The 72,089-nt window shown below is 42.8% G+C and overlaps 1 protein-coding gene across 4 annotated transcripts; it reads left to right on the forward strand.

The window, feature by feature from the left end:
- The first annotated feature begins 13,608 nt into the window (after positions 1-13,608).
- Positions 13,609-47,544, forward strand: LOC147444541 (ubiquitin C-terminal hydrolase 12-like). Of its 4 annotated transcripts, XR_015190044.1 has the most exons (33): positions 13,610-14,046; positions 14,123-14,180; positions 14,535-14,685; positions 15,479-15,636; positions 15,729-15,994; positions 16,097-16,315; positions 16,418-16,526; positions 16,630-16,745; positions 16,940-17,038; positions 17,125-17,234; positions 17,317-17,391; positions 34,088-34,166; positions 34,249-34,395; positions 34,479-34,559; positions 34,672-34,791; positions 34,871-34,993; positions 35,068-35,145; positions 35,304-35,395; positions 43,146-43,254; positions 43,346-43,414; positions 43,537-43,647; positions 43,927-43,982; positions 44,079-44,268; positions 44,351-44,452; positions 44,568-44,639; positions 45,111-45,176; positions 45,264-45,329; positions 45,997-46,083; positions 46,178-46,291; positions 46,391-46,465; positions 46,641-46,727; positions 46,823-46,969; positions 47,047-47,544. XR_015190044.1 is itself a non-coding variant. In XM_086527121.1 (32 exons), the coding sequence occupies exons 1-32, from the start codon at positions 14,020-14,022 to the stop codon at positions 46,862-46,864; spliced, it is 3,348 nt and encodes a 1,115-aa protein (XP_086383247.1). In that variant the 5' UTR covers positions 13,609-14,019; the 3' UTR covers positions 46,865-47,544. The 4 variants fall into 4 exon arrangements, 3 of the variants coding, with proteins under 3 accessions (XP_086383247.1, XP_086383246.1, XP_086383248.1); XM_086527121.1 differs by having other exon boundaries at positions 13,609-14,046; positions 14,541-14,685; positions 46,823-47,544; XM_086527120.1 differs by having other exon boundaries at positions 46,823-47,544.
- The last annotated feature ends 24,545 nt before the right edge of the window (positions 47,545-72,089 follow it).

Here is a 72,089-nt window from a genome sequence, read left to right on the forward strand (position 1 = left end):
GAGGTATAAATGGAGCAACCTCAAGGATATGAGGATGTGAAACATTTGGAGCTTACTGCATAATGTTGCATGTCAACTTCACAAATAAATCAAAAAACCCATGGGAAACTAAGGCACTTGAACAGATCATGCCTTGTAAATTAAGAAAAAATTGATGGCTCCACCGATCCCAAGGAGCATAGATCAAGCACTAGAGGCTCGAACTTAAGTTCGGGCCTCCACCCTATTCAAGAAAACAATTGTGTGGATCCATTAAGTTTGAATCTCCACCCTATTAGAAAACAATTATGTGGCTCCACCGATCCTAGGAGGTAGATCGACAAGTATTTGAGGCTCGAACTTAAGTTCGATCCTCCAACCCATTTTGACAAAAACATCGTGTGACTTTGGACCAAACTTAGAGGGTTGGTCGAGCATGGAGACTCAAACATCAGTGCAAGCCTCCACCCAATTAAAGGATCACACTCATGGGTAAGAGAGGCAATACTCAATCATTAAGACTCAAACCTCAGTTTGAGGCTCATGTGAATCGATATTGATGCGATTGAAATGCCCGAGTTTGCTATATCAATTGTCATCATGACATCAAAACTCATCTCTACAAATCCTCATATAAAAATCTTTTACAACTAAGGTCAAGTTCATATGAGCCCGATAGCAAGGAGTGGCCTTTACATCATCCTCCTCCCCCCTCGTTCACAAGAGGCGATAGCAACATATGTTTGTGTATTTTCAACCTTTGTTCTGAGTTGTAGCCCAGTGGTGGGTCCAAATCCTTTGCACACATTGGCACCAATTCAACGCGCACGCAACGCATTTTATGCTGGAAAATAGGCGGTAGTGAAGGTCTTCCGGGGGGGGGGGGCAATTTTAAAGTGGGTCCAAAAATGAGCCTTCTCCAAAAAGGACTCATGCCCCTTTGGTTTTTTGTATGTCGATGCCTCGTTTGAACCCGGAAGCAAAAAAAAACCTTGGTATCTGCCTACACATTACTAGAAGGGCAAATCGGACCTCTCAAGTAGCAAGAAGGACAACAGCATTAGCCTCTTTGATCTTCTTCTCCCTAAGGTTAGAGAAGAATTTGAAAAGTTGTAACGACGAGAGGAGTTTTTGGGGGGTGGGAGGGGAGGAATTGCCTTCAAATCTTTTAAAAAATATATTCTCTAGCACATTGAGTTACCCAAATTGTGGTATCTAGCAAGGGCCGTCGACGCGCAAAAGTGAGGAGAGCCGAATCTAGTAAGGATCGTCGACGGGCAGACCCTCACCATCATGCGTTACTGCGACCTCTGAGATCTAGCAAGGGCCGTCGGCGCACAAAAGCGGGCCATCGGGCAGAAGCTAGAAGAGCCGAATCCAGCAATGGACTCACCATCATGCGTTACTGCGACCTCTGAGATCTTCTGCTTCAACCTAGTTGTCATGGCGGCCTCGCTACGCTTGAATCGGGCTCTCTCTCTCTCTCTCTCTCTCTCTCTCTCTCTCTCTCTCTCTCTCTCTCTCTCTCTCTCTCTCTCTCTCTCTCTCTCTCTCTCTCTCTCTCTCTCTCTCTCTCTCTCTCTCTCTTGCACTTGCTGCAAAAAATCGAGTATGAGCCAAAGGGTGCCGACTTGAGCTACTGCACGCTTTCCTTCTCATGCCTGTGAGTGTTGTGTTGCGGTTGTGCAAGCATTTCTAGAGATGCAGCATAGCAAGATCATGTTGCCATGGTGTGCAGGTTTAAGATGGAGCAGATGAAGTCCTGGGGTATTTGACGATAGACGTCTGTTTGAATTCAAACTTAACGTTGACGATTTGCTCCGTCAAATTCAAGAGGCCTAATGAGACAACCGTGCACTCTTGATATTTTTTCCTGAAGCTATCCTCAACTCAAGTTCGAGCCTTTGAAGCCAATCCTCATTCCTCACATCCTTTGGTGTTTGACACATCTTGCATTTTTTTAAGATTTTCTCAAGATGTTCTTCATTCACTGCTCCTCCTCACATATTAGCTCGTGTTCAGTTTTATGAGCTCAAATCTCTAGAGATTCCCTCCTTCGACTCGCTTGCAACAACACATGGAGTTTAAAACTGCCAAAGTAGTGTGGGAGTCGAACTCGAGCGTGTGCTACTCACGCCAAGCTTCTTGGGCTATTCATCACATCCCATCTCCTCGTCGATGCATCTATACCATAAGAATTTTTTTCTCCAACCTGGCCAACCTCTTACGCTTCATCCTTACCACATATCTTGCTCAGGTCCCTGCCTTGCTTTTGCGACACTAAAGGGAAAGCATACCAGGGCCAAGAAGAATTTGATGCTAGTCAGGTTGGGGGTCAAGGGATGAGAAGAGTGCATATGGGAAGGCTACGAAACAGTGACGGTTCGCTAGCAACTTGGCATCAAAAGGAGCAGCGAAGCTTAGTCGGCTTCATGGGCTGGACAAGGTTATGGAAATTGCACCCGATTCAGAAGAGAAGAGGGGAAGGCTGACAAACAGTGAGGGTTTGTTAGCGGCTTGGCATCAAAAGGAGCAGTGGATCTTTGATGGCTTCATGGGTTGTACAAGATTATGGAAATTGCACCCAATTCTAAAGAGCATAATGACGAAGAGGAAGAGGAAGATGAAGAGGACGAGCATGATAACGATGATTTTGAGGGGATTTGGAGCTGAGTAGCCCGTGTCCTTGCCCAAAACCTACCATCTATAATGCCTTCCAATCTTTTACTCCCCAAGGCATCCCTAAAGATTCAAAAGAGCATATTGAGGAAGAGGAAGTTGTAGAGGACGGGCATGATATTGATATGGTAAGCTAGTGTCCTTGCCCAGCACCTGCCATCTATGTTTGCTTCTAATATTTTACTCCCCAAGGCATCCCTAAAAGTTTTCCTTAGTAAAGGAATTACTAGAATCGTTGGCACATACTGACTCATCTTCACAACTATTTTGTTAGGTATGAATATTCCACCTCATTTTTTACTCTCTTTGCACCTCTAAAAAGGTTGAGTGAAAAACAAAAGCACATAGTAATCAAGCTTTTCACTTTTTGATTCGAGCATAGGTCTTTCACATTCACCACCATAGTTTAAGAGCCAATCTACTGAGGGTGTGAATATGCCACTTAAAAAAAATCTCCCCCCTCGTTGCTTCTCCATTGCGCCATCTGCTTTGCTTGGCTTCATTGTTAGGGCAGCTGACACCCTTTCACTTTTCTTTGTTTGTAATGGGTATCCCTTGGGATCCGCACTAATGAACTATTTTCCAAAATTTGTACCACGTACTTGCTACAAGCTCATGAAGTTGTGGTAAGTAATGTGGGGATATTTTATGCTTGATCATAGTTCTTGGGTTGGTTGTTGGGAAGAGTTTAGGAATGATGAGCAACTTATAGCTAAGTTCAAACTAGTATAAGTTAGATGTGTTGAAGTCTCTACTTAACATAGTTACTTCATAATCTAATTTTGGTTGATAAAACTTCTTCATAATGATATTGTGTCTGAAATTGTGTCTCCATGAAATGTCCAAAATTCATTTTCAATTCTAAGTTTCAAGCAAGCTATGAGATTCCTTTAGCTTAAAATCTCTCCACTCCTAGTTTCAAGATGTGATGAAGTCTCTAACTTCTCAACTAACAAAAATTGTCCCAAAATTGTGCATTTTTCCCAAAATTCCCAAATATGTCTTTTTTAGGGACTCTTTGACAAAAATCATGTACGCAAAAATTGAGCTCTTCATTGATTTATCAAAAGCAAGAGGATTTACAAGTGGTATAGTACGACCACACTCACTAGCATCTATATACATGTTCTTTCCCCTGTAGGTGAAGTAGATTCTCTATTCAGGGAACTTCATGTTGGCAGCCATGCGATCAAACCATGGCATCCCTAGGATATCATCCTCATGTTGGAGAGGAGAGATGAGAAAGTCTTCTTTGTCGACATAGCTTTGGACATGAAACCTCAACTTCCCAATCAAGGGAGTAACGGAGGCTTGTTGACCCTTGAAAGTTGTGTCAGCTATTACAATATCTCCCATCTAGAAAGCTTGAATGCCCAACTGGGTGGCCAACTCCGTTGATATGAAGTTGTGAGTAGAGCCAGGGTCAAACAGGATGAAGGCATCATGCTCGCTTACCTTTCCTCCATCATAGGAGATAGATGATCCTTTGCAATGAGCATCCTCTTTTGGAGCTTCAATGGTGGAAGCCCTAGGAATCTCATTGCGATCATTTTTCTTGGGGCAAGAATGATAGCCATGTCCTTGCTCCCCACACAAAACACTTACGGTCCTTGCAAAAAGCTTCAAGCTCTTCAGGTTAGAGTTTGTTTTTGCCTTTGTAAACTTTCTTCTCCTTGGACCGATTGTTGTTGTTGTTGTTGTTATTGTTGGAAGTTCCTTGGGAAGAATTTTGGGCATTGGATTTCCCCTTTGCATCATTTTTGTCTTTGTTTTCCATGGGCTTGGCATTCAGTCTAGCCCCTTGTTGGAAATTGATTCATGAAGCAACCATAATGTGATGGATTACTTCGGTGATAGAACCGGGCCATTGAGAGTTGACGTATTTGGCCATCTCTTCAGGTAATCCAGTACAATATTGTTGCTTTTGCTTGGCAAAGTCTATCTTTTGAAAGACAGTAGCCTTGAGATGTAAATCCCAAAACTTGTCTACTTATTTGTGGATAGACTCATGGAGAGAAGCTTTAAACTGCACCATTCGGTAAGCACTTTTTCCTTTGCATTGCTTGCAAGGAATTGCTTCATGATGGAAACTCATAGAGTTTTCCATGTCTTTGGGGCTTCGCCATTTGCCATGAAGGCTAGCCCACCATTGACTAGCCGATTTCTGGAAGTGCATAGCTACATGGCATAGCTTGGAGGACTCTGTGAAGCCCTCGTCTCCAAAGGCCACGTCAAATTGTTGGATGAAAGCAAATACTTTGTCGGTGGCACCAAAGGTGCCATCATAGGTGAGAAGAGAGATAGTCTTTTCTCTCTCTTTGAACTTCTTGAGCTTTTGTGACCTTCGCCATGCAGGGTATGTCTTGCAATGTCCTACCCTCTTGTATTCTCTAAGAGAATAGCCATGGCTCGCGTCGGAAGAAGAAGAAGGTGAAGAAGAAGGAGAAGTGGGTGACCTCTTTCTTGCCCTTTTCTTCCTTTGTTTCCTCTCTTCCCTTTGGGAGTGACGAGGAGAAGGAGTGTGGGTTGAACGTTTCTTCTTGGGAGGAGTTGGCGATTGTCTAGACCGTCGTCTTCGTGGAGCCACATCTTTAGAGGAACTTAAAGTTTCATTGCTTTGTTGCTCTTTGGATTCCTCCTCTCGTATGGGAGTGAGTCTTCTTTTGGGGGTCTCTTCAAGAGGCCTCCTAAGCTCTCTCTCCTCTTGGAAAGGAAGGGAAATCCCATAAGTGTGAAGTTGTTGAGTAACTTCGGCTTGCAAAGCAGGGTTGCCCATGCAATCTAGTAACGAGATAATTGACAAACATGGGGGCATCATCATTAGCACCTTCATGTGCAAAATCAAAGCTATCAATGTTCATTCTACTCTCTTGGTTATTGTCAGTCATGTTAACAAAATTTTTGTACTTACTTAGTGTATGCTTTGGCAATTCAAAACCTTAGTTGCTACTCCTCTTAGCCTTTGAAAATCGGCACTTAAGTATCTACACCCACGGCTCGGGATGGTTAATTATAGAGAGTAGTGGAGTGGATCTAATATTGCAGAATTGCCGAGTGCTAGCTTCTTTCGGACTTCTTATGGCTCAATAATGGTAAAGCCATAGGCAAGTCTAAAAAGACCCCATTATTAAGTCAAAAGCTCCCGAGGTGTGCACCATATCCCACATAGTGGACTCAACAAAACCGATAATAGATCCCAGTCCCACTTACCCTAATATACTTAACAAAATCAACCATTATAGGCTACTTAAGGACCTCTCTTCTTAAGCGAGAAAAGAGAAACCAAATGCTCTAATACCAATGTAATGGAAATAACCTATTAACTTTGAGAGTAACGGAAATTAGAGAAAGTACTTTTGTGAAATTACTTTGTGAGCATATCAAGTGATCTTAATTGATGGTAGCAACATAAACATAGCATTTAGTTAACTTGGCATGAACAATACTTTTGTAAGAGAGAGAGAGAGAGTTTAGATAACATGACAACAGTTGAGGACCGGATTTATGTGGAGCCGGTCCCCCCTCCAATAGGCATTTGTATTATAGTTTCTCCCATCAAGTGAGACTTGCTACAATACAATCTTTGTGTTCCTTGTGACCTAGGTGATGCAATGAAGATGGAAAGCTTCATGCAGCACAAGCATAACATAAAATTTGTGGAAAGCATTAACTATCCCAAGCCTCAGTCCCAAAACCTCAAACACCTTTGAAGGTGGAGAGAGCTACCAGAGAATGAGGGTAGGGAAGAGGAAGACGAAACATTTCATAAGAGAAAGAAAGTTCCTCACTTATCATCACTCGTCTTGCTAGCATACATAATAGCATAATAATGAAGATGGAGAAGATGGCAAGCTTAAGCATTGAAGCATGGCTCTTGGTTGGATTTGCATTCGATAGCCAAGAGTGTTGGTGTAGGCTCTCAACCTCTCTACTTGCTTGGAGAAGGAGAGGATCTCTTGCACTTTTCACAATACACAATGAGAGTGTGTGTGGGAGAGCATACCCCTCAAGCAACCCCCTAGCTTGCTTTGGTCGACCTTCCCTTGTAGCTCATGCTTGAAGCTCATTGGACCCCTCGTGGCCTAGCCAATCACAAGCAAGGGCATATCAAGCAACAAGGGTAGCCTTGGGACAAGTGTCCCCCTTTCTCCTTTGAGAGAGAGAACTTGATAAATGCCAAAACAATTAATTAAATCCACTAAATTATCATTGGACCTCTTGGAAGGCCAACCAATAGGCTTTAGGCACACCATGAGGGTAACCTAGCTAGGGGCTTGACATGTGTCCTAGTTGCCTCTTGGGCAAGGGGTGCCTTTTGGGAGAGAGAGTGGTCAAGTAACCATCCCCCTTCTTGCATGGCTCGCCCCCTCCTTGTAAGGATTTGCATTGACTTTTGTGACACCTCAAACCCCTCAACCTTGGGCCCAGTTCTCACCACAAGCTTCGCCCTTAAGCCCCTCAAGCTTGGGCTCGGTTCCCACCTCAAGTACAGCCCTAGCATCTCAAGCATGACAAGCACCTCAAGCATATCAATCATCAAGCACTTCAAGCATCTCAAACATCAGGCATGACAAGCACCTCAAGCTTGGGCCGGGTTCCCACCTCAAGCACAACCTAGGTTACCTAAGGTCAAAGGACTTTTAACACTAACTATTGGAGCTCTTCAATTAGCCCTAAGGTCTTTAAGCTTTATTGGTTAGCCTTGCTCTTTGACATACTATCTCTCATTTGGGCCTCTTTACCATTGGCTCTGTGTTGAGATATATCTATAAGCACATGTCTATATCCTAACCCTTGTTCCCGTTTATTCTCCCACATTGAATGCTCAGTTTAATATGAGAAAATCATTTGGGTTGGTTAGATATTAGATTTTATGACAACATTACAGACGCCCTTTGAAACAAAAACATGTGTTGTCAAGTAAGCCCACATTGGGTAATCATCGCTATCCAATTTATCCTCAGCAATATCCATTTTGAAAACATCTATGTTGTTGTCAGCCATGGAAAGTGGCTACACTTGATGTAAAAATTACCCCAAAAGAGGAAAAACGGAGTAGGACTAGAGGAATGTAAGGAACCTGTTATTTAGAAAATTGCACTAATAAAAAATTTGCATAAAAGGACAAAATAGCATGCACTATACTGCTTGTAGCGGAAACGGAGGTTGAAATGAACTTGAATGAAAAATCTGAGCACACAAAGATCTGCGAGCTTGTCCAAATTATTAGTTGACCTGCTAATGCTCGCCAAAGATCACACAAATATGAGAAAGTGAGCGGAGGGGTGGTGGCAACAACACCAAGTGGACATGACCTACTCTAATACCAATTGTTGGAGGTAGGAGGGTTACATGGACACACACACAACTTAGATAAGATGAAGAAGCTCAAAGCACACAATAAAGAGTATATTGCTTAGTGTGCAAATAAAAAGATAGGATAGCCCTCCAATGATGGGTGTATATACAATGCACAAGGGAAAAAAACCTTCTAGTGAGGGAAAAAGTGCCCCAACTGTCCTAAGTGTACTCACACACATCACTACCACATATATGGTAACAATAAACAAGGCTGGCCATTAGGAGGCAACTGAGTTGTTACCCTCCACTAGAGGTCCCTAGAGGGAAGTGAATAAGTGTCTCTATGGATTGCGAAGTAGCATTATTAGTGATCGCTGTCCAAACCTCCATCGTATTTGGTGAGCCGTATTCAAAAGATTGGGTACGATGCTCAACTTAAGCTGATCATAGACTAATGTTTAAATAGAGTGGGTAAGGCATGTGCTTGAAGGTATGCTTGGAGCATATGTAAGCAAGAAACAAACTTATTGGAAAGTGTGTCTATTCTTATTAGAGGTTTGCTTTCCATATTTTGAGGATGCAACAACTGACTTTAATCCGTTTATGTTGATGTATGGCTTTCAACCTAGGTCACTTATCATGATGGGGTTAGCCACATAGAAGCTTCAACAAGTTAAGGATTTTTCTCTATGATCATATGGGTATGTTGTGTAAGCTCGTCGCAATGTGCTCAAGCACTAGATTGTTACAAATGGTATGCAAACTCGAGGTGACCTATTACCTTTGAGGAAGGTGATAAAAAAGTCTAATGACTAGAGTACCAAAAGCTATGTCCTTGGTATTATGGACCTTTCACAACACTCAAGAAGGTAATGTGGACCCAAGTTGCAATTACTTCCCACTTATGTTTTCGAGGATGAAAACTCTGCCACAAGTGGAGTTGGTAGGTAAGGGGCTACAATGGGAGATTTCTATATATAAGAGAATTGGGTGGCCTTGAGCTAGCTGCTCCTCTTTGAACACACTTCTTTCCTAGCACTAGCTATCAAGATTTTAATCAAAATTATCTAGCATGCGATATGGTTGGGTCGAATGACTATAAAGAAGAAACGAGGAGATGTCTTCCCTTCGATACAATCCTCTCATAACATCATCTATCAAGACTCACTAAACTCTTACAAGGTCTAATTTTTTGTTAGTAGTAATGTTATCACCTAAGAAGACAAAATGCATAAGATTCTTCTTTTTCGTATAATGCTTTGGGAGTCTAGCCTCTTAAGGCTCAATTTGCTTACTTTTAATTCATCTAACGAAGAAATGAGTGAAATGTCCTCTTTGACATTATCCTTAGTTTGAGTTCAGATGACACTAGAGGAATGATCTAGCTAGCTCCATTCGGTACCTTAGTGAGGATGTACAATCTAATACGTTGATCGTGGGCGGGAGAGCTCTCCCTCTCTCTCTCTCTCATGGTTGTATCTTTTTGGACTCATAGGTAATTTTGCCTTTCTCGAAGGTAGCATCAACATTTTCAAAGGGCGACTTACCTATGAGACCAAAATGATACAATTATGTGTGTGTGTGTGTGTTGAGAGAGAGAGAGAGAGAGAGAGAGAGAGAGAGAGAGAGAGAGAGAGAGAGAGAGAGAGAGAGAGAGATGAAATGTTATATTAACGTCTTCAAGAGGCCAAAATGACCTATGAGACCAAAGCGTTACAATGTGATGGATCTGATACAAAGTCAGGGTGACAAAATGGAATGACATGACAAAATGATGGATATAAATACTATGAAATCCTAAGCCGGTAGGTGTGAATAAAGCAGCTAGTCGGGATAACTAAACCACAAATCACAAGAGATCCAACATTGGTCGTTGGCGGATCTCATCAATCTCCTCCATGGTCAGCAGTTTGACTAGGCGTCGTGCATGTCGGGCCAAAGTGATCCAGATCCTTTGATGTAGCCTCCGTCGATGCTGTGTAGTCCTCCGCAGTCGTGGGCGTCTAGATCTCCCCAATTCAGTCGCTCGATCGATCAGTGTGCCTCTGGTGTGAGGCGACAAGATTTGCTGTGGTAGTAACTCCTCCGTGTCGAGTGTTTGTCTGCTCTAAAGAAGTCTGTGATGTGTCTCTGAGATTGGCCGGCCTCTCCTCTCAGTAGGCTCTCTTTGTGTCTGCGCAGCTCGAGCAGAAACAAACCCAGGCATCTCTGATCCTCGTACCCCATGACTTTGGAGAGCTGTCCAAAGCCCTCTCTAAACAAGTAGTGGAAGTGGCCTCGTATCTCGTAGTAGATGGGGCAGTGGCATGTGTAGTGTAACTCTGTCTCAGGATCCATGTTACACAGGGGGAATGTCCTGGCCTCTGTTGGTACTCCTCTGTATCTCCCAATCTCCATCCGCAGTTGGTGTGAAGATGTGTGTATCTGGCCAATAGCACACCGTATCCCATGGGACAAGTGGGTGTTTATGTATCTGGGCCTCGCCACGAAACCATCCGCCGTAAGTTGGAGAAGATGTTCTCTGTAGAAAGCCATCCTTTGTGCCCAGCTCTTGTGCTAGCTGCATCCATGTTCTTCTGGTGTCTAGTTGAGTCAATTCCTGGCGGATGAGCCTGGTGATCTCGAACTGTGTAAGAGTTATGGAGGGTGCGTCCAATGAGTACTGGAAGGGGGGCAATCTGTCTATACTGAACCCATGCGCTTGGAACCATGAAGTCATCTCCCCATACCAACATGTTGTATCTCCCTGCATGGCTAACTGTCGAGAGGACTCAAGTGCAAGGTGGGCGTATCTGTCTCTGGGAAGTTCCCACACACGGTGTATGAAGGAGACAGATTTGGTGAGCGCCTCAACCACTAGTGGGGGGGCAGCTAGCTCTGCTTGGATCATGGCACGTGGTACTGAAGCCTTGGCTCTAATGAGCCGCGAAATCATAAAGACCAGGGGCTTCTCTACGTTCCCCCATTAGTGCGACATGTTCTCCCACGATGATCCAATGAAACTCTCAGCTCCATAGAGCAATGTAGAAGCCACTAATGTGTCAAAGAGCCAGAGCTTCGTCCGAGGCTCCTGAAACTGAACCTGTGAACACATCCTCTCCAATCTACCCAATGCCGAATGGGTTCTGATCAATCTAGTCTCTGTTGCTCTCCTCAATGAGAATACTGGTCCACTAAAAACCACTCCAAGGTAAGTGTAAGCATATGTATACTCCACCATCTCCTGGCCATATGCGAATGCGGGCGCTGACCTCTTGATCCACTGTGGGGTGGTATTAAATACCATGACCTTGGTTTTACCAAGGTTAACAGACAAACCATTGTCATGGGCAAACCTATGCAAAGCATCCATGTGACTTTGCATCCCCTCTGAGGAGTCGGAGATCAACACTATATCATCAGCATATAATAATAGCAGGATCCATGTCCCCGCCGCGATGCACCTCTATCCCCATCTCTCTCAATGTAGTCAGAAACCTCATCCACATACATACCAAATAAAGTAGGAGAGAGCGGGCAGCCCTGCTTCACCCCAACAATAGTGGAGTAAACTGGTGTAGATAGACCCTCTGGGGTGCACACATGCCCTATTACTGATCTGTACAATGCCGTGATCCCCCAACTGAGTTCAGTGGGTACTCCCATCTCCTGTAATCTGCGCATCAGTCTAGCTCTGGGTACTGTGTCAAATGCTTTGTGGAAGTCCACAAAGCTACAATAGATCCGTTTTCCATAGGATCTTCCCTCCTCGATGATGGCCTTGAGTGTCAAGTTATGGTCAAGAGTAGAAAAACCTGTCCTGAACCTTGCCTACCCGGCTGCACACATTCCCTCCCTCTCTGCCCATCTACTCAGCTGTGCTGCTCAAGAATGGATGCGTAGAGCCGTGCCAAAGCACGCGAGTCCTGACTCAAGAATAGCTGGTAGAGATCCTGCTCTAGTTGAGCCAAAAATGCCCTCTTTTTTCGCCGCACTAGGCGTCGGAAGTCAATTTGTGACTGTCTGTGAGTGATGTCTCCCAAAAGCACCTCCCTCTAAAGTCTAGCTCTAGTTTGGCAGCATTCCTCATCATACAAGATGTTCTGAGGCATGCTCCTAGAACAGCGTCTATGCTCGGGCTAGGTGTGTGGGTATGCCTCTGCTGGCTGCATCATATAATGTTTGTGTCAGTATAGTTGTAAGCTCCTCCAGAGGTCGCCCTGGGTCCTCAATGCATAGGCGTCTGTAGATCTCGTCTATGTATACATAATTCGTCTCCCCTGTGAAGGTATAGCGAGTAGGGGCTGCCATCCGTGGACTGTGTGCTACACTGAACTAGAAAGAGATGGTCAGAGACACAATAGCATGATCCACTGCCACCCCAACAAGTCTGAGCCCAACTATGAGATCCTGGGAATGAGGCTTGGTTGTGCCATGACATAATCCACTATGTTGGCTCTGTGTCTGTGTAGAAAGCATGTGAAGCCTCCATCAGGCAGGAAATCTCTGTAGGCCATTCAAGATGGCCAATCCATGTGCGGTCCCCATGTCTATCAAGTTCCTCCCCATCATTTGATAGTTTGGTTAGGCCCATCTCTGCAACATCCAGCTCTCTCACCATCATAAAATACTGTCTGATGATGGGCAGTCCTAGCATTGAAGTCCCCTAGAATGATAATGTCACCATCTCTAGAGAATTTCCATATGTCATCATCCAAAATAGAGAAGGGGTACTGTCCTCTGGGTGGTGCATATACTCGGGGGAAAGTAACAAATAGCAATGCAGAGATATCTGTCAGTCTCTGCTCTCAATCTCACCCACATATACTTTGCTTGCTCATCCCTGCGAGCTATATGTGTCAATGGCTGTAAACCCTCCCTGAATAACACTACCACTCCTCCTGAGCCCCGCCCTCTGTGCTCTGATCGTGTTCCTTGTCTACATGATGTCTCCCATCTGTATCCACTAATGTGGGGCATAGATTGCCTAGGGGCCTGATGTGTCTCAGAGTAGAAGATGATGTCTCTCCCGTTAAAACTATCTTCAAAGGCACCCACATCAAGGCGCATAGATCCACTACAATTCCAGGCGGCAACTTTTAGTGTGGTCCCATAGGTCTCGCACCGTCATGTGGCGCGTGGCTCCAATATTACCACTCTTCCATCTCGGTAGAAGGCAATCTTGCCTTTTTCCCTTCCCGCTCTAATCTCCGGCATTACCTCCTGCATATGAGCGATCTGCAAGAGGGTAAGATCATCTCCGAGAAAGATCCCCGTCTTCTTAAGAGTTGGCCTTTCCTTCAAAAAGTCCTTCTTCGCTTCCATGGAGGGAAAACGAAGGATGAGTGCCCTTGAGAGAGAGAGAGAGAGAGAGAGAGAGAGAGAGAGAGAGAGAGAGAGAGAGAGAGAGAGCGCTCTACTTTGACATACCTCTACACCGATCGTCCATTTAGATAGCTCACTTTGCTCAGTCCATGGGAAGGGTGAGGCTAGATTATCACTAAGCAAAATATGTTACTATGCATTGGCTATTGGTCCATGATTGTCGGGTTAAAGACGAGTTAACTTGTAAACTAAAGATCGGGTAAAAAATAACTGGATACTAACCTGGTGTACTTTCATGGTACTCAACCATAGTTTTTACTAATCCCCATTAAAAGGAGGCCTAGTACTCTCTCATTCTCTCCTGCTTCGCGCAGCATAAAAACGGCCCGTCCCCCCTCGCCATCGACATAGCCACGCGCAATTCGAAGGACCCTGATGATGAATGGAAGAATTGGAAGAAGACAGTCAAACCCTAACGGACAAAGCTCATCGCCATCATAGCTGCGGGAAGTGGACTTCTGTCTCCCGTCTGCGTTTTGACACCCGTGGCTCCTCTGGAGAAATTTGAAACCATCCAGTCTGTCCTTTTCATCATTGTGATCGAGTTTTCAATCGCGCTGACACAGGAAAATCCAGGATTTTTCAGTCACCATAGCCAAAAGGCTGGATTGCTTGTTCCCAGCATCTGAAGCAACATATAATCAGCGCATTTCGGCATTGTCTCCTAACTATCTTGATCATAGCCTGCCTGGCACCATGACAATGATCTCCCCGCCTTTGGATGTAAGTGACAAAGTTCCCTTTCTCTGTCCATCCTCGCCTCCTATCTCGCTTCATGCAATTGGCCTTGTTTTTTCAGGAAGATGAGGACATGCTTGTACCCCCCACTGACATCAATGAACCAGAGCCCATGCAAGGTAGCCCATTGACTTCTGAGCTTATTTCCTTGCTTATTGCTTGCCCAGCGTTTAACAATATGGTTGAAGCTTGTAGTTTGTGCAGTGAGTGCTTGTTGGGAAGAATGTTTTCGGGATGAGGGTGTGTGTTGGTTGAGGTCGTTCAAACTGTTACTTATTCTGTGTTAAGCCAGCCTGTAAATTGAGTTGTGATGGTTGAGGTTGGTCAAGCTGTTACTTAACCTGTTGTCTGTTGGTTGAGGTCGTTCAAACTGTTACTTATTCTGTGTTAAGCCAGCCTGTAAATTGAGTTGTGATGGTTGAGGTTGGTCAAGCTGTTACTTAACCTGTTGTCTAAAACAACTATACATTTAGTTGTAGGCCAAGGTGATGGAGTACCTACTGGAGAAAACCAACCAGTGGATGATCCACTTTTTGGAAAATACACTTGGAGAATTGAAAATTTCTCCACAATCAACCAGAGAAAGCATTATTCAGATACTTTTACAGTTGGTGGCTACAAATGGTAACTTTTCTGACAGTTTCGAATTATGTGCTGTAATGGAATGCTTGTTACCCATTGCAATAGATTCTCAAACCTACTAGCTTCTCAGCTACATGCTCTATAGGATTGAGTCTTGACTTATCTATGTTTGATTGTTGTCTCAAACGGTGACAGTTGGTTATAACCTCAGGCTAGAGCAGAAATGAGTTCCTTCAGGGTTGCTTTAGCTACTGATTATGACTAAGTGTGTATCCAAGTTTCCAATACATCTTCACTATCAACACAGTTATACTTGTGTTGAGGCGTTTCTTTGTAGCACAATATTAATAATGAGGGAACTGTAAACAGGAGGGTGTCTCTCCACCTGTGTAGTCACCTTGAACGCGATCTTCCCTAGCATCTTTTTCCTTCAAGCCTGGTATTTTAGTTTGTGACCAGCATTGTTTTAAAATATATTTTTAAAACATATTCTCATACCAGGGCCTCTGGGTGTTTGGTTAAATTTTTATCATGTGCCATCCATTACTTGTCTTGCCCTTTGTCGTCGCACTTCAGCATGCTCAGTTTTATTCTGAGAACATCTTTTATGGATTGATTTTGCTTACCTGCCATTTTTTGAGCTTCCATGACGTGCTTTATTTTCTGCCAGTATCAATGAGACAACAAGCTTTCTATGTCACCACTGTGTATCCATTTGGCTCTCCCATGTCAGCAAGTGAAATTGTCTCTCTCTCGCATTGGTTTCTATTAACAAACTGACATGGACTGCCTTACAGTCAATATGCACCATCTAACTCGCCCTGTCCTCATACAGGCGCATCCTTTTGTTTCCCAAGGGCAACAATGTTGATTACCTCTCTATCTATCTCGATGTAGCAGATGCGTCCACTCTGCAATATGGCTGGACAAGATATGCTCATTTCAGTCTGGCTATTATTAATCAGTATGATGCAAAGTTGTCAGTCCGAAAAGGTGTTTTTGATGTGGTGGTTATGGATCCTTTTTATGCCCCATCTCTTCTATGTATCATCTGAGCAGAAAGTACTTTCTCTTATTGGTTGCAGATACACAACACCAATTCAATGCTCGGGAGAATGATTGGGGTTTTACTTCATTTATGCCTCTACAAGATCCATACGACAGCAATAAGGGCTTTTTGATAAATGACACTTTGGTTGTTGAGGCAGATGTTAATGTACGAAAGATGGTGGATTATTGGGCATACGATTCAAAGAAAGAAACGGGTTTTGTGGGCTTAAAGAACCAAGGGGCCACTTGCTATATGAACTCGCTTCTTCAGACACTGTACCACATTCCTTATTTTCGCAAGGTGCTTATTTCTAGCTGCTCATTCTATAATGTGAGCAGGTTGAAGTTTAGAACTTGGTTACAAAATCCTATTTTCCCTTATAATTCTTGTTGTGCAATGCAGGCTGTGTATCACATGCCTACAACTGAAAATGATGTCCCATCCAACAGCATCCCTCTTGCCCTTCAGAGCCTTTTCTACAAAATTCAGTATAGTGATGCCAGTGTGTCAACCAAAGACCTGACAAAGTCCTTTGGTTGGGACACATATGACTCCTTTATGCAACATGATGTGCAAGAATTGAATCGTGTGCTATGTGAGAAGCTCGAAGATAAGATGAAAGTGAGCGTTGGGTTGTTACCATGGCCCCTTTCTTTAGTAGTTGATGCTGTTTTCTTAGGCTGTTTCCAGTTTTTTTTCTGCTGATTGTACTCGGTTGAGCAGGGTACAGTTGTAGAAGGCACTATTCAGCAGCTTTTTGAAGGACACAATATGAACTACATCGAGTGCATCAATGTAGACTACAAATCTACTAGAAAGGAATCATTTTATGGTATTTCTGTACATGTCATTGTGACTTCTTTATAGTTTTGTGAACATGGTAGGTTAAACTTGGGGCCAAATTTAAGTAAACTTTCAATGTCTGGCGTTGACAGATTTGCAGCTTGATGTGAAAGGTTGCAAGGATGTGTATGAATCATTTGACAAGTATGTTGAGGTTGAGAGGCTAGAGGGTGACAATAAATACCATGCTGAGCAGTATGGTTTGCAGGTTAGCAGGCTCTTCTAGACCTTTAACTTGTGGAAGTGGTTTTTTTGGGGGAATTTTTTGCTTTTTCTCTAGACAATTGATTCCTTTTAGCTTTTCAGGAAGCTTGCCTGAGAAGGCTTTCTTTTCATAAAGTTAACTCCAATATAATATGGAAATATTTTGCATATTAGCTGAAGTTTTAGCACTCCATGCAGGATGCACGGAAAGGTGTGCTTTTCATAGATTTTCCTCCCGTTCTTCAGCTTCAGTTGAAACGCTTTGAGTATGATTTCACACGTGACATCATGGTTAAGGTGGGTATCTAACAGTACATTGTCTTTAAAACTTTAACTGCCAAACTACTGCAAGTTAATTTGTTTTGGTCTTTTTGTTTCATCAGATCAATGACAGGTATGAGTTTCCTCTTCAACTTGATCTGGACAGAGAAAATGCGAAGTATCTTTCACCTGATGCAGATAGAAGCGTACGGAATCTGTATACTCTTCATAGGTAATCATTTATTTGATGATTTCACTCAAAGTGACAGATTCTTGAAGGTAGGACTTACATATGTAACTTCATGTTTTCTCAGTGTATTGGTCCATAGTGGAGGAGTTCACGGTGGCCATTACTATGCATTTATCAGGCCAACTCTTTCAGAGCAATGGTATCTCTCTCCCCTGTAATAGGTCTCTCATGTAGGATATTGCTAGTCTCTTCAATGGTATCGAGCATTTTTGTCATCTCAGTTGCATCATCAAGCTGAAGTAGGTGGAAATTCACTATTCAATGGTTATGAGAGTGTAGAAGTTTAAAGGTCTGGTGAAAGTATTCGGTTATTGCAATATCAATAAAAGCTTAACAAAGTTAGCTGCTTCCTTCTGGGTTGAACTGAAAGGCATCTGTACCGGAGTTTGAGTTGTTGGCACTAGTTGATGCTTTGCTTTGGTGGGATGGAAGGAGAAAAAAAGCATTTGTTTTGTAGCCCTGAAAGGTTGAAGGTTTGATGCAAGAGGACCTGTTTTGATTGTCGCCGACCAAAAATATTTTCTTTCGTTTCAAAACGATGTTGCATCAAAAGATAAGGTTCAAGAGCGGGAAAATCACTGGAATCGACTTTACAACCGGAGAAGTGTCATGGGAGACGGGCCCCACGTGCCAATAGAAAAGAACAGATTGAACAAATGGCGGCCCTTTCGGTATTTCTTTATATTGCTTGAGCTCAGTATAATGCCGGTTCTTGCGCTTTGCACCTTCACCCAGAAGAGTGCCAGAGAGTGAGCCCTCTGCACATATTTAAAGGCCCTTGGCCTATGAAAAGCAGCTACATGAAAAGCATCAAACTTGAAACCATCTGGTCTTCAAAAGCTCTAGCGCCAAAGAGCTGCCAGCGCAAAACAGGGAATTCAGTACAACTGTTACGTCAGCAAACCAGCGTAAAACGTGGAAGTCCGTACAACCTGCCATGTCATCAACATAAATTGCGGGCGTGCGTATACCTGCCACGTCATCACTTTTTACGCAAGAGATTAAGTCTATGTGTGGTCCCGCTTTATTTTAAGGGCAAGGGACCCATTGGACGGGGCCCCATAAGTTTGTGAGAACTTTTCTTTAAAAATAGGTCAGCCTGTCCATATGCTGCTGCCACGTCACCATCTGTATAGTCCTGGACTTCATGCTGTAATTTACTTCACAAATTGCGGGTACCCAATGCCCATGCACTATTCTGGGTGGGCTGAATTTTAGTGTGAATTCCTGGCGACGATGTGTCTTCTGAGCGGTGCTTCTGGCAGCTTTGTGCGTTCCACGTCATCAAGTTGTGACATAAACCCCTCTTAGAGAAAAGTAATCGTCCTCAATGACATTTGCATATGCGAACATAACAATGAGACTTATGTTTAGAGATATAGCACTTTAGTCCAAAATCACCGAGTTGGTTATCTTTGACATCCATCAATGGTACGAAGACAAGAATTCGAGCGCAGTACCCACATTCACACACTGCCCTCCAAGACAAACTATTTATTTGGGGATCTTTATTTGAAACAATAGATGTAAGCATCCCATGCAACCGAAAGATGTGCGAGACAAACAGCTTTGCCAAATGATCGGCCTTCATTGTCTTCTTCATCGGTACAAAATTAGTGAGCTTGTTGAATCTATTCTCTATAGTCCAAATGCCATCTTGCCCACTTTGAGTCGTGGGAAGATGAAAAATGAAGCTCATTGCTATACTCTCCCATGGTTGTTTGGAATGGGTAAAAGCTTGAGGAGTCATGTCACTTTGTGCTAGTGATTTTTCACTTTGTGACATACCAAACAAGTATGCACAAACTCATCCACAAGTATCTCTCAATACCCTTGAGTGTCGCCTCTATGTCTCTGTGCCTAACAAAAGGAGGATTGTAATACACCGTCAACATCTTCTACCTCAAAGTACAGTCACACACAACATAGTCTCACATCAAATACCCTTCTACCCTGAATCTGTCTCCCCACTCTGTACCCTATTGAACATCTCACCAAAATCCGGGCTGTAGCGTAAAGCTTCCGCGTTTCATCAAAGTCCTGATGATGTGTAACAAACTTGGACACCCCAAGTCTAGATTCTACTGCGACACAGCAGAGATTCACTTTAAAACAATTCACAAAAGACGACACGGCCCGGCGTAGTTCCGTGCCAAGAGGTATTGGCCCCAAAGACTGGCGCCCCTTTCGGTATTTGTTTTTATATTAATCTGTGTGCAAAGTACAAGGGAGTCTGCGGGAACTCACACTCAAACTCTGCGTCCAGATTCTCTCAGTAATGAGGCCCCCACAAACTAATTTATTGTTACAAGGGATGCCCCAAAAGCAGAGCCCCAAAATCTCAAACTCAAAAGCTTCAACTCAAAAGCATTATGCCCAAAAGCTGGCCATCGTAATTTGCGGAGATCCGTATGGACTGCCACGTCAGCAAGTCCGCGCGTTTTACGAAAAACTGCCATGTCAGCATCAATGCAATTTGCGGGGGCCCGTACAGTTTGCCACGTGTCAACCTACGGTGCCATTTATGGGCTATTGCCATGTCATATGTGTCCGAGGGCCTGCCACGTCACCAGTTTGTGACATACCCCCTCTTGAAAGAATCGTAATCGCCCTCGATTATGCCTGCAAAACGGACAGAGGCCATAAAGTGTCTTAGACTGTTAGTACCGATGCACTAGACACGACACATCTAGCACTTGTACAAATCGACAGTCACATCATCAGACATCACTTGACATCACAACACATCACATGACACATCACATACAAATTCATTTGAAATTTCAGACCATGATTAATCGGCAACGTATTTAGTAATCGCATCTAGATCCATTCGGGACCTCACGGATGCCCGATTAACTAATCCTTATTGCAATCATGTCTTTAGAGATTTATGAGACCGAAATGCTGCATTCATTTCGTCTTTCAGTTCCTGCACTCAAACAAGTTAAGTACAAATCAATCATATTCGTTTTCAGGAATTCCTGTTTTGAAGTCATACAACAGAATACTATTCAGCCTTTAGTATCCCTGAAACCCAAAAGGAACATCAGTGACTATATAAATAATAAAATCGGGGTAATCTGTTGACAAAGGAGCGGAGTGACTCCCCTCTTGTGCAAACCCGCTACACTAGATTCACGCTTGCCGAATCGGGTTCTATCGGAGTAGACTATGCTAAACCGAATGCTTCAAGGTATAGTTCTAAAAATTGAGGAGTATCTGCTAGGTCCTCCTCCTCCATCCACTTCGCATCCAATGCAGGATAGTTCTTGAACTCAACCAAGAACCGCCTAATCACTTTACCTTTTATCTTTCTGTCCTTGTGTGCCAATATCTGTTTTGGAACGAGTATCTCCTCGCTTTCCTCCACTTCGGGTTGCTCATCCGGCTCCCATCATCGGACATATAGCCTTTAAAAGGCTTCAGTAGACTCACATGAAATGCATTGTGAATCTTCGAAGTATCGTTTAGCTTTAGTGTAACAGACTTAGACACTCCAAGTCGAGAATCTACCGCGACACCACAAATAATCACTTCAAACAGTTCACAGTTCACAATTGATTTGACACTGGCTCGATGGAATTCCATGCCTAGAGATATTGGCCCCAAAGACTGTTTTTGTATTAATCTGCAACTCAAAGTACAAGGTCGTCGCCGGGACTCACTCTCAGACTCTGCGTCCAGATGCTGTATGAAGTGAGAGCCCAGACTGCCAATAAATGAGTTACAAGGGATGCCAAAAGCAGAGCCCCAAAAGCTGTCCATAAAAGCTTTTAAAATAAAGCAAAAGAGCCCTCTTTCTCTCTCTATGATTCTCTTTGTAGAATAAAGCAAAAGAGCTCTCCCTCTCTCTTAATTTGCGTAGCCAAATCAACGGATTTCCGTAAATTATGCTGGCAGCTTTTGGCATTGCTTTTTGGACCAGAAGCTTTTGAGTTTTTAAGGCTTTTCACTGTAACTGCTTTTGGGGCCTAGGGCCTTTAAATATGAGGTTAGGGCACATTCTTTGGCATGCTTCTTGGAGAAGGTGCAGAGTCTGGAGTACCGGCTTGTACTATGTTGATGCAATATAAAGAAATACCGAAAGGGGCGCCAAGGTTTGGGGCCAATACTCTCTGGGGCGGAATTCCGCCACTCCATGTCGCGTGTCGTCTCTCTCTCTCTCTCTCTCAGTTCAGTTGTTATGGAAGTGCTAAAAGTCTGTTCAGGCTGTTCTTTTCTATTGGCACGTGGTGCCCGTCTTGTGATAGTGGTATCAGAGCATCAGGCGTGTGCTTTTCTGAAAGCATACCGGTCCTACGAAAGAGCAAACAGAGCTATTGGATTTTTATTTGAACCCGGACCTATTAGCCACTCCCACCCTTACTTCATCGCGCATCGGGCGCGCTCCTGTCTTCACCGCTCATGTCTTACAGGGCATAAGCCATTAAGATCACTTACAAGAGAAGGATCCAAGGTTTGTTTCGAGCTGCTGTTTTTTTCTCTGAGGCAGTGCCATGCAAATGTGATAGCTACCAAGCAGCATACTCCAAGTACTTGGCAAGCTTTCAAGAAAATTTTTGCCCGAAGTTATATGGTTTCTGACATCTTCCTTTGGAGTGCAACTTCTGGCAGAGTGGGGTATCCTGAAATGCTTGCCATGGAAACCCTAGCAGATTATAACTTGAAATTTCTCGACATCTCTCAGTAGATGTCTCTTCACGAGCAGACGACCTTGGAGATTCGATGCGATTGCTATCTTGGGACTACTATCGCCAAAGAAACAGTGTCTGTCCAAGAGCTGATGGACTATGCTGTGCTTGGCTACGACCTTATGGAAGGAACCTAACCCTAATTTTTGGTGCAGGTTTCAGGATGGAAAGTCAGTCGACTTTTCGAGCTTGGCTGATGTCGAGATTGCTTTTTAAGTTTGAAATCTGTTTGAGAACTTGTTTGGTGATCCTGTTTGAATTGTTTGAAATGGATGGTATCTGTTTTGGACCTGTTTTGGTGCCGATTTGAAATGTTTGACTTTGGTTAGTTTCATTGATTGGTGATTTTACTCCCGGGTGGAGAAGCGAGAAATACTGTTTTGGTATTGTTTGAACCTCGGAACGACGCAGGCCGATGCCTAGGGAGCGTTTCATTGTATGTTTGAAAACCTTGCAACGACGCAGGCCGATGCCTGGGGAGCGTTCCGTTGTATGCTAGAAAACCTCCGAACGACGCGGGCCGATGCCTGGGGAGTGTTTGGTTGTATGCTTGAACCTCCAAGCGACGTAGACTGCGGTCTGGGGAGCGTTTGGTTGTATAGTCCTCTGAGCTCATGGCCCATACCTTTTTAGGTTATTTGCGGGGGTAGTGACGAGATAGTTGTTGAGTAGCTTCATACCGCAGACCGTTTGTCTTAGGGAGTGCTCAGCGGCACTGTTTGTCGTGTCTTGTAACATGCATATGTAAGCAATTGTGTTGCATTGTGATGTGCCAATGACTGAATATTCCTAATTGGATGAGATTGCCTGGGTATGTAATTTTAGTGCATCAAGACACCCGTGGAAGATCAGTACGGTCTGGGTGTGATGGCTAATTTTACTACGCTGGAATGTCAAGAGTTTCGATCTGGACGAAAGGAGAAGCTAACTCCTTGATCAAAAGAGCTAAAAGGAGAAGCTAACTCCTTCATCAAAAGAGCCGAAAGGAGAAGTTAACTCCTTAACAAAAAGAGCAAACTGAATGTCCTTGGATTTTTTTTAAAAGCTAACTTGAGTTGTTTTTGCAGATATGCTGTAATCGCGGACGATTACTCTCTTTCAAGAAGGGGCTTTTGAGTTTTTAAGGCTTTTCACTGTAACTGCTTTTGGGGCCTAGGGCCTTTAAATATGAGGTTAGGGCTCATTCTCTAGCATGCTTCTCGGAGAAGGTGCAGAGTCTGGAGTACTGGCTTGTACTGTGTTGATGCAATATAAATAAATACCGAAAGGGGCGCCAAGGTTTGGGGCCAATACTCTCTGGGGTGGAATTCTGCCACTCCGTGTCGCGTGTCGTCTCTCTCTCTCTCTCTCTCAGTTTAGTTGTTATTGAAGTGCTAAAAGTCTGTTCAGTCTGTTCTTTTCTATTGCCACGTGGTGTCCGTCTTGTGACAGTTGTACTCTTACTGATCAATAATAAAGAAATATTGAAAGGGGTGCCGGTCTTTGGGGCCAATGCGCCTTGGCTCGGAACTCTGTCGCATCGGGTCGTCTTCTCTCTCTTTTATCAAGTGTTTGAAAGTACTAAAGTGTCGCGAAGTGTGTAGATTATAGTTATCTCCGTGTTTCTGTCCGATCACTTGCCGGAGGTGATTACACACAAAGTGTATCTTTGGTAGAAAGAACTTACTTTTCTTCTATAACCAATACGTTTTCCCGTAATGCATGAAACACTTTCAATAAATGCTCTCTATGTTCTGCCTTGAATTTGGAAAAAAATGTCATCATGGAAAAATGTCCCCACAAATTGTCGATACTTTGTAAAGATCCGATCCATCATCTGTAATGCGCAGCGGAAGTGATTCATGGTGAGAGCTTAGGATGAGTGCTCATTGCGCACTCAAGGTTCCTATTGGTTCATGAGAGATTTCCTTTTACTTCATGAGAGAAATGTGCAATAGGACTAGATAGAGAGGAGAGAATGATACCGAGTAAAGGTTTTGTGAGCAAAGGAGAGAGAAGAAGACTAACATCGGATGGGGTCCCAAACCCCCTCCAAGGGCCCCCCCTCTCTATCGATAGAGCAATATTTGCTTTAGATTGCACAAATATTGATACAATGGTCCTAGATGCTGAGATGCTGTTGGGATCTTGCTATTGATGCTTGGATCTGCGAAGCTAAAAGCTGAAAACTGAGATTGCTAGGGATGTGAGATTCGGCTGATTAGCTAATGAAACCGCCAGGGTGTTGATGAAGGAAACACTAGCATGCTGAGGACCTGAGGTACTGCAGGTACTTGGTGCTTTGTACCGAGGGTACTGACTTACACATCAAGTGGTACTCCTAGGGTCACTTATATAGAGAAATCATGCTGGGTCAGAACTGAAATGTAGCCTCTGTAGCAAAGGATTCCACTTTGGCTAGTCAATGACCCCACTTGGCTAACCATAGTCCTTGTCCAACCTTAGTGCTCTCTTGCCCTCAGGCCTGGACTCCCTCTGGACAATTCCACACTAGCTATGCAATGTAGGGCAGTTAGATTTCCCGAGGGGTGTTTCCAAAAAGTGAAAGTAAATAGATAATAAGAAAGAAATCAACAAAAAGAATAGATAGTAGTCACACGTTGGTGACATACCCCCCTCTTGAAATCTCAACCGTCCTCGTTTGCATCTATGTCGTACATGCTCACAGTCAACACTGATGTATTCAAAACCTGTCGACACATGTACGACACATACATGCTCATTGTCAACCCTGGTGTATTCAACACCTCGTCGACACATGTATTGCCTACGTGTGAACCCTGTCCCAATGACATAGTGGTAGCTTCACATTGTGCCATTGCTTTGAGTCACTAACTTTCCAATGACAAAATGGTAGCTGCACATTTTGCCACTGTCTTATAGTACACGTTGGATCCCGTAACACTTTCGAGCATACCCAAACCGACAATTTAAGAATGCAATTACACATGTACTCTTTTATAGAAGCAATTACTGTATCCTTGACAAACTGACAAGAAATACTCACTTCTATAGCACTAACCAAACTTTTGGACATTCCATAAGAGCAATTGCCAAAATGACAATCTGTACAGCTCTAACATTCATGTAACAGGTATTTCATTTGAGCTCACTTTAAATACCATGTACATCATTTGTTTCAGAAGCCATTGTCACACTGACAATCCATGTAGCTTTGAAACTCAAGGGATCAAGGTAGGTTGCAAACCGAAGGCTTCAAGGTAAAGTGATAACACAGTTGGTGACTTTGCAAGTTCACCTTCTTCCATCCACTTAGCATCCATTGGTGGATAGTTTCTGAACTTTACCAAGTAACGCCTAGCAACCTTGCCTTTCACTTTTCTTTCCTTATGTGCCAAAATCTGTTCGGGAACCAAGATCTCGTCAAGTTCCTCGACTTCCGGATGATCTTCAGTTGGCATATACTCTGGCAAATCACCCACATAGGGTCTGAGAAGACTCACATGAAACGCATTGTGAATCTTCCAACTGTCAGGCAATTTCAGCCTATATGCAACATCACTGATTATGTCGCACACTTGAAAAGGCCCATAGTAACATGCTGAGCTTTGGAAACAATCTTTCCTTGCCCTTCATCTTCTTTAACCTTGCCTTTTCAAAGCGTAAAAGCACCCAATCACCAAGTGAATATACCACTTCACGACGGTGACGATCAGCTGCTTTCTTTTGCTTTGCGTGAGTCTTCTCTAAGGCCACTTTGACCTTCTTGTACATTTCATCCATGTCCTGAACATACTTATCTGCTTCAAATATCTTGTCCTTTGTGTGCAGTATGGGAGGAACTTTCTTGCCACCTTCAACCATCTCAAAAGGTGCCTTGCCAGTTGATGAATGCATTGTATTATTGTATGCATACTCCACCAATGGCAAATACTGCTCCCACTTTCCTTTATGCTCTGACACATAGCACTTCAGCAGATCTAGGACAGTAGAATTTGCCTCTTCTGACTGCCCATCTGTTTGAGGATGAAATGACGAAGAGAATTTGAGTGTTGTGCCCATATTCTCAAACAAGCCTCTCCAGAACAAACTTGTCATGCGTGGATCACGATCGCTAACAATTGACTGTGGCATGCCATGATACTTGAAAATATTGCTCATAAACAAGCGTGCCATGTGATCTGGCTTTATCTTCTTCCTGACAGGAATAAAATGAGCCTGCTTGCTGAATCTGCAAATGATGGTCCAAATACCATCGTTTCCTGTCTGCGTTCTCAGAAGATCAAAGATAAAATCCATAGCAATACTTTCCCATGGTTTATCTGGAATAGGTAGTGGTTGCAATAACCCTGGTGCCTTTTGCCTGTCAAACTTGACCTTCTGACAAATTAGGCACTCTCGCACAAAGGCATCTACATCTCTTCTCAATGTAGGCCAGTAGAAGAATGTCTCAACCGCTTTAATTGTAGCATCGATACCACGATGCCCTGCATACGGTGGGACATGCCTCTCTTCCATAACTTTGTGTCGCAATGGCTTTGTGACACACAATCTGCCATGCATCATCATGAACCCATCTTTGAGAAGATAGTGTTCATGACGTTGTCTATCGATTAACTGCTCGAAGACCCTTGCAAAATCTTCATCATTTGCATACTGTTCTCTCATATCATCAAGTTCATGATGATAAGGAATTGACACACCTGAAATTTGTGGCTTCCTTGACAAGGCATCAGCCACAACGTTCTTCTTGCCTTCCACATGCACAATCTGAAAGTGGAACATGGACAAGATATTTGCCCATCGCATATGCTTCTCAGATAACTTTGTCTGTGTCAAGAAGTATCGCAAGGTCTGATGGTCCGTTTGGACAAATAAGTCTGCACCTAGCAGGTAGTGTTTCCAACTTAAGAGCGCATGAATCACAGCCAGTAACTCTTTCTCATAGACCTGCATGGTCATCTCTGGCCCTTGCAAAATTCTGCTCTCATAGGCTACTACCCTGCCATCTTGCATTAGCACTGCACCAATGCTACTACCACAGGCTTCACACTGGACCACAAATGACTTCCTAAGATCTGGCAACACAATGACTGGATCTAAAGTCATCTTTTCCTTTAAGAGATTAAAAGCTGAAATCTCTTTCTGTGTCCATCTAAAGGTGACTGCCTTCTTTTGAAGAGCATGTAAAGGTGAAGCAATCTCAACGAAATTTTGGATAAACCTTCTGTAATAGGAGCATAGTCCCAAGAAACTTCGGACATCATGCACCGTCTTCAAATCTGGCCATGACTTGATCGCTTCAACTTTTGCAGGATCCATTCTGACACCATCCTTTGAGATAATGTGTCCCAGAAAGTGAATCTCTTCCAGAAAAAACTCACTTTTCTTTGCATTGATGAACAACCTATGACTGCGTAACTCTTTGAACACAATGGCCAAGTGATGCCTATGCTCCTCTTCATTCTTTGAGTAGACTATCATGTCATCAAAGAATGTACCAACAAACTGCTGGTGTGGACGGAAAATTCTGTCCATCATCCTATTGAACGTAGCAGGAGTATTTGTGAGACCAAAGGGCATCACTAAAAATTCGTAAAGTCCAAACGTCGTTCTAAAAGCAGTCTTGTGCACATCCTCTGATCTAATGCGGATCTGATGGTACCCACTCTTTAGATCTATCCTACTAAACATAGCTGCTCCTTCTAATTTGTCCAAAATATCATCAATTCTAGGTATAGGGAACCTATTCTTGATGGTATTCTTGTTTAGTGCATGGTAGTCGATGCACATACGCCATGAGCCATCCTTTTTCTGCACGAACAACACTGGAGAACAGAATGGAGATGAACTGGGCTGAATCAGCCCCTTTTCTAACAGCTCCTGTACTTGGCCCATTATCTCTTTTTGCTGAGCCGCACTAACCCTGTACGGAGGCTTATTTGGTGGGCTACTGCCTGGCACCAAATCTATCGCATGGTCCTCGGGTCTCTCTGGCGGTAATTGAGACGGTAATGAATCGGAGAAACAATCACTATACTGTTGTAAAAACATTGACCTTTCTTTATCTAGCACATATAAATTTGATTCATCACAATCTGACACTTCACGTGCAAAAACCAAGTACGCAGAAAGATGCTTTTTCATTACAGAAGTAATAGCAGAAGCTGATATAGTGGGAATAGACTCCCCTTTAAGCTTTCCCCTGCTCTGTACAGTGATCTTTTTGTTGTAGGTATCCATGATTCCCTGTACACGAAACAACCAAGGAATACCTAACAACACATCACATCCGTCCAGTGGCATGATGTAAAATTCTTCAGCATCTACATAGGACTGGATATGTAGGCGCAACTTTCCAATGATGGGTGTCACAGCCTCTGTATGGCTAGGACATGCCAAACCTGCCTTTGCTGTATACCCCATCTCTTCAGGTGTGATTCCCAACTTTGAAGCCAATTCTGGGTAAATGAAGTTGGCTTTGGCACCTGGCTTTGGCACCTGGATTCAGCCGAAGCTTTGCCTTTCCCTGGGTTGGCTGGCTCTTGAGTCCCTTTTGGAGACTCATTGGGAACGTGCTTCTTCGCTGAATTTTTCTTGGCTGATCCTTCCTTGAGGCCAGTATTGAATTCACAATCTTCTCCCTTGAGCAAACCATTGCCAGTGTTTGCTACCTCGATGAGCTGCGTCAAAGTAGTGACTTTAGTCTTCGTGAAGTACTTTCTCAATCCTTTGGGTAGGCCACAACAATATTTTTCAATCTGTTCTGTCAATGGCACAAACCTATAGGAAGTTACTGGAAGTAGAGCTTTCCAAAACTTCCGATTGTTGTCATCGAGATTCTTGCAAGTGGCAGCATTAAGCTGGTGCCATTCTGTCATGACATCTGCTTCAAAGTCATCAGATAACCATGCTGCTGCAAAAATCTGCTTGAAGTAAATCCATGTGGACGGAGCTTGCCCTTGCAGCAATAAAGTTGTCCACCATTGTCCCGCTTTCCCTGTCAAGAAAGTGGTTGCCTTGCGGACCTTTGAAGCCTCTGTAAAGTTTCCCCCTGCATAGGCCTTGTCAAACTGCTGGAGGAATGAGAGAGCCTTCTTCCTGTCATCCAACCCTGTAAAGGTCGTGAATGTCACACCTTTGCCACCTTCTTTGTACGGAGTTGGCCTCTCCAGCGGCGTTAAGTTGTCATATGGAAGTGACTGAAGCATGGGAACATTGTTAGGGTTCATTTGTGTTCCCTGACCACAATTAAGTTGACTTGGAAATGTCATATTTGGCTGCTGATTTGTAATTCCAGCCATACCAAAATTTGCTTGTGGCATCCCAAATTGGCCGTGAGTGCTTTGAAACCCTGGTAGCATGCCCGTGACACCATACATGGGGTTAGGCATCATCGTTTGAGCACCCCCGAACACTGTTCCTAGCGTGTAAAACTGATTTCCAGGTGCATGACCAGCCATGCTCTAGAATAGCGATCCACCATAGCCAGGGTGTACTGAAGGTGGTGGGAAGACTTGTTGCATAGCCTGTAGGTTGCTTCCCTGCCCATTAGAACCAGCTATAGGCTGCTGAAAAGTGGCTGGCTGAACTGGTACAGCTTGAAAGACTGGCATCTTAGCCACCTGTTCTTGCACCTTAGGCACAGGTTGTGGAGACTGCATGTTCTGCGTCAAGTGTACAGGTGTTTCCATTGACTGTGTAGTATGAATCACCTGTGCTCGAGCCTTAACAGGCTTTTGAATATGATCCAGTGACCCAACTTGCTGAGACGGAAGAGGAGGTTGCAGAAAGGCTAAAAACCTCGGGTTCTGCATTACTTGTGTGAACATAGCCACAGCAGTAGCCAACTGGGTCCTGAATATATCATCATCCGTCTGTGGTGGTCTTGAAGACTCACCCACTTTATGTGTCTGTTGACCCTGTGAAGAGGAAACCTCTTCAGTCACATCATCTGGTCTGTCAGCCATAATTTCAATTCCCTGTGTCTGGTCTATGATCCCCCTGTGTCTTCAAGCCCAAACTGACCAAGGCTCACTTTTATGGGAAAAAGTGATTTAATCCCGTCGATGGAACCATGTAACCGGCCTGTTCAATCCAAAAAGGGCGGTAGACCTTAGACTTAAACCTTATTTGCTTTCACCCATTTAATTTGTCGCCCACTTTACCTGTACTTTCAAGACACAACATTGGGGAAAGGGATACAGGCTGCTAGAATGCACCCGTATGAGAAGACCGACACCAGATTGGCCCCTAACTTAGGCGCCCCTTTCGGTATTTCTTTATTGTTTAAAAGAGGGAATAAACGCTGTGGTTCCCTACAAGCTGCCCCACACAAGCTTGGCTGAATTTCAACTGTTCCGGCCCGATTTCGGCAGCATAACTGTACTAGGACACTTCACAATCAGTATTCCCACGCATTGACTGATTTTCCCGACGCATACGGGCACTTTGCAAAACCTGGCGAGAATCTGCAGCACGCTGAATTCTCTGTTTTCAGCCCCGAAAATGTGCCAAATCACCTGTACAGCCGTCCCTTCGCGTCCCCGAACCTCTTGGGGGTATTAGGCTCCGTTTAGGGCCAAAACCCTAAACCTGCAAAATACACAGCAGGCTGTAATTTACTGTTTCGGGCTCCGTTTCGCGTGCCGGTGGCATCCGTAGCAAGTCCTCGAGCTCCCGCACCTGTAGGGCTACTTGCCCTTTGAATCGGACGAGAATTCTAGCATGAAACCTCTCTGAATTCACCTGTACCTGCGGGGGGATTAGCCGCTAGCTAATCCAGTACCTGTGCAAGAGGCTCTTGCCTCGGCAATCGCGCATGAACCCACACAACTGTACATTGGTCAATTGAAAAGCCCACTAGAGGGGCATAACATATTGCCATAGGGGGGAGAGAGGGCAGTGCGTAGCGTGCAGGGCATCACTCCTGGCACCACACTGTACATAGGAGGGAAAGCAAGCACTCCATAGCTCTTAACCTGTGACAAAAATCTGCAAATGAGCCTCTCCCAGCTTAAAATTCAGCGCCACTTCTTCCTTGAGGAGGCAAGTGCACAGAAATGTGCCACTTGGCGCATTTACAAGCATTTTCCCGTTTCAGGTTCGCCGCTTAAAAATATCCTGACCGGTTGCCCAGTTGACTTCGCGGCAGAGTAATTAAATGTTCCCCTAGTCATACCGGAGGTAATGACGCGGACACATTTTCAGGTCCCAAAATAGCAGTTCCCTAAATTTTAGGAGATGCTGCCATTGTATCTTTTCAGGTCATCTGACCCCCTTTGTACACTGCAGCCACACCCATAACTGAAATGTAGCCTCTGTAGCAAAGGATTCCACTTTGGCTAGTCAATGACCCCACTTTGGCTAACCATAGTCCTTGTCCAACCATAGTGCTCTGTTGCCCTGAGGCTTGGACTCCCTCTGGACAGTTCCACACTAGCTATGCAATGCAGGGCAGTTAGATTTCCCGAGGGGTGTTTCCAAAAAGTGAAAGTAAATAAATAATAAGAAAGAATCAACAAAAAGGATAGATAGTAGTCACACGCTGGTGACACTTTACCTCAAGGCTTTTGGCTTAGCTGCGTCTATTCCGAAAGGTCTCGCGGATCAACAGGGTTGAATTTGGTGCAAACGGGACTGCACGAGAGGGGAGTCACTCCGCTTCTTTGTCACATATTATCTGGATGGAATAATGTCACTGATTTCCATTTGGATTTCAGGGATATTGCTGTGCTGACAATATTCTGCTGTATGACTTTACGGAGATTGAAAATGGGAATTCCCAAACTTGAATCTGATTGATGTATACTCTCTCATGTGATTTGTTTGAGTGCAAGATTGAAAGACGAAATGATTGTAGCATTTCGGTGTTGAGAATCTATAAACATGATCGCAATAAGATTATCTAATCCGACATCTGTGAGGTCCAGGATGGATCTAGATGCGATTGCTAAATACGTTGCCAATAATCATGGTCCTAGATCTGGAATCAATTTTGATGTGATTGATATGATGTGAAATGTGCATTGACTGAGTCGTCTTTGTGCAAGTGCTAGATTTGTGTTCGTCTAGCGTGTCGGTACTTAGAGTCAATGTCTATTGAATTGGTTTATGGCCTCTTTCTGTTTTGCAGGCGTAATTGAGAGCGATTACAACTCTTTCAAGAGGGAGGGTATGTCACAAACTGATGACGTGGCATGCTAATAAGTGTCCCAATTTATGGGCACCTACCGATAGGGCCTTGGGGGACACTAGGAATTAAAAAGAGCTGGCGGACTGCTGCTGTACGGAATTTCCTTAATTCACGCTGAGTTGCTGACGTGGCTGTCCGTACGGATTTCCGCATATCGTGCTGATTGTGCTGACATGGCAGGCTGTATAGAATTCCGCTTTTTGCGAAGCATGCTTTTGGGAGCCCAGTGCTTTTGAGTTGAAGGCTTTTCATGTACTGCTTTTCCCCAAGGCCAAGGGCCTTGAAGTAAGTCCCTAGGGCTCTCTCTGGCTCATTCTGTGTTGACGAGCCGGTGAGCAGAGGAGACCCAGGGCAACTATACTTTGCTCAAGCATTAATACAAAAAGAAATACCAAATACCAAAAGGGGCACTAGTCTTTGGGGCCAATTTCTTTGGGCACGGAACTACACCAGGCCGTGTCAACTCAATTGAACTGTGAAGTATTTTAAAGTTATCTCTCTCTTGTGTGTCGTTAGATTCCAGACTAGGGGTGTTCCAAGTTTGTCACACCAACAATGTCCCGAATGTGAAGATCACCTTGGCTGAAAACTGTCCGTGCCAAAATGCAGCAGATCTGAAGTTTCTTCTGTATACCAACGATGCCTTTGACAATGGGCTGAATTGCAGAGATCCGATGGGCTGAAATCTGGCCTGCTGAGTTAAGGACGGGTGGATGGTCTTCTTCGCGACAAATCTTGCAAAAGGGGTCGCTAAGAAAGAGAGAGACCTGGCTGGTTGATATCACAAGCAACAAGGGTATTGGGTGACCAGTTCTCCAAAACGTCAGAGAGAGGGAAAACTCACGATCTGCCTTTTTGGGGTCAACTTAGGTTTGGTTTTATAGTAAACTTATTGAGGGTCAGGCAAACTGTCCACCAACCGGACAAATCAAATCATTAAATGATTTAATTTATAAGTTTTGGATCAGGACTAAGTTTTGGGTGAAACTGTCGCACATCTTCCACCCAAGAATACGATCGATGCGGGGAATGGCTTGTTGGATTCCTCTAACCTAAACTTTATGCACGTCATGTTAGATGCTCTCGGAAGTGTAATAATATATGTCAAAACGTGTGTACAAACCATTTCTGCAAGAGGGTTCCAAAACTGGAAAACCTAATCGAAGGGACTCGTCCGAACATGCAGGTCCTTCGAACATGCTCACAAAATTGACGGTACTAATCCTCCTAGGATTCTAGGCACACAGAGCCATGTGCACGTGACACAAGGGGCCTAAATTCTAGAAAAACAAAGCGTAATGGTAGGAATTCCATAATTTTTGGGCTGTTGCTGATGTGGCATGGTTGTATGGATGTTTCTCGTTTTACACTGACAGGTTGCTGACGTGGCAGAGCAGTATGGACAACAGAAAATTGCATGCCATTATGTGCGGTAGCTTTTAAGGAGCTAGCTATCTGATAGGGCCATTCGTATAATTCTTGCAACCATAAATATATATTACGGGCCATTTGATGACTGAGTTCTTGTGTCACGTGCACACAGAGCCATGTGCACGTGACACAAGGGGCCTAAACTCTAGAAAAACGAAGCGTAAGGGTAGGTTGCAAATTCCATAATTTTGGGGCTGTTGCTGATGTGGAATGGTTGTATGGATGTTTCTCGTTTTACACTGGCAGGTTGCTGACGTGGCAGGGCAATACGGACAACAGGGAATTGCATGCCATTTGTGTGGTAGCTTTTAAGGAGCTAGCTATCTGATAGGGCCATTCAAATAATTCTTGCAACAATAAATATATATTACGGGCCATTTGATGACTGAGTTCTTGGTTAAAGAGACCTTTGATTTGAATAGCTTTTACAATTGGGTGTACCCGAAGCAAGACTGTTTGACTTTGCTAGGGCAGCTTAACTTTAGTTTGTACTAGGCAGAGTATCTCACAAGCTGATTGGATTGTTTAGTGACAAATGAGTGCCTTGTGTTTAGGTACAAATTTGATGATGAACGGGTGACGAAAGAAAAGCCAAAGACTGCCTTAGAGGAGCAATATGGAGGAGAAGAAGAGGTGGAACGATTTTTTTAATTTGCTTTCATGCTGTGGGTCTAAGGTTTTCATAAGCTCTAACTTCATCTGGTACCTCCACCAGCTCCCGCAGACAAATCCCGGCTTTAACAATACGCCCTTCAAGTTTACAAAGTATTCAAATGCTTACATGCTTGTTTACATTAGAGAAAGTGACAAGGATAAAATTGCTTGCAATGTCGATGAGAAAGACATTGCACAGCACTTACAGGTGAGGTTTATTAGCAAATTCCCCTTTGATGCTTTTTTCTTGCATTCCGACTTGTTTCTCTTGTTTTTTTGCTTCACTTACAGATGAGACTGAAAAAGGAGCAGGAAGAGAAGGAACGCAAAAGGAAGGAGAAGGCTGAAGCGCACCTTTATACTATCATCAAGGTTACTCGTCAACATCACCAAGTTACATATGCTTTAAGTGTTCCGTTTTTTTGTGGCTAAATGTGACTGGTGAGGTTTTATTATCTTGGTGCACTCTCGATTCATTGAGCAGGTTGCTCGAGATGTGGACCTTGAAAGACAGATTGGAAAAGAGACTTTTTTTGATCTCGTGGATCATGAAAAAGTGCAGAGCTTTCGTGTTGAAAAGCAAATTCCTTTTATTCAGTTTAAGGTTCTGTCAAAGCGTTACAACTTATCTGACTGAGTGAACAAGAAGCTGGGCAATGTCTCAATGAGCTGTCTGAATGTAGGAAGAAGTTGCAAAACAGCTGGGAATTCCTGTTCAATCGCAGAGATTTTGGCTTTGGGCCAAACGGCAGAACCAAACTTATCGCCCTAACAGGCCCTTAACAGAACAGGAAGAACATTCAACGGTAATGTTGCTGCCAAACTTTGCCCCTAGTGCTTGCACATAAGGTTTTGTCTCAGCTATTTATTTGCATTGCAGGTTAGTTTTTTGAAGGAAGTAGTAAATAAAGCCCATAACGCTGAACTCAAGCTTTTCTTGGAAGTCCTTCCTGATCAAGTATGCTGTGAATTCTTTTGAAAAGTTTTGTAATCAAAATCCCAATCCAGAGCGCGCGCACCCCCCCCCCCCCCCCCCCCCCCTCTTTTTTGTGGGCCCTCCTTGCAGCTTGTAATTACCCCTTTCAGGTGTTAAGATTTTCTGTTTCAATGATGTAGGATTCTCGGGGACTTTTTTCTTTATATGAGAAGATGAAAGATGACATTTTATTGTTTTTCAAGCTCTATGATCCAGAGAAAGAAGAGCTACGGTAATTCATTTTTATTTATTTATTTTTGACCAAATAATGGTTTTGCTATACATAGGTCATGGTCCGCTCCCCATTCTCAAACACAGACAAGGGCACAATTGAAAAATACTTGCTTCATGATGCATTTCTTATATCTTTTTCACAAGGAAATGATTGTTTCTTAGGGCCTGCCATTTTGAGAAGTTGTTGATCACCATGCATGTTATGGCTTCAGATTGTGCATGGTGGCGCAGTTTGAGACAACGTTTGTGTAATGCCTTTTTGAGGATTAACGCAAACCTGAATGTGTCCATTTGCATGAGAGTGCAGACCCATTCGCAAGCTCCTGTGGCGGAGTTTTTTCTTTCATTTTTGTAAAAGTGAACCTGTTAGATAGCCTCTGACCACGGTTTTGGAAGTCTGCACACCTGAGCTAATTCAGTGAAAGGAAGCAAGTTAGAGGGCTTTGGCCGTCATATTCCTTCTCACCTTTTATATGTGTATTTCATGTTCTCTATGAGCTCCATTTTTATTTTGAAGTGGTATGGTCCATGACTCCATGGGATTACCTGTTTAGATTGTTGCTAGTACGAAAGTATTTATGGCTAGTTGGAGGAAGCCATTTCATGCTGCCAACCAAGCAGAGGTGGAAAACACTCTTGATATTTATGGATGCTTGCTATTTGCTTCAGTTAAATGCCGATGAGTTTAACCTCCATATTGTTCTAGACTATGGGATCAAGCTTCAGAACAATGTACTTGAGCTTATCCAAATCTTAAACTGGGGCTTTCAGGCCTGTGTCAGATGCATGCAGACTGACGTAGGCCATGGTGAAATGGATGAGTATATTACTCAGCTTTCTTAAAGCTTGTCATAACGGGTGATGGACAAGTAAATGCCTTTCTGAGATGGATAGCCATGTTATTGCTGTGTTGCCAAGGTTAATGTCTTAGGGGTCTGTCTTGCCCACCTCTATCAAAGTGGCAGCGAAGGATGCACTTGGGTGGTACAAAACAGCGGAACAGGTACCCACCTCTTTCAAATCAAGTGGACAGCCATAGCACTCTCTCCATAGGTAGGGGTTGGCCCCCTCAACCTTGGATAGTGATGTCAAGGCAAGGTTGCGTTTGATGCATGCAAAGAGATAAAAAAGGTCTTCTAAAAAACATTGTGGATGTTTTTTGATAAAAAAAACCTGAGCTTTTTTCCCTTTTTGGGATAGGTTTGTTTCCATGTTTATTTTTATCGTTTTTCTTGGTGCTTCAATGCTCTTTGTGTGAGAGATGATGGATTACATAGTTGTCCTTCCACATGTGCTTCATCTAAGATCTCTCCCTACCTCCCCCGAGAAAGCCAAGCGATTCTTTGTCAATGGTGACATAATATATTGAGAATGAGAAGAGGAATTGTGGGTCCAGTGGACGGGTGATGATGCACAACTAGCCTGTGCAATGAATTTCTAATGATAGGGTGAGCCTATATATAATGAGTAGCATCGTCTTACCTTAAATAAGGGCTTAACTAACCATAGAAAAGAAAGCAACCCATAAGGGGGGCGGGGGCAGGGGCTAGGGCTAAGGTCCTTACCGCAACAGGTGGCACACGATAAGTGAGCATCCCTCTCCCATATGTAACAAGCAGGATCATTGGCCGGGCTCAAATAAGGGCTCCACTACCCATGCAAAGAAAAGTACCCATAATGACCACTAAAAAGGGGGCCCAAGATCCTTACCACAAGAAGTAATGTCCCAGACTTGGACACCCCAAGTCGAGAATCCGGCACGACACACGAGAGAATCACTTCACAACTTTTTCACATTTGAAAATTTGAGTCGACACGGCCTAGCGTAGTTCCGTGCCCAGAGGTACTGGCCCCAAAGTCTAGCGCCCCTTTCCGGAGGGTGATAGAAACTCAGCTCGTTGGTTTTGTAGAGTACGTTCAGAGCATGAATGACCTCTATATAAACCTGCACCTACTCTTGGGCACTGACGACGTGAGTAGGGATGTCATAGCTGTTGTCCAAGCTATGTATGATAAAGGTGATAATCTTATTCTTCGTGTTTGGACAAGCAGCGAAGTTGAGATCACATATTGTCAAGTTTTGTTCTTTGCTCTTCGTAGGTTTGTAGCAGTATTCATTTTTCGATTTCGTATTTAGCTTACCTGAGGACTTAAGAATGTGTTCCTTTAGAAGTTGTTGTGTGAAGTTTGGTTTCTAGGATTAAGTTTTTAAGATGTCTTATACTTTTTTGCTTAAAGTTGAGTACTTGTTTTAAGCCAAGTAAGTTGCGTCAACTTATTTGACACATGCCTTTTCTAAACACATTTTTAAGTTAATAATGTTTTGTTTTGTCTAGTTTTGTTTCGTAGCAAACTAAGTGATTTAATTTGTTTGTTTGTTTGTTTTTGTTTTTCTTTTCTTTTCTTGTGTCCCTTGCTTTTATAGTTTTACGAGTGCTTTATTTCCTCTTATAATTCGTGAGTTCAGACTATTCTGAACTTATGAAGGTATATTTGTTTTTATATTAATGCTTGAGCAAAGTTCAACTCACGAGGGAACCTCTACTCTCAGACTTTGCGTCTAGATGCTCTGAAGAATGAGACCCCAAGGGTCTATTTATTCTTATAAGAGATCAACTCCTTGACAAAAGAGCCAAAAGGAGAAGCCAACTCCTTAACAAAAAAAAAGAGCAAACTGATTGTTCCTCGGATTGTATCTCAAAATGACTCTCGAAATTTTTTGAGCTAACTTGAGTTGTTTTGCAGATATTTTGTAAATCTTGGATGATTACTTTCTTTCAAGAAGGGGGATGTCACAAACTGTTGGCGTGTCAAGCCACTGAAGAACCGAGCCAACCTTTAGATCCTAGCCAAGGGGCCAAAACCCTAAGAAGAAGAAGTAGCAGCAGAAGAAGAAGTTTTACAAACTTACAAAGTCTTAACGAGTGGCCTATTTTTAAAGAAGAGTTCCCACCAACTTATGGGACCCCGTCTGATGGGGCCCAAGTGACAAAAAGGCATTAAAAATAAAGCAGAAACACACTCAGAAGACTTTGCACAACAAAATATGATGGCGTGGCACCTATACGGACGTTCTGCAATTCACGGCAGAATTTTAGGAAATTCCCGAAATTCTAGGAAAATCCCGAAATTTTAGGAAAGTTTTTTTTGGGATCAGCTTTTCATATTTGATGCTTTTAGGCTTTGGGCCCTTAAATATGAGCCTTGGGGGCCCTCTTTGGCACTCTTCAGTGCGTAGATTGCAGAGGAGGTGCTCCCCGATTGTTGTACTTTGCGAATCAGCAATAATAAAGAAACACCGAAAGGTGCGCCAGTGTTTTGGGGCCAGTGCTCTCTTGGGGTGGAACTTCGCCACTCCCCGTCTCTTGCCGTGCTCTCTCTCTCTCTCTCTCTCTCTCTCTCTCTCTCTCTCTCTCTCTCTCTCTCTCTCTTTCAATTCAGCTGTTATTGAAGCGCTTAGAGTTGTTCAGTCTGTTCTTTTCCCTTGGCACGTGGTGCCCGTCTTGTGACCCTCTTGCATAACCTAACAAGGTTCGGGTCGGGAGATATTCAACGACTCCTCATCACTCCTCTCGTATAACCTAAAAAGGTCCGGACCGGGAGATATTAGAGGCCTTTTACAACCAAATGCCTCCTAGACTGTGCCTTCGTGATTTGGAGGTGTTGAGAGTAACCACTGCTCAAACTTCTTAATATTACCTGGGTAAATAACCATCCAAGTACAGGCCACGAGTATGAACAAGCATTCTCAAACATCATTTCTCAGTACTCCACCTGTGAGTCAAATAACCAATCATTGCAACCAGTATTTAAAACCAGAGTCAAACAATTCAAATCGGCACCAAGACAGGTTTAAAACAGATAGCATCCATTTCAAACAAATTTCAAATAATACTACTCAAACAGTGTCAAACGTATCTAACTATAAAACAACTAGAGAGTTCATTCAGGGTTTTGTTCGGACAACCGAACTTTGAGGACCATTGGCTTGCCTTTTTGCATCACGGTGATGGTTCGGTTCCGAACCTTGAGAGTCGCATCATTCTTGTCGTGCCAGGGCATGCCCAAGAGAACGTCGCAATTGCCCAACTTCATAATGTCCATCTGTCACAAACTGCTGACGTGTCAAGCCACTAAAGAACGGAGCCAACCTGCAGATCTCGGCTCAAAGGCCTAAACCCTAAGTGAAGAAGCTGAAGCAGCAGGAGAAGTTGTACGGACTTACAAAGTCTTGTCGAGTGGCCTATTTTTAAAGAAAAGTTCTCGCCAACTTACGGGACCCCATCCGATGGGGCCCAAGTGACACAAAGAATAAAGATGGACCTACACAAACATGTAAAAGCTGATGGCGTGGCAACTGTAGGGACAATACAAAATTCCGCAATTTGCGTTGACTCTACTGACTTGGCAAAGAGATGGAATTTGTGCAATTTGTGTTGACTGTGCTAACGTGGCAGCCTGTACGGATTTTCATAAAACGTTGCCAGCTTTTTGGGTGCAACGCTTTTGGGCCATATGCTTTTGAGCTTGAAGCTTTTGAGACCAAGGGCCTTTAAATATGTGCAAAGGGCTCAGTCTCTGGCACGCTTCGGTGAGAAGGTGTAGAGCACGAGTTCCGGCATTGTACTGAGTTAAAGTAATATAAAGAAATAGGGGTGCCAAGGTTTGGGGCCATTACTCTCTGGGGTGGAATTCCACACCACTCCCTATTGCGTGTGCTCGCTTTTTCTTTCAATTCAGTTGTTATTGAAGTGCTAAAAGTCGGTTTAGTCTATTCTTTTCTGTTGGCACTTGGTGCCCGTCTTGTGACAGCTTGACAGGTCCCATAAGTTGGTAGGACGTCTTCTTCTTCTGTTGCTTCTTCTTAGGTTTAGGGCCGCCGGCTTGGATTCTTCTACAGGTTGGCTCCATTCTTCAGTGGCTTGACACATCAGCAGTTTGTGGCAGAGGCCATGGTAGTTATACCTTTGTGTCTGGCAATAAAGAAAGACATACTGGAAGGGCGCTAGACTTTGGGGCCAGTGCATCTGGAAGTGGAATTCCGCCGCTTTCTGTTGATTCTCTCTCTCTCTCTCTCTCTCTCTCTCTCTCTCTCTCTCTCTCTCTCTCTCTTTCTCTATTCAAGTTCAGTTGTTGCAGTTTCCGTCTGTGTGTTGCTATTGATTTCTCACTTGGAGTGTCCAAGCCTGTTACAATGGTATCAGAGCTCATGCGATTCTTCTTCTATGGAGGATCCGATCCTTTTTTGGCATCACACATGGGTTCGAGCAGTGAATTCGATAGAGATCACACCCCTCTGACTACGCGTCTGCAGAAAGTTGAAGAGCACATAAATCCCAAAAGGGGAACAAAGGAAACCAACGGAGAGTCCAACGGGAGCAGGCCTCCTTCCGAGGATTCGGGAGACCATGGCAAGTTTCTAGTAGGGGATCTCGACAAGACGGAGTATCGACATGTAACGGGAGGGCACCACGTGCCAACGGAAAAGAATAGACTGAACAAACTTTTAGCACTTCAAAACAACTGAATTGAAAGACACACACTGCACACGAGACATAGAGTGGCGGAGCTCCACCCCAAGAGAGCAGTGGCCCCAAACTGTGGCGCCCCTTTCGGTGTTTCTTTATATTGCTTATACATGGGACAACTCTATTGGCATTACTTTGCATCTCCTGTGGATAGAATGCCAGAGAGTGAGCCTTAGCACATATTTAAAGGCCCCTTGGCCATCAATAGCAGTTTACATGAAACACTGATAGTCTAAAAGCATTTGGTCTCCAAAAGCTGCCAACGCAATTGCGGAATTCCGTACAGTTGCCACGTCAGCAGTCAGCGCAAAGCGGGGGTGTCTGTACAATTGCTAGTCATCAGTTATCTACACAATTTTATGTGTGTGTGTGCGCGCTTTTTACTCTAGGCCCATTGAACGGGGTACCATAATTTTTTTGGGGGTTAGGATTTTAATCCTAACCCTATAGGCCACTCAGCGAGAATTTGTAAGTTGGTGAGAACTTCGTCTTCTTCTGTTTCTGCTTGGGTTTAGGCCCCTTCCCTCGGCCGGGACTTACCGGATGGCTAGGGGGCCTTACCCTCTTGGTCTTAAGTGGCTTGACACGTCAACAATTTGTGACAGACATCAACTCTAGGTTGACACGTGCGCGAAGAGAATGATCAAGTACTCCAAGGATGCGAAATATGTGAAGTACCTCAAGAAGCATCCACTTGATGAGGTTCACTCTATATGGCAAAAGGCTATCTACTCACCTCTCAGGTCGGCCGTAAAGACAAATGCAAAGCCTAGTGCTGAAAATAAAAAATTGTACTCACAAGAAGAGTTTGATGAAGCTCTTGAACAAAAGATCACTAAGTTGACGAAAAGCACAAAGCACTAAGCAAATTAGAGGATTTCTCCGGCTATCTAGGCCGAAAATCGACTTTCAAGGTGGCTAGTAGATCCAAGAAGCGTGTTCATTTTGAGGATGATCCAGTTCTTTGTTTTTAGAGAGTTCCAACAGTTCCTCTTCCTCTAGTTCCAGTGAAGACGAGAAAAGGCGGAAGAAGCGGAGAAAGACCAAGAAAAGCAGATCCAAGACAAAGTCTAGAAAGCATAGAAAGCAATCTAGCAGCTCAAAGGAGGAGACCTCGTCCTCTTCCAACAGTTTATACAATGAGAAGAAGAATATGAAGACTAAAGAGTTCAAGGATGAGTAAAGAAGTCGGGCTTCTGGGATTTCATTTTGCCTCTACACTCCCTTTGTTTCCCTTTGTAACAAGAGCATGTTGCATCATGTAAACCCATATTGGGTAATTATCTTCATCGAACTTCTCAAACCTAAGGAAAAGATAAATGACATATCATAGACTTCCCAGAGTAGGCCGTACCATCATGACCCCATGAGCTCTAATGGTTCTATGCTTGTTGCCATGCCACATGTAAAATAGCATGAAGGTGCTCTAATATCAATGCTAGACTCCCCAATGATCCATCCCAAACACAGGACATGACACAAGCCAAACACTCTCATAAAACAACATACAAGGCAGACTTCAACTCACGTCCCAGCCGCGCATGTTGCCACACCTTAAGGATCAGCGTATATCACCTGTCCTTAGCTTGAAAAGGATGTCTGATGGCCTAGGATCTTTAGTCTAACTGTAGTGATCACACAAGATTGTTTACAAATGAGCTGGAGCTTACCTCGTGCATGCTGCCTCACCTCAAGGATCAGCGTCCTATATCACCAGCCCTTCAGCTTGAAAAGGGTGTCTGGCTTGCACGACCTGGGGTCTTTAGTCCACACAGGATTGACAATTGTTCACATATGAGCGGGGGGCTCTTCTTTCATAACCCAACGTCCTGGTTCCCATTGGCTAGATGTATCTCAAGCTCATCCGGATGTCTAAAAATTGTAAAGCTTGCGGATGCAAGGAAAGGACATCTCCATGATATAAGGCTTTGTGGATCATCTTTTGTTGCTTGCCTTGTTTGCTTATTATAGTAAAGTTGCTGCCAAGCTGGGTGCAGCTAGTTGGAGCCCCTACTCGTCTGTCTCATCAGCTGGAAGTACTTTTAACCTATTTTGAGGGTGTCTGTGGTAAAGGCTACCGGAGTGAAAACAGTGTCATCCCCCAGGTCCCAGGTGGTCTCGAGGGTGCTTGTTGACACTTAAAGCAGGATGCCAATTTTTTTAAGTAGTTTCACATCCGTCAATGATTCTGTGATCTTAAATTCGTACTTTGACATGCAGCTATGTTGGACGAACATTTGTGAAGGCAAGTGGTAAGCCAGGAGACATTCTGGATAAACTTAATGAAATGGCTGGGTTTGAACCTCACGAGGAGATTCAATTGTTTGAGGTTTGCACCTTTAACATACAAATCATTACTTATGAGGACGATGTCTACATCATGAGCATTCACATTCTGGATGTCAAATTTGTATGTGCAGGAGATTAAGTTTGAGCCAAATGTCATGTGTGAACCTGTTGAGAAGAGAGCAACATTCAGAGCAAGCCAGGTGTGATATAGATTGTTTCCATTTACTGTATTTGTTTGGATGCTCTGCTAAGCCATTCCTTTTCAAGTTAGTTGCTAGTTGGTCCTGATTAGTTTCATTTGGTGGTTTAATGAACATGGTAGCTAGAGGATGGAGATATTATTTGCTTTCAAAAGGCGTTGACTCGAGAGAATTTGCATCAGTATCGTTATCCAGATGTCCCGTCCTTCCTGGATTACGTAAACTATCGGCAAGTAAGATTTTCACTGTTTTAATGTTTGAAAATATTCTTCTTGAACTTGGACTCCCATCCTTCTGCGTTCTTTTATAGCTTTGAACATGTATGCGGTATGTATCCCGTGCTTCCATTATGAATTTTACAAATCAGGCCACATGAGCCTTTTTGGAGAGTGCTTGTACCTAGAGAATGTGGTAGTAGTAGCTTGATGAAGAAGTGCTTGCCAGAAATATTTCTACCATGGTTTGAAAGAATTTGAACTTGTGACTTTGCTAACCTCCTCCTCTAATTGAAGGTAGTGCACTTCCGGCGTCTTGATAAGCCCAAGGAGGATGAGTTTACTCTGGAATTGTAAGTGTCATCAATTTGATATTTGTTGCTATGAATTTCAAGATCTATGCCTTCTGTTCTATTGGTTATCATGAATTTGAATTTTTGTGTGAGCAGGTCAAAGCAGCATCTTTATGACGATGTCACAGAGAGGGTTGCTCAGCACGTTGGAGTTGACGATCCTTCCAAAATAAGATTGACAGCTCACAATTGCTATGCACAGCAACCAAAGCCTCAACCTATAAAGTATCGTGGTGTAGATCGGCTTAGTGATATGCTAATTCATTTCAACCAGGTGTCCAACCAAGTAAGGACCGGATCCAAATGTCGTTTGGCGATTGTGGCTCTCTTTTTCTGAAGGCTGAAAACAGGCTATTGTATGTTTTCAGATGTCAGATATACTATACTTCGAAGTTCTTGATATACCGTTACCTGAATTACAAGGGTTGAAGACTTTGAAAGTGTCTTTTCACAATGCCAAAACGGAGGAGGTGTTTTTCAAACTGATGTCTCTATCTAGGAGGATTTACAATTTTCCTTAGCTGATCTAAGAGGAATTGGCTGGTTTTTAACAATAGAGTTTGCATTTTGCTTCGGGGTCCTCAGGTTGCTGTGCACAATATCAGACTTCCGAAACAAAGTACTGTTGGAGATGTAATTTCTGAGCTCAAGAAAAAGGTGATAGATGGTCTGTTCTTGGTGTTGGGATTGTGAAGAGAAATTGTCACTGCTTCTTTGAGATTGGATAATAAAAAGGATTGTTAGATAATCAAGTTTTACCCACGTTCACCTCTTAAACCATGCAGTAGTTTTAGTGTCTAGTGGTTGTGGTTACATGTAGTTAGTAGTTGTTGGATACCAAAAGTCTTTTAAAGATGTAAGCTTTGGTCAATACAAGACCTCTTCTTTTGTTTAGTCTTGTCAACTGTTGGATACCATAAGTCTTTAACTACATAAGCTTTGGTTAATACAAGACCACTTCTTTTTTTTCATCTCTTATCTCTGCTCGTCCACTTCTATGCTCTAATACCATGTTGTGGTGGCTTAGCTAGCCATAGCTGGGGGAGATGAAGATTATCAACGTTTGAAATTTTATTAATGTCTGTATGTTGGGTCATTAACACACCTCTGTTTTTATTTGTACTGAAGGTGGAACTTTCTGACCCAAATGCAGAGCTGAGGATTCTGGAGGTTTTCTACCATAAGATATACAAGGTTTACTAGTGTTATATATAATTTGTTCAGCTTTCTCAGCTTACTGGTTCATGCCTGTGTTTTGATGGTTCCTCCAAACTTTTACAGATTTTTCCTCTGAACGAAAAGATTGAGAATATAAATGATCAGTATTGGACGTTACGGGCTGAGGAGGTATCTTTTCTAATTAGAATTGGCCTCGTTTAAAAGTAGCTTGCGAGCGTCACGACGCTTGTGGTCCCTTAATTATGATATGTTTCATCGGTATCTGTTGTTTAGTGTACCCAGAATTTGGGTTCTTCAGTTTCAGAATGCATTGGGTATTGAATTTAAACACTTCCGTTGTGTTGAGCAAATATATATATTTTTTCTCTAAACTTGTAAGATACTTTTTCTTAGTGGGTTATGCATTTGGGTGAAATCAAGAGAACGTAATGGTTCTGATGGCTTCCAAAGAAATATATTCAGTGCATACATAGTGTGAGGAAACGCTAAAGAGAAGAAAATGCTAAATGAAAGGCAAAGAACAAGAAAAATCCATATGTAACATGACACACTTTGCATGCACTCTCGACCACACTTTCCACTTTCGTGAGGCTTGTCGTTTCCTAGACTCACCCTTCACATACGCATTTGAGATGTTTTGAAAGGATTTTTATTTTTTCCAAATTGTGAAGACGCTTGTATGGGTAGTTATCATGTGGTGACCAAGGGTGGCCATTCGGTAAAGATGAAGTATTGAAAATTTCACAAAACACTTTTACCTTGGGACTGTTTTGCATGGAACATATGAAACTTGACAGCTAAACTTATGTTTTGTTGTTGTTGCGTTTCTTTGAAGATTCCAGAGGAGGAGAAAGACCTGGGACCACAGGATCGCTTGATACATGTTTACCACTTCATGCGTGACCCTAGTCAGAATCAAATAGTACTTTCTTTCACTTCTTTTCGGTGAAATATGCGCCAACATGTTTCTTTCTCTGTGTTACTCATAGTCTCCATTGCAAAATCGTGGCCATCAGGTGCAGAACTTTGGAGAGCCTTTCTTCCTGGTCATTAAGGAAGACGAAACATTAAACTCTGTGAAAGAGCGTATTCAAAAGAAACTGGAAGTGCTTGATGAAGAGTTTGCCAAGGTAAATAGCTCTTATTGTAGATTTCTGAAACCTTGTCAATGATTTTGCATTAATGTTACATTTGTAATTAGTATGCTGACGTACTTTTGTCATGAGCAGTGGAAATTCGCTTTTGTATCATTGGGCCGGCCGGAATATTTCGCTGACAATGATGTTGTTGGTAGTAGGTTTCAGGTAGCTGCTAGTCTTTTCTCATAGGCAGCGGGCCTATTTGTTCATGTATATATATGTGCGTGCGTGTCTTTGTATATAGATGAACATTCACACCACACACTCTCACACACACGTGTGTGTGTGTCTTCTAGGCTGGTGCTGAGCATGTCTTTGATTCTTTTTTCTTTTTGTGAAGAAAAAGGAGACATATGGTGCTTGGGAGTATTATCTCGGCTTGGAGCATGCAGACACGTCGCCAAGGAAATCACACCAGGCCAATCCAGTATGGGTTATCATTTCAAAGCAAACATGGTTTTTACTTCTTCTTACAAATATGTAAGGAACCTAATTCTGTAATTTTCAAATTTCCTGATGCAGAATCGCCACACGTTTGAGAAGGCTGTAAAAATATACAACTGAATTGAAATCTTGGATCTTGATTGTTCTACAAGACACTCGGAAGTTGTCATCAACTTACTGGAGAGGGGCATTGTTTCTGTCACATGTCACAGAGGGACGGAGCTGGTTTGTAAAGCTAATAATAGTGTATAGTGATTCCCAGATATTTCACCGGTGTTGTGCTCACCTACTTTGTGATATAGTGATGGAAGCAGGGCTGGCCATTTCAAGATTTTCGACTCGCCGCTGGTAGGCAACAAGCGACATCCTGCTTGGCTTTTGAGGCCTTCCACCTGAACGAGGCTTGACCTCCTCATGTTTACTTGCATGTATGAGTTGAGTTGTGGGGCTGGGTTATTAGGGGTTTGTCCTCCTATGTAGCAATCTGTGACATAAATATCCATTCTTTTTCACCGAGGAATAATGTTGTAATCAACAATTTTGCTTGAAGGGCAACGGCTACTGAGAAATGATAATTTATGTTCACTCTGTGAAATCAGGGGCTTTCTCCCCTTATCGCTAGCCATGTAGGAGTAAGGGATAATTGAAGACACTGGTTTTTGAGCTCTTGCTTTTGAGCTCTTTGTATATGCTAGCACTTTTGGCAATTACTTGCTTTAGCTGTGTGTTCAGAAGCAAGTTGAGTGTATTAGATTTCTAAACACCTTTGACATGTCTATTCAATCAACTTTTTGGCATCATCAGGATGACACCGACACATTGTACATAGGTTTGTCTCAGAGGCCAATTCTCTTTGGCCTCTATGAAACATCAATAGAATCCTCTCTCTCTCTCTCTCTCTCTCTCTCTCTCTCTCTCTTTATTTGTTCACATTTTAGCTTTTGTTACCTTATTCTTTTGTATTTTCTTTATTCGACAGCTAAATCATATGTCTATGATGTGGTCTTTTGGTCTTATAGGTCTTTTAGGCATTCTGCAAAGGCAAATAAACATTTCATTTCATCTCTCTCTCTCTCTCTCTCTCTCTCTCTCTCTCACACACACACACACACACACACACACACACACACACACACAAGCAGTCGTCATTACACCTTTGGTTATTTTTTTGGAAATCTTTTTATATGCCATTGCTCGTCTAAAAAGACCCCATTATTGAGACCAAAGCTCTCGAGATGTGCACCATATCCTTGTTATGAATGAGGCAGAGGCTCGAACTTAAGTTGGGATCGTTGGAGCCATCAAATTTTTTGTTATGAATGAGGTAGAGGCTCATACTTAAGTTCAAGCCTCTACCTCAATTTTTCTTGAATAGGGTGGAGGCTCAAACTTAAGTTTGAGCCTCCACCAGTGCTTGACATATGCTCCTTGGGATCGGTGGAGTCATCAAATTTTTTGTTATGAATGAGGCAGAGGCTCGAACTTAAGTTTGAGTCATTGCTTGGCACTCGACTTAAGATGGAACCTAACAATGTTTTTCTTCTAAATGGGGTGGAGGACCCAAAATTACGCTTGATCCTTTACTGTTGAACTTCCCTTGGGATTAGAGGAGGCCAAAAATGACTTTGGAATTGCAGGTGAAGTTTGAGCCTTAAGGCTTGAGTATTGCATCTCTTACCCAGAAGTGCGAGTCTCAAATGGGGTGGAGGCTTCCATTGATGTTTCCGTCTCCATGCTTGGCCGACCCCCTAGGTTTAGTCCATAGCCACATGATGTTTTTGTCAAATAGGTTGGAGGCTTGAACTTAAGTTCGAGCCTCCAATACTTGGTGATCCACTCCCTAGGATTAGTGTAGCCACATAATTTTTTTCTTTAATAGGGTGGAGGCTCGAACTTAAGTTCGAGCCTCCAATCCTTCATATATGCTCCTTGGTATCAATGGAGCCATCAATTTTTTTTGCTATGAATGGGACAAAGGATCGAACTTAAGTTCGAGCTATTGCTTGGCCCTCCAATTAATGGGGTGGAGGACCCAAAATTAAGCTTGATCCTTCACTGCTTGATCTTCCCTTGGGATCAGAGGAGGCACAAAATGAAATTGGAATCTCACGTGAATTTTTAGTATTAAGGCTTGAGTACTGCCTCTCTTACCCATAAGTGCGAGCTTTTAATGGGTGGAGGCTTGCACTAATATTTGAGCCTCCATGCTCGATCGGCCCCCTAGGTTTGGTCCAGAGCCACATGATGTTTTTGTCAAAATAGTTGCAGGCTTGAACTTAAGTTCCAGCATCCAACACATGTTGATCTACCCCCTAGTATTAGTGGAGCCACATAACTTTTTTATTGAACAGGGTGGAGGCCCTCAAACTTAAGTTCGAGCCTCTAGTGCTGACATGTGCTCCTTGGGATCGATGGAGCCATCAATTTTTTTGCTATGAATGGAGCAATGTCTCAAACTGAAGTTCAAGCCATTGTTTGGCCCTTGACTTAAGATGGAACCTAACAATTTTTTTCTCCCAAATGGGGTACCCAAAATTATGCTTGATCCTTTAGTGCTTGACCTTCCCTTGGGGTCAGAGGAGGCTCAAAGTGTCATTTCTAGCTTAAGACTAGGAGGAACATCTGGCGAGATCGTATGAAAGTGTACTAGAGCTACAGAGGCCGTGGAATGGGAAGAGGAGAAAAGTACTTCCAAAACTCTATTACCCATTGGTTAGCTTGGCTCTCTAAAGTTGGAAGGATCTAGCTTAATGCATTCTGGGGTAAAAATGGCTAGAAATATCAACAACATAGGACTTTGACATCTGGGCCATTTCTCGGACAACATTAACAGGAGCTAGAAAGGGGTAGACCACCTAGCCACCCAATTCCAGCTCAATGGAATTGAAAGGCTACTGGCCAATAGAGTTTTGGATGGGCTAGAAAATTATTGTATGACAATGTGTGAGTTTGTGTTCAAATGGAAAGCTTGGCAATGGCCCAAGGATATAATTTTTTGCAATTTAACCAAAGACCAAAGGCATCTACCACTATCTTTTGGTCTCATCATTTTTGTTATGTCCCCTAAACAAGCTATAGGGAAAGCAATGACCTGCGGCAAGGTGGATGGTGGTAAAAAAAATACATTTTGAAAACATAGTGGCCTTTGACGATGAAGATCTTTCTATAAAAAGTGTTATAGGGGGGCCTTTTTGTCAGGAGTGAAGATCTCTACCAGAGGGATTGGATCTAATAGATGTTTGGCAAGTTGCAAAATGGCTAGTGAGGACCGTGCTCACCTCTTCAAGGATTGCCCGACTATAAGTGGCCTAGCGAGGAATATGTGCAAATGGGTACAAAAGACATAGAAGATAGGGTTCTTCAAGAACAACCTGCTCCTTGGAGGGATGAGGATGAAAAGCCAAGAGTTACTTATTGGATCTAATAGATGTCTAGCGGGTTGCAAAATGGCTAGTGAACACCTTGCTCACCTCTTCAAGGATTGCCCGGCTATAAGTGGCCTAGCCAAAAATACGTGCAAATGGGTACAAAAGACTTAGAAGATAGGGTTCTTCAAGGACAACCTGCTCCTTAAAGGGATGGGGATGGAAAGCCAAGTGCTACCGATTTTCATGCAAATTTTTAGATCTTTCTATGTAAAGCAAGTATGGAAGGCCATGAATTGTTGGGTCCTTCAAGAATTGTCTCTCTTGTGTCAATTTTTTGGAGATCATGCAAGAAAGCAAGGAATTGATTGTATCAATTGGTAAAAGAAAGGACCTTGACAAATGGTATTGTGCCATCAATGTTATTTTGTTAGTTTAGAGATAATCTTAGTCCGTGGCTTTCTTTGTTGGCTTCTCTTTGAGCCCTACAATGTCTCATGTATCTCTATGGTCCTGTGGGTTCCCTAGATCGGATTGTGAGAATGTATAGTCTTGTAATGTTTTGATACGTTTAATGCAACATCACTCACTTTTGTGAATTTTGCAAAAAAAGAAAGAAATTGGAATCTTAGGTTATGTCCTGGTAATTGTGGTCCTTCTTTTAGGCTCTATGCATTGTGAGTATGCTTGAAGTGAGAATTGGTGATAAAACATTTTATAGCTAATTGTGATCCTTGTTTAAGGCTCCATGTATTGTGAGTATGCTTGAAGTGAGAATTGGTGGTATACAAGTTCTTGGATCAAGGGATAAAGATAGATGGAGCTCTAGATTTGGACTAAGTTTGGATTGATAATGAAGTCATGAAAGGGATGAGAAATTCTATGTTAATGCAAAGATTTATCATAAATACTTAAATTTTCACCATATATTCAATGTAATTTGTTCAAATTCTCCACAAGCCAGAGATAAATATGCTCTTAAATGACCTTTTTAATGAATAATAAAGGAGATTACATAGACCAATGGTCTAAACATTCACTTGATTAAAATCCAACATACCCCAATATGCTTAAAAACTGCTAAGATTCAAGTTTCACTTTTGTAAAATGGGACTTGAATAATTCCCAAAATTCCTAAATTGGTGTTGAAAGATCTTAATGTTTCATCAAATGTAAATGGTAGGAATCAATAAGAGTTAACTTGTCTAACTTTCTAAAAGGATTCCAAGATGTGTTCATCGATGATATCCCTATGGACTTACCTCCAAAATGAGGGGATGATGGCCATTGCATTGAGCTCCTTCCAGGAGGCTCATCGCCTAACAAGCCTCCTTATCGAGTTTCTCAAGCTTAACAAGAGGAGATCATGAGGCATTCAAGAATTGGTTGACAAAGGGATGGTGAGGCCTAGCTCCTCTCCCTTTTGTTCTCCAGTCCTTTTAGTGAAAAATAAAGATGGTACATACCGTATGCGTGTGGACTATCGAGCACTAAACCATATCACTATCAAATACAAATTCACGTGCCTCGGGTAGAAGGTCTGTTTAATAAGCTACAAGGTTCTACCTACTTCAGTAGGATTGACCTTAAAAGTGGCTATCATCAAATAAGGATAGTGGATGAAGATATTGTAAAGACCGCGTTTCGCACAACCTTTGGTCTTTATGAATATCTAGTCATGCCCTTTGGCTCGACTAATGCACCGGCCACGTTCAACCGTCTAATGGAGAAAAATCTTTAGACCCTACCGCAAATTCACTGGAGTGTTCTTTGATGATATCATCATCTATCCCAAGTCCTTGGAGGAACATAAGCAACATCTCCAAGTAATTTTTCAAGCATTGAGGGAGAACAAGCTTTTTCTCAACCAAAAGAAAAGTGAATTTTTCCTTCAAGAGATTCAATACTTATGTCATATTATCTCTCAAGATGGTATTTGTATGGATCCATCAAAGTTAGAGGTAATCAAAGCATGGCCTAATCCAAGGAATGTACATGAGCTAAGAAGCTTTATTGGTATGTGTGCATACTATAGACGCTTCACGGTAAAATTTTCTCAAATAGCAGGAACCCTTTATGACTTAACTAAGAAGAACGTTAAGTATTTATGGACTGCTAAGGAGAAAAATGCTTTTGACAAGCTCAAAGAGAAGCTTACCTCCCAACCAGTCCTCATGCTTTTGGATCTCTCAAAGCCATTTGAGGCCCAATGTGATGCTTGTGGTGATTGCCTTGGAGCAATCTTGCTTCAAGAAGGGTATGCCATAGCATATGAGAGCTGAAGGCTCAATACAGATGAACGTGTTTTAGGCATTTATGAGAAAGAGCTTTTAGTTGTTCTACATGCCCTAGACACATGGAAGCATTATTTATTGGGGAGTCCATTTATTCTAGGAACCGACCACCAAAGTCTCAAGTACTTCATGACGCAAACCAAGCTTTCCGACAAACAAATGATGTGGGCAAATTTTATTTCGCAATTTAATTTTCACATTGCTCACATTGCTGGTAAGCAAAATCAAGTGGCCGATGCACTTTCATGACGACCAAAAGTTAATGCGGTGTCTATACCTACTCACAATGATCTATCTTCTATGATAGATGAGTATGCTACTAACCCTGACTATAGAGACATAATGTCGGCTCTTGCTTTGGAAAAGAAAGAGGAGCCATTCACCTTGCAGGATGGGTTTCTTCTCCCAAGGCATAGGCTATGTGTTACCCACTCCCTTTGTGAGAAAGTCATGTATGAATCCCATGCTCCTCCCTATGCGGGACATAGAGGCATTCAACCTACTCTCTCAGGAGTAGAAACGTACTTCTATTGGCCTACCATGAAAGTGGACATACAAGAGTATGTTTCAAAATGTGTAGTATGCCAAAAGACCAAGTATGATAGAGGGAAGAAACCTGGACTACTCCAGCCATTGCCTATCCCAAATTCACCATGGGAGAGTATATCCATGGATTTTATCTTTGGATTACCCAAGTCTATCCATGGGAATATAAGAATATGGACAATAGTTGACAGGTTTAGCAAGAAAGCACACTTTATTCCTGTCAAAAAGACTATTAAGGCACACCAAATGGAAACTCTCTTCATATCACAAATTTTCAAACATCATGGATTACCAACATCCATCATGTCAGATAGAGATCCTAGTGTGACCAATAATTTTTGGAAAGGTCTCTTTGAAAATCTAGGGATAAGATTGAATTTCTCTTCGGCCTATCACCCACAAACGGATGGCCAAAGTGAATAGCCAATCTTATGATACTTGATCTACCAAAGAATTATGTTACCGAAGTAGATCAATGCTCACAATGAGAAAAGTACTTACCTCTTATAGAGTATGCCTAAATAATATTGTACATACTTCTACGGAAAAAGTACCTTTCGAAATGATAGAGGGAAGACCTAAAAGCCCCTTGCTACTCAAAGTACATGGGAAGATCTTTGTTGTTGATGAGTATAGCCGTGACCTACAAGAGTCTTTTCAAAAGATTAAGGAGGCTATATCCATCTCTCAACAAAGGGCAAAAGTTGTTACTGACAAGAACAGAAGGGCCTTAACCTTCAAAGAAAATGATTGGGTCTTACTTAAGTTTCCCAAGGCTTGATTGAGGCAAACAACGGGCAAAAATTCTACGGGCCATCAAAAGTATTATGCTAAGCTAACAAAAAGATACTATGGTCCTTTCCAAATCTTGAAGCCCATCAATGAAATGGCTTATCAACTCTAATTGCCCAACCATTGGCTCATGCACAATGCTTTTCATGTGAGCCTACTTAAGCCCTACAAAGGAGAGCCACCAAGTGAACCAATTATTGAAGACCCTCCCGAAGTTGAAGACCAAGAAGAGGTGCTACAATGAGAAGCTATCCTTTGGCATGAAGACAAGGTACTATGACATGGTACATTATCCAACGGTATCTTATTAAGTTAAAAAATTATCCTTTTGAAGATGCTAGATGGATGCAAGGAATATAGCTTAAGGATAGTATGAACCTTTTCAATGCTTACAATGCTACATTAGATTAAGCAAAATGCACAAATTTCTTTTAAATGATCAATGTTTTTGTCTTATAAGACTAGTTCTCTTTTTATTGTGCACAAATTTGAATAGTATGCATACATGACGCCGTCTCTCAAACACCAAGTAGAATTTGTCACTCTACTTGGGAGAACGAATGGACTAAAAAGCAAACATTTGCAGCAGCTATGGTCTGTCAAATAGCAAAGCTAACCAATGGAGCTTAAAGACCTTAGGGTTAGCTTCATTGAAGACCTCCAATAGTTAGCGTTAAAAGTACTTTGACCTTAGGTAAGCTAGGGTTGTGCTTGAGGTGGGAACTTGGCCCAAACTTGAGGTGCTTGTCATGCCTGATGACTTAGATGCTTGAGATGCTTGAAGTGCTTGATGATTGAGATGTTTGAGGTGCTTGTCATGCTTGAGATGCTAGGGCTATACTGAGGTGGGAACCGAGCCCAAGCTTGAGGGGCTTAAGGGCCAAGCTTGTGGTGAGAAATGGGCCTAAGGTTGAGGGGTTTGAGGTGTCACAAAAGTCAATGCAGATCCTTACAAGGAGGGGGCGAGCCATGCAAGAAGGGGGGGTGGTTGCTTGACCACTCTCTCTCCCAAAGGGCACCCCTTTCCCAAGAGGCAAGTAGGACACATGTCAAACCCCTAGCTAGGTTACCCTCATGGTGTGCATAAAGCTTATTGGTTGGCTTTCCAAGGGGTCCAATGATAATTTAGTGTATTTAATTAATTGTTTGGCATTTATAAAGTTCTGTCTCTCTCAAAGGAGAAAGGGGGACACTTGTCCCAAGGCTACCCTTGTTGCTTGATATGCCCTTGCTTGTGATTGGCTAGGCCTAGAGGGGTCCAATGAACTTCAAGCATGAGCTACAAGGGGGGGTTGACCAAAGCAAGCTAGGGGGTTTCTTGAGGGGTATACTCTCCCACACACACTCTCATTGTGTATTGTGCAAAGTGCAAGAGCTATCTCTCTCCTTCTCCAAGCAAGTAGAGATTGAGAGCCTACACCAACACTCTTGGCTATGGAATGCAAATCCAACTAAGAGCCATGCTTCAATGCTTAATCTTGCCATCTTCTCCATCTTCATTACTATGCTATTATGTATGCTTGCAAGAAGAGTGATGATAAGTGAGGAACTAATTCTTTGAACCCAATTTTTCATGCTCGCACAAAGCACATTCAGGTGCATTACCACTATGTCAGGGAGAGGCTCTCAGCAGGAGAGATCAGCTTGGCTTATGTGCCAATGTAGGACAACCTTGCAGACCTTTTCACAAAGGCATCGTCTCGTGAGAAGTTTGAAGCTTTTCGCAAAGATTTGGGATTACTTCCCTTTGTGTACTCCCCTTTCTAGACTAATCATGTCCTTAGGGCATGGCACTTCCCTTTACTCATGTGCCAGCTCTCGTTCACCGCATCACTCCAGGGGGGATTTGTTACCATATACATGTAATAGTGATGTGTATGAACACATTTAGGACCATCGGGGCATTTCTTTCCTCACTAGGAGCCCCCCCCCCCCCCCCCCCCCCCCCCCCCCCCCCCCCCCCCCCCCCCCCCTCTGCATTGTATATACACCCATCATTCTAGGGCTATCTATCCTTCCATTGCACACTAAGTAAAACACTCTCTGTTGTGTGCCTTGAGCTTCCTTCATCTTCTCCAAGCTCTATGTGTTTTCCTGCAACCCTAATTCCAACACAAGTTGCAACATAGGTGCAGGGTGTTTTCGCAGCATGGGACCTCCATCACTTGCACCGATAGAGGGTACTGTTAGCTTGATGGGGTCGCGTAGGAAGTTGGCCATGGTCCTCGTGAGAACTTACATCATCAAGGATGGAAGCTAGCTACTCGATTACGGCAATAATGGATCATCAAATTTCCCTGATTGTCAATCGGCACCCACAACCTCTCTTTCCCATTCTCAAACCATACCCTGCGGTTCTTGTTGCCCACAAAAAAAAAAATCACCTCTCTTTTTCAAATCTTGGAGCCTTGGTGTGGATCCCTATGGCGAGAAAAAATCTTCCTCTACTTTTCCTTGTTCAGTAATTCCCACTTCTTCTTCTTCTTCTTATAACTTCCTAAACACTTCTCTTGTCCAAAAAGTGAAGCAGTCCTTGATAGAGAAATCTTGGGACTTCTTTCCTTAGACTCGAAATATTTCGGTGTCATTAAATCTTCTCTAATTCTTCTTCTTCTTCTTCATGCTCGAGAGTGGTCGCCTACGACTTATTTGACTAATCGATACTCTAAAAATTCAGCGTGATTTAGATCCTAGATAAAGTGGCCTTCTCTACACTAATCATGGCAAATTTCTTTGAACAAATCACATAATGATCAAACTGATATTATGGAATTTGAGAGATAAACACACTTAGCTCTAGGATATGTTCATCATGACTTTTCATCAAAAGCCTTTTTTTTTTGCTAGCTCTGATACCATTTCTACAAATGGATGCACGGAAGGCCCTGCAAAATACGAAAATAACATGCTACAATTCATCAAAATAACAAATTTGCATACCTGGCGTAACACATCTCACATAATCGAGATTGCCTGATTAGAGAGAGATAGAGAGCGGAAGAGATCGAGGGAGCACGTGCGGATGCACCTCCTAGAGCAGAGTGCTACACTGACACGACAAGGGAGAAGAGAGGAGAGAAGAGAAGAAACACACAAGCACTGTGTGCAATCTCCCTCCATGCAAGAGTGAGCATTTCCCTCTTGCATATATTTATTTATTGATTCTTCAAGGCTCAAAAACGGATACACATTGGCCGATCGGGCATAAATGGCCATAGCTCCTAATGAGTAATTGAGTAATAAATGTACATTTCCCTTATCCATAACATTAGCAACAAAAAAGTATTCAATTGTTTAGCCATGTCCTTTCTTGAAAGTGACTCATGTAACAACAATGTGCATAATGCATCAAACTTGAAAGCTTGAGGGTTTTGGTGGGTCATAAGTCTCTCCAAGTACTAGCAAAAGTCTAGCAATCCATCTAAAACAATTTTTTCAAGTGAACTGTCAGAAATGACTTCACCTGCAGAAATAAGTTGCTCATTGTTATCCTTGATACCATCAAGAAAAATGTCCATGTCATCTTCCTCTTGCATAATAATGAAGCAATGCAATTTTCACCTCATGGAGATATGCATAAAGACCTGCCAGAGTATCCCAAGCCTATTTTACGGATTTTGTTGAGTGAATGTAAGGAGTAATAGTGCGCTTCACAAATAATTCAATTAATGCATGAGCTTGTGCATCTCTAACATCCTGACGAGATTGCTCAATTGTAGGCAAAATAACTCTAGCAACAAAAGATTTGGTAGAACATAAACAATCCTCAACAAAGCCTCCATCCATAGAAAGCGGACGTACATCAATGCCTTGCTCAACATCTGTAATAGCCTATCAACTTTGAGAGTAGCAGAAATTACAAAAAGTACTTTTGTGAAATTACTTTGTGAGCATAGCGGGTGAACTTAATTGATGGTAGCAGCATAAACATAGCATTTAGTTAACTTAGCATGAACAATACTTTTGCAAGAGAGAGAGAGTTTAGAGAACATGACAACAATTGAGGACCGGATTTATGTGGAGCCGGTCCCCCTCCAATAGGCATTTGTATTATAGTTTCTCTCATCAAGAGAGACTTGTTACAATATAATCTTTGTGTTCCTTGTGACCTAGGTGATGCAATGAAGACGGAAAGCTTCATGCATCAAGATCATAACATAAACTTTGTGGAAAGCATTAACCATCCCAAGCCTTGGTCCCAAAACCTCAAACACCTAAGAAGGTGGAGAGAGCTAGCAGGGAATGAGGGTAGGGAAGAGGAAGAAGAAACATTTCATAGGAGGGTTCCTTGCAAGTGCCAATGCGCTTTGGCTCTCATTGTAGATAGTTTTGGCAGTGTCCTGTCCAACACCCAAATCAACCATAAGGCATCTAAGCCATATACACTCAACAACATGAACTGCCAAGCATGAAGCATAAACCATTTGTGGACACTCGCAGGTCAAAACAACTAGCCCAATCTGAGTCCAAAAAAGCATGTAGGTCTGACGGCAATGATCCTCCCTTGGGATAAAAAACAAGCCAAGATGTAAAGTGCCACTCAAGTAGCGGTTAATCCTCTTGATAGCGTGCCAATGCTTAGACCTTGGGCTATGCATAAATTTGTTGACTTGTGAGACTGAAAACTGAATATCCAATCTCGTATTGCATACATAAATGAGGCATCCAACAGTAGTTTGGTAAAGAGTGACATTTGCAAGATCACCAGCATCATGAAGACTCAATTTCAAACCTGTTTCCATGGGAGTGGCAATAGGTTTGCAATCCTCAAGTCCAAACTTACATAGCAATGTCTCTGTGTAACTTTTCTAACACAAGGCAATACCACCATCACAATGCTTAAATTGCATATCTAACTAATGATGCAACAGCCCTAAATCTTTCATCTTGAAAGTAGAATTCAAATTAGCCTTAAATTTAGCAATATGTCTCTCATTTGGTCTAGTGATCAGCAAATCATCTACATAAATAACCACAATGAGAAGTACATCACCCTCATGCTTTACATACAATGTGCTTTTTGTTGGACTGTTACAAATACCTCGTTTGACCAAATGAGTGTCAGCCTTCTCATACCAAGCATGAGGAGATTGCTTCAAACCATACAAAGGTTTGTTACATTTGCACACCTTATCGTCTTGTCCTTTCTTGACAAAACTTCGAGGCTGTGTTACATAAACTTCCTCAAATATGTCACCCTTCAAAAAAGCAGTAACAATGTCTGATATATGTACATTCAACCAAAATGAGCTGCCAATGCACATAGAAAATGCATAGTAGTCATACGGCAAGTGGGAGCAAACGTCTCTTCATAATCTATGCCTTTTTGCTGTGCATAACCCGTTTTGCAACAAGTTGAGCCTTATAGCGATCAATCTCACCATAGGGCTTGTGTTTCAACTTGTAAACCCACTTTGTACCAATGGCCTTTTTGCCAGGAGGTAAATCACATAAAGTCCATGTGTCATTTTCTATAAGTGCATCATATTTTGATTGCATGGCAGCCATCCAATCTTCTGAATTCTGTGGTTCATCAAAAGACAGAGGTTCCTCAACATCATGTAAGCTAGACACAGCCAAAGTATAACAATCTGTAAGATGCATGGTGGGAACCTAAATGAGTACGACTAGACAAAGATGCATCCAATTTACTATCATGCAAAGTATGCACCAGCCATTTAAGCATACCTCTAGCCCGCTCATTCTCAGCCCTTTCCTCACATCAAGTACATCATGTACATCTGCATCAGTGATAACCTGATATGTAACATTTTTAGAAACCCCCATAGGTTGTACATTTGCCTCATTGGAATTCACATTCAAACTTCCACCACTAAAAAGAGGCAACAAAGTGTCATAAATGTCCTATGAGCTAACATTACTATCTCTAGTACATGACATCAAGGGCTGAATCGAATCTTCCACAAAACATCCCATGAAACCAGAATATGCTTTTGTTTGTGGATGATACAACCTGTAACCTTTGCTTTCAGCATTATAACCAACAAAAATACATTTTACAGCCTTATCATCCAATTTTTTGCGCTTTGTTTCTAGCACCAAAGCATATGCCAAACAACCAAAAACACGCATGTGCTCAATAGAAGGCTTTCTATCATGCCATGCTTCATATGGAGTAATAGACTGCAAAGCTTTCGTAGGATACATGTTTAGTATATAAGTGGCACACATGATGGCCTCAAGCCAAAAAGAATGCGACAAAGCTTGACTTTTGACCATACATTGTGCCATTTCCATAAATGATATGTTTTTTCTCTCAGCAACACCATTTTGCTGAGGCGTATAAGGCACTGTACATTGTTGTTTACCTCACAACTAGCCAAAAATGCATTAAATTCATGAGACATTTACTCCCCCCCTCGATCGGAACGAAAGGTGCCCATAGTACATTTCGAGACATTTTTAGCCATAGCCAGAAATTGTTTGAAGCACATAAAAACTTCGGACTTCACTTCAAGCAAAAATACCCATGCATGCTTGGAGTAATCATCAATGAAAGTCACAAACTAAAGGTAATTTCCCAAGGATGGAGTTTGCATGGGCCCACAAACATGACTATGCACAAGCTGCAATCTGCATGTGGCCCTATAACTGAACCATCCTTTGGAAACTTTGGACACTGCATCTTACCCAAAATACAGCCTTCACAAACATGTTTGACAGGTGCTTCAAGAGGCCGCAAAGAAGCAACCATATTAGATTTCTGCACAACTGGAGCAAACTGACAAAATTCAAATGACCAAAACGTGCATGCAAAAGTTTTGCATCTGAAATAGCCTTTGAATCCACAACTTCATTTGCAAAATTCTGCCCACACTTGTCATACAAACTGAGCTTATACAGCCCATGGCATAAAATGCTAGATGCAACAATTTCATCACCAAAACTGAGATCATGTATTGTACATCTGTCATCCATAAATTTTACTACAAGGCCAAGTCTAGCAAGTGCATATACAGACAAAAGATTCTTCTTAATCCTAGGTACACAAAGTGCATCAACAAGTGTGAAAGAACTGCCATTTGCAATAGTAAGCGCAATCTTTTCAACTCCCTAAACTGGATAAGAGGCATTATTGGCACAAGTAACTGAATTCCCATGAGGGACAAACTCAAGAGAGGTGAACAAATCACAATGTGAGGTAATGTGCTTTGTAGCACCACCGTCAAAATACCACACATGTGAATCTGTAGCAACTGACATGCATGCATCATGGACATCAGGATTATAGGTACACTCTACACTAAAAGCCCATTCTACATCAACATCAACTCACAGTCTCCTTTCATAGAAGACTCAACAATAACTGCATTTGTAGTGGATCTAGCATTTGCAGTGGAACCACCCTCTTTCTTCTTAGTCTCTTTGGTCTTCAACTTAGGATACTGCTTGATGAAGTGATCATTGGCGGAAATACCTTAATGGCAACGCATCTTCTTTTTGCCCTTATCACCAGAATTTCCAAACGAATTCCTTGCAACAAAATCATTAGGAACATGTGATTTTCCACTCGTAGAAGAACCATAAGAAGTGGTTGCATTGTTGTTACCACCCTTTCTTTGAGCAACAATAAAAGCCTGTTCAACTTCATGCTGTCTAGTCCTTTTTTTTTTGGAAAGTGACTCTTGCAACAACAATGTGCATAATGCATCAAACTTGACAACTTCAGGATTTCCTTGGGTCATAGGTCTCCAAGTACTAGCAAAAGTCTGGTAAGAATCTGGCCCGAATCTGGCAATGCATCAAGAACAGTCTGCACAAGGGAACTCTCTGAAATGACTTCACCTGTAGAGATAAGTTGCTCATTGATATCCTTGACACCAGCAAGGAAAGTGTCCATATCATCTTCCTCATGCATAATCTTCGATTCTAGCTCTTTACGCAACAATGCAATTTTAGCCTCATTGCGACTTGCATAAAGACCAACCAAAATATCCCAAGCCTGTTTGGCAGATTTCATTGAATGAATGTGGGGAGCAATAGTGCGCTTCATAGACAACACAATCAATGCATGAGCCTGTGCATCTTTTACATCCCAACGAGCTTGCTCAATTGTAGGCAAAACAACTCTAACAACAGCAATCCTTGTAGCAAGACCTGCAACATCCTCAACATCACCTACATCCTCAGAACCAGGTTGTACATCAATGCCCTACACAATTCTAGACGCCCTTTGACACAAGAACATGTTGCATCATATAAGCCCACATAGGGTAATTATTCCCATCCAATCTGTTCTCAATAGCAAACATTTTGAACACATCTGTATTGTTATCAGCCATGGTAAATGCTGCACCTGATGTGAAAACTGCCCAAAAAGAGGAGAAATGAAGAGGGAACAACACGTGCTATATAGCACAAACCGTAGAAGACTGTAAGGGACCTGTTAAGCAAAACACGGCACCAATAAAAATTCTGCACACAATGACAAAATAGCATGTGCAGTAGTGCCTGTAGTGGAAACTGAGGCTGAAATGAGCCCAAATCAGAAATCTGAGCAGACTAAGATCTTCGAGCCATCCCAAAATTTTTATCGACCTGTGAACGCTCACCAAAGCTCACAAAAATTGCAAAAGCGAGTAGGCATGTACTGGAGCTGCTGGCGACTAAGCCCTGGGGGGACATAACCTGCTCTGATACAAATTGTTGGAATTAGGGTTGCAGGAAAACACACACATCTTGGAGAAGAAGAAGGAAGCTCAAGGCACACAATAGACAATGTTTTACTTAGTGTGCAATGGAAAGATAGATAGCCCTAGAATGATGGGCGTATATACAATGCACGAGGAAAAAAACCTCCTAGTGAGGGAAAAAATGCCATGACGATCCTAAGTGTGTTCACACACATCACTACCACATGTATATGGTAACAATATGCAGTTTAGTTATCCATGCATTGTCATAAAATCTAATATCTAACCAACCCAAATGATTTTCTCATATTAAATTGATTATTAATATGGGATAATAAACGGGAACAAGGGATAGAATATAGCTTGTGCTTACGGATATATCTCAACACGGGGCCAATGGTAAAGGGGTCCAAATGAGAGATGGTCTGTCAAAGAGCAAGGCTAACTAATGGAGCTTAAAAGACCTTAGGGTTAGCTTCATTGAAGACCTCTAATAGTTAGTGTTAAAAGTCCTTTGACATTAGGCAAGCTAGGGCTGAGCTTGAGGTAGGAACCTGGCCTAAGCTTGAGGTGCTTGTCGTGCTTGCTTGTGGGGAACAATAGCTACTAGTACCGTATGGAACCATTAGTGGTCCCATGCAACAAAGATTTTCCTATGGAAGGTTCTTTTGGGAGCTATTCCAATCAACACTACAATAATATTCACCGGAGGAATTGGATCACGTTCATGCTCAATATTCAAAGTGGCAAGTGAAAATCTTATACACTTTCTCAAAGACTGTCCGACTATAAATGGATTGGTAGGCAAAATCCTCAAATGAATTTAGAAGACATGGAGCATTATATACTGTAAGAATGATCTAATCCTGGAGGGAATATTTGAAGAGTCCAAATCTTCTAATTGTCACACAAATTGTTATGGATGCAAAGTGGATGGAAGAGCATGATATGTCACAGTCACCAAATGTATTGCAGCTTTATCTTGAAGCCTTTTGGTTACAACCTACTTATGCCCCAACCCAATGTGTGCAAAGGAGGGGTAATGATAGGGCTAGCATATCAAATGTACAGGGGCACCCAAGGGAGGGTGCCTCCCTTTGGGCTCTATTGTTGTGCTCTAAGGTGCTTGTCATGCTTGATGAGGAAGGTGCTTGAGAGGCTTCCTATGCATGGGGGGTAAGGTGCTTGAGTAAACAAGAGACCCTACAAAGGAGGGGGAAAGCCCCAAAGTTAGGGGAAACTTTGACTTAACCTTCCACTCACCCAAAGGGCATCCCCTTTTCTCAAGGGGCACATGGACACATGTCAGACTCTCCCTATGCTTAGCCACATGGTGTGCTTGAATGCTATTGGCTGCGCTAAAGAGGGGTCCAATGAGCTTCTAGCTCCATTCAACAAATATCTAGATATTTTCAGGCTCTCTCTCTTAAGGGGATAAGGAGGACACTTGTCCAAAGACTACCCATGTGTTTGAAATGCATGTTGCATGTGATTGATTAGGGGGAGAGGGGTCCAATGAGCTTGAGGCATGAGAAAAAAGTGGAACTCACCCAAAGCAAGCAAGGGGTGTGCTGGGGGGGTATACACCTCTCACACACTCATTTTCTTCAAGTATTCTCACTTGGTGAAAGTAGAGGAACTCCACCTCCTTCTCCAAGCTTGTGAGAAGTGAGAGCCTACACCAACACTCTTGGCTATGGAATGCAAATCCAACCAAGAGCCATGCTTCAATGCTTAAGCTTGCCATCTTCTCCATCTTCATTACTATGCTATTATGTATGCTAGCAAGAAGAGTGATGATAAGTGAGGGACTATTTCTTTCTCCTATGGAATGTTTCTTCTTCCTCTTCCCTACCCTCATTCCCTGGTAGCTCTCTCCACCTTCGAAGGTGTTTGAGGCCTTGGGACTGAGGCTTGGGATAGTTAATGCTTTCTACAAAGCTTATGTTATGCTTGTGATGCATAAGGGTTTCCATCTTCATTGCATCACCTAAGTCACAAGGAACACAAAGATTGTATTGTACCAAGTCTCTCTTGACGGGAGAAAATATAATACAAATGCCTACCGGAGGGGGGACCGTCTCGGTATGAATCTGGTCCTCAAATGTTGTCATGTTTTCTAAACTCTCTCTCTTGCAAAATTATTGTTCATGCCAAGTTAACTAAGTACCATGTTTATGTTGCTACCATCAATTAAGTTCACTTGCTATGCTCACAAAGTAATGTCACAAAAGTGCTTTATCTAATTCCCTAATTCCGCTACTCTCAAAGTTCATAGGCCATTCCATTACATTGGTATCAGAGCATTTGGTTTCTCCTTTCTTGTTGAAGAAGAGAGGTCCTTAAGTAGCCTATTAATGGTTGATTTTGTTAATTATATAAGGGTAAGTTGGATTGGGATCTATTATCGGTTTTGCTGAGCCCACTATGTGGGATATGGTGCACACCTCAGGAGCTTTGGTCTTAAGAATGGAGTCTTTTTAGACTTGCCTACGGCTTTACCATTATTGACCCAGAAGAAGTCTGAAAGGAGCTATCCCTTGGCAACTCTTCTATGTTAGACCCACTCCACTACTCTCTATTAATTAACCAATTCGAGCCGTGGGTGTAGATCCTTAAGTGGCTATTTTCAAAGGCTAAGAGGAGTAGCAACTAAGGCTTTGAATTGCCAAAGCATACACTAAGTAAACACATAAGTTTAATTAACATGGCGTACAATAATCAAGAGAGTAGAATGAACATTGATAACTTTGATTTTGCACATGAAGGCGCTAATGATGATGCCCCCATGTTTGTTAATTATCTTGTTACTAGGTTGCAACAAGCTATGGGCAATCCCTCTTTGCAAGCCAAAGTTACTCAACAACTTCGTGCTTATGGGATTTCCTTTCCTCTCCAAGAGGAGAGAGAGCTTAGAAGCCTCTTGATGAGACCCCCAAAAGAAGACTCTCTCCCATATAAGAGGAGGAATCCAAAGAACAAGAAAGTAATGAGTCCCTAAGTTCCTCCAAAGATGTGGCTCCACAAAGAAGACGGACTAAATGATCCCCAACTCCTCCCAAGAGACCCATAGTCCTTCTCCTCGTCACTCCAAAAGGTAAGAGAGGAAACAAAGGAAGAAAAGGAAAAGAAAGAGGTCACCCTCTTCTCCTTCTTCTTCATCTTCCTCCTCTTCTGACGAAAGCTATGGCTATTCTCCTAGAGAATACAAGAGGGGAGGAGATCGTAAATCTTACCCACCCTGCATGGTGAAGGTCCCAAAAGCTCAAGAAGTTCAAAGAGGGAGGAAAGAGTATCTCTTTTCTCACCTATGATGGCACCTTTGGTGCTACCGACAAAGTATTAGACTTCATCCAACAATTTGATGCGGCCTTTGGAGATGAGGGCTTCATGGTGTCCTCCAAGCTACGCCATGTAGCTATGCACTTCCAAAACTTGGCTCGTTAATGGTGGGCTAGCCTTCGTGGCAACGGTGAAGCTCCAAAGACATGGAAAACTCTACGAGTTTCCATCATGAAGCAATTCCTTGCAAGCAATGCAAAGGACAAAGTGCTCACCAAATGGTAGAGTTTGAGACTTCTCTCTCATGAGTCTATCCACAAATATGTGGACAAGTTTTGGGATTTACATGTCAAGGCTACTGTCTTCCAAAAGATAGACTTTGCCAAGCAAAAACAACAATTTTGTGTGGGATTACTTGAAGAGATGGCTGAGTATGTCAACTCTCAACAGCCTGGTTCTATCCCCGAAGTAATGCACCACATCATGGTTGCTTCGTGCATCAATTTCCAACAAGGGGCTAGATGGAATGTCAAGTCCATGGAAAATAAAGACAAAAGTGATGCCAAGGGGAAAACCATTGCCCCAGATTTTTCCAAAGGCCATTCCAACAACAACAACAACAATCGGTCCAAGGAAAAAGGAGTTTACAAAAGTAAAAATAAACTCTCTCCTAAAGAGCTTGAAACTTTTCGCAAGGACCACGAATGTTGTTTTAAGTGTGGGGAGCAAGGACATCATTATTGTTCTAGCCCCAAAAGAAATGCTCACAATGAGATTCCTAGAGCTTCCACTATTGAAGCTCCAAAAGAGGATGCTCATTGCAAAGGATCACCTCTCTCCTATGCTTGGGGAATGGTAAGGGAGCATGATGCCTTCATCTTGTTTGACCCTAGCTCTACTCACAATTCATGTCAATGGAATTGGCCACCAAGTTGGGCCTTCAAGCTTTCGAGATGAGAGATGCTGTAATTGTCAATGCCGCTTTCAAGGGACAACAAGCCTTCATTACTCCCTTGATTGGGAAGTTGAGTCTTCATGTACATAGCTATGTCGACAAAAGAAGACTTTTTCATCTCTCCTCTCCAACATGAGGATGCTATCCTAGGGGCAACATGGTTCAGCCGCATGGCTGCCACATGAAGTTCCCTGAAAGAAGAATCTACTTCATCTACATGGGAAAGAATATGTATATAGATGCTAATGAGTTTGGTCGTACTATACCACTTGTAAATTCTCTTGCTCTTATAAATCAATGAAGAGCTCAATTTTTGCGTACATGATTTTTGTCAAAGAGTCCCTAAAAGGTCCTAATGTTTCATCAAATGTAAATGGTGGGAATCAAGAAGAGTTAGACTTGTCTAATTCTCTAAAAGAATTCCAAGATATGTTTATCGATGATATCCCTATGGACCTCCAAAATGAGGGGATGATGACCATCGAATTGAGCTCCTATCAAGAAGCTCACCGCCTAACAAGCCTTCTTATCAAGTTTCCCAAGCTCAACAAGAGGAGATCATGAGGCAAGTACAAGAAGTGGTAGACAAAGGGATGGTGAGGCCTAGCTCCTCTCCCTTTTGTTCTCCATTCCTTTTAGTGCAAAAGAAAGATGGTACATACGGTATGTATGTGGACTATCGCACACTAAACCATATCACTATCAAGAAAAGATTTTCCGTACCTCGGGTAGAAGATCTGTTTGTTAAGCTACAAGGATGTACTTACTTGAGTAGGATTGGCCTTAAAAGTGGCTACCATCAAATAAGGATAGTGAATGAAGATATCCTAAAGACCGCGTTTCGTACAATGTTTGGCCTTTATGAATATCTAGTCATGCTTTTCACTTGACTAATGCACCAGCCATGTTCAATTGATTAATGGAGAATTTTTTTGACCCTAACGTAAATTCACTAGAGTATTTTGTGACGATATCATCATCTACTCCAAGTCCTTGGAGGAACACAAGCAACATCTCCAAGTGATTTTTCAAGCATTGAGGGAGAACAAGCTTTTTCTCAATCAAAAGAAAAGTGAATTTTTTCTTCAAGAGATTCAATACTTAGGTCATATTATCTCTCAAGATGGTATCCGTATGGATCCATCAAATTTGGAGGTAAGAAAAACATGGCCTAATCAAGGAATCTACATGAGCTAAGAAGCTTTATCGGTATGTGTGCATACTATAGACGCTTCATAGAAAAGTTCTCTCAAATAGTAGGACCATTACATGACTTAACAAAGAAGAACGTTAAGTATTCATCGATAGCTAAGGAGCAAAATAGTTTTGACAAGCTCAAAGAGAAGCTTACCTCCAACTAGTCCTATTAACCCTCACGCACATTCCTATCACCTACAACGGACGCTGTATTATTTATTTGGTAGAGTCAGGTATCGGGCTTGTCGGTCCAATAGGAAAAGGGTAAGAGTGATCGCCGATGAGAGGTGCACTCTAACTAGAACATTCAAGGGATTAGTTGGCTAAGCATGGGCGCCCAAGTGTGAATGGGACGAGCTCATATAAAAGTCAACTAAACCTAAAATTCACTCATTCTCTCATTTGTGCAATTGAAGAGTGGTCTTGCTCCATCTCCATCTTCTTCTTCTTCATCTCCTTGTGTGTGTGTGTGTGTGTGTGTGTGTGTGTGTGTGTGTGTGTGTGTGAGAGAGAGAGAGAGAGAGAGAGAGAGAGAGAGAGAGAGCATTGCGGCGACACGACGGCGGCAAGGTGGTTGAGCGCAGCGTAGTGGCGTCTCCCTCTTCTTCACGGCGAGGAATCATCTACGACAGCAAGCGTAGAGCGGTGAGTGACACACCATTGCCATCTTTGAGCTTACTAGTTTAGGTTAGTTGCGTGCTTTGAGCCATTTGTGGCTCGCACACAGTGTATCGGCAAGTTCCTTGCATTGACACGTGCGACATACGCGCACATTTTTGGCGCCGTTGCCGGGGAATGCCATACACTAAGCTTGAATGGCACTCATTGCTTCTTTTGTGGTGCAATTTCAATTGTAGGAACGGTAGGAAGGAGAGTGTGTGTGTTGAGAAGAAGGATTTTGTGTTGCTACTGTGTATTTCTTTGTTAACGGAGATTTCAAAGGTACTGTTCTGTGTAAGGTGTTAGTATTAAGGTTGTTAGTTCTGTGTAATGCAAAGTACAGTAAGTAGGAAGTAGATCTGTGAGAGCTAATGAAGTGTGTTAGTGTGTAACAGTAGGTGTATTAGTTGTAAGTAGGTAGGTAGAGTGTGTGTGTGCTCGTGCACACACCGCGGCGACCTTATCCCAAAAAAAAAAAAAAAAGGTAGGATAGGGATCAGGATTATCTCGCAGACCCAAGCCCAGGCCCAAGCCCAGACCCAAGCCCAAGCTCACGCTCAGGCTTAGGCCTCAACCGCCCTTTAAAATTACGTATTTTAGCTTCACAGGTAGCTAAAATCGATTTTTTGAGGACCAATGGAACTTCAGATGACCGAAAATTGTGTTGTAAAGCACACAGCGACCCTCTAAGTGATACGCTCATTTTGAGCTATCACACACTTTAATTAAAAAAATCGATCACTAAAGAACATTAAAAACATTAAAAAACATAAATAAATAAAAAACGAGTGAAAACGGACGAATAAAAAAGTAAGCGGTTAACCTTCGAGGTTATTCGCTGACGCTTGTAGGTTGTCAAAGGTACATGCATCTGCACTCTGGTCGTGTGCTAGAGACGGAGCAACTAGAGAGAATTTTGACTTACGCGAGTTCTCAATATCCACCTACCCTAGGTTCCGAGCCCTCGGCGGGGACCCAAGGTAGTACAAACCAAGACCCGAATATAGTGGCTAGTGACTCTTCCTTTGACTACGACGTCATGGAGGGTTTCCCAATGCCTAATCCCGATATCTCAAGCCAAGACATGCATGCCATGGGTCCACAGTCCGGACCGAACGTGCTTAGCCGCTTGAAGGAAACCTTTAGTGGATCCACTCGCTCCGAACATGGAGCTAATGATGTAAATGAGGGGGGTGGGGAAGTAAATTCTCCATTCATGACCAATATAGAGCCTATGCCCTTAGAGAATGTGCATGTGAATACTTCATTCACTGCACCTCCTGACTCTTCAGAGTTATTTCCCTCCGAGGTCATATTACCCGATGGTAGAAGTCTTGCCGAAGTGCAAGAGGTTGAGCGGTATATCCTTGCAGCGAGGGAAAAGGAAGTCGAAAGCTTACACAAGGTGGAGCAATGAAGAGAGTTAAAAGCGAAAGCCCCTATGTCAATATCCTTGCTAAGAGAGCAATCGAGTGCTCCTGACTTAGCAACCGCTAAGGGCCAACCCCTAGAAAGCAACATTGCATCTAGCTCAAAGGACACCCCTAGCACCTCAATCCTAGATGGAGCGTTCTTAAATGAGAACTGGGAGTACAAACTACAAACGGAAAATCTAACCAACTTATATACAGGTCACACCTATCACGTGGGTTGGTTAGATGTCCTACAATCCACAATGGGTGCTACTAGTGTGGAGGATCAACAACAAAGAGTTTGTGAGGTCATCCATAGGGTTATCGAGTTAGAGAGACAGAACAAGGGGATCAACATGCCTTCAACGGGTCTCATGAGATTCTTAGACACAGGAAAGGCTAAACAACCAACCTTATCGCAAATGGAGACTCCCTCGGTAAGTCTGATGGATCCTCCATATGTTGTTTCTCCAGGGGTCTCAATGCAATCTGAGCCCACAAGTGATAGCTTTACCTTTCCAAGTCTAGCTCATCTTTCCCTTGATGACACCACGGCTACCATGCCTACCCCAATGATGGGCATGCCGAGAAACATGCCATGGACCTCATTTGTTAGTAAAGCCCCACTACATGGTAGCTCAATGCCTGCAATAACACCTACAAGTGTGACCAATCATATACACCTATGGGTCATCGTACTCATGTAGTCCCTACTCCTCCCATTGTTTCAACTACCTATGCTCCACAACCACAACACCCAAGTTCTTATTTCCATGGGACTATACCGGCTAGCATTAGCATGTCACATCCGACGTCTGCTATGCTTAGGGCCACACATATGAACTATGGACCACCACATGGCACAACATCGTACCCAACGTGGAACCCAAGGGCTTCCTATGCGCCAAGCCCAATGCCAATACCTACTCCACATGTAGTCTCTGGAGCACCTTCACCCACGGTGCCTGCTCACTTAGGTGACTTGGAAACATTTGCTCAAGCTATTGGTCGATCTATTGCCGAGAATATGCGTAACATGCCTGATAGAGAGCCTAGAAGTAAGGCGGTACAAATAGCCAAGCTCACACAAAAATTTAGTGGAGATGGGGATGTGAGAAAGCATATCGAAGTGTTTGAACAAATATGCGATTCTCTAGGAGAACACAATGACCTACATAAGAGCAATGCTTTAAGCCTAACCTTAAGTGGAAAGGCTGGGGATTGGTATAGAACCCTAAGGGTGGAAGAAAAAACGATTTACCCTACTCTTAGGAGATTGTTCTTGAAAGAATACATACGAGAGGGAGTGCTTTGGGGTGTAGCCTCTCAGCTCCAGAAAGCCCAACGAGAGGAAGGAGAGTTGGTGGGAGACTTTATTAGTCGCTTAGAGCATTTGAATTCTCGTTGTAATCCAAATGAGCGCTTCAACAATAACCAATTTCTTGATAGATTCATTAGGGGGTTACGACATGAGGATATCTACAATGGCCTAGTCATTAGAGGTATCACCACTTGGGAAGCAGTCACCACCAATGTGATCCAATTGGAAGATAATTTAATGATTCAAGGAGAAAGAGTGTCTGTTGAGTCTAAATCTATTAGCTCACAAGAATTAGGGCATCAGCGAATGACTCTAAAGCCTATTGCTAAGGAACCAAAGATATCTGAGATGACTTTAGCAGATCTCACCAAGGCCATTCAAGAGAGTCTTAGAGACAATCGTGCTCCGCAAAACAATCATATGTATCCAAGAAGGGAGAAACAATGGTGCTCAGTATGCTATGGACCGCATAGTACCAATGAATGCCCTACTTTTAGAGTAAAATTCAATGGGAATTGCAATGCCTGTGGGAGGTATGGTCATCAAGCTATGGATTGCATAGTATTTAAGCGCGCGATGGCCAATAGACCAACCTTAGCATGGACAAACACACCTCAAGTGCCTGCATTGATGCCGGCCCCACCTCTTGAACAAACAGCACAACACATGGTCCCTAGGGCCCAAAATGTTGTTCAAACAACACCTTTACCACCTCCAGTGCTAGGACCGCAACCACCATATCCGAGAATCACTTCAGTGAATCAAGTGGGTTGTGAGTCATCTATTACTTGTTTAGAAGGCTGTGAGGAAGATATGGACCCTAATATTGCCTATGGGATGGATGTGCTTGAAGAAAGTCCACAATAC

Source organism: Adiantum capillus-veneris, chromosome 13 (genome assembly GCF_014529385.1).
Source record: "Adiantum capillus-veneris isolate H3 chromosome 13, ASM1452938v2, whole genome shotgun sequence".
Lineage (NCBI taxonomy): Eukaryota > Viridiplantae > Streptophyta > Polypodiopsida > Polypodiales > Pteridaceae > Adiantum > Adiantum capillus-veneris.

What these genes read in the sequence shown, in the direction of transcription:
- LOC147444541 (XM_086527120.1), top strand. Translation starts at nt 14,020, where the DNA reads ATGACAATGATCTCCCCGCCTTTGGAT. An exon ending in CCAGAGAAAGAAGAGCTACG is followed by an intron (nt 35,396 to 43,145) that starts GTAATTCATTTT and finishes TTTGACATGCAG; the next exon opens with CTATGTTGGACGAACATTTG. An exon ending in TCTACCATAAGATATACAAG is followed by an intron (nt 45,177 to 45,263) that starts GTTTACTAGTGT and finishes AAACTTTTACAG; the next exon opens with ATTTTTCCTCTGAACGAAAA.